Here is a 72089-nt window from a genome sequence, read left to right on the forward strand (position 1 = left end):
AACTTGTAATGATATCCTTTTTCTCTTGAATTTGATTCTCTATGGACAAATTATGGTGGATGTGGCTATCCTCCCTATAAACTGTAAAATTCACCAATTTTCAAAAAATGAAAAACATCATGGATTTTTCTGAAAATTTTAGCATTTGATCTTCATGATCTGCATAGTTTGTAGTCAAAAACAACAAAAAATTTGAAAAAAAAACTCAGTTTTTGTAAATTTGAGAAAGAAAGAAGTTTGACTTTGTTTTGTCATTAGTACATTTTTTCTTGAGATTAGCCTGACCCAATTATGGCGAGCAGGAAGATTTCATTTCTTATTTAGGCCCAACGCTAGGAGGTTGACTTGAACTCTAGATATAAAAAATAATGTTGAAAATGTTATCTTGCGTTGGAGAAAATTTTGGTTACTCGAGAAAAAAGTGATTAGCAAAAAATCAACCTAAAGTGCTAGAATATGTTGATGGGTGGTGGAATATTTGATTCAATGAAATGTTGTGTGAAAGTTTTTGCATTCAAAATGTAGGAGACAATTTATTTTTTTTTGATGGTAGGAACTATTATGCTTGGTTGAAATATGTATTCTTTGAAGCACCCATAAGGATCATTATCAATTGGTTTAAAAAATCAGAGTGTAGAAATATGTGTAGCACTTAAGGGTACCTATTTAGGGCATGATAGTATTCTATTGTTGAAAAAAAAAAACTCCTTTTAGTGGAATATCTTTTTTAAAAAACTATTTTTTAAAGATGTATACTTAGTACACTTACTAAGAGAATAATGAGATTTTGGGTGGTGAGGGCTTCATGAATACACAATAGAATGTATCTCTATACATAGATGTTTGGTGGTTAGTTTTTTATTTATTCAATTATGAATGAGGTGGTGAGATATATGTTTTCTTCTTTTATTGATCAAGAGGTGATATCTTCTTTCTTTAAATTGATATGGTATTATCCTCAACTCTTAATTTCTCAAAAATCAAATAGGAAAACACAAAATTGGTCCTCCAATACTGCCTAAGAGAAGATATTGAGCTCTAATACAACATTTTAGAGTCGATGGCTAACCTCACAACTTGTAGTCCAGTGACTTACAACCACAATTATTATCACATATGAAGAGAAGAATTCATCATTGATGTTACAAAACCTAGATAGGAAGATTGGTATAAGAAAGCATGATACAAATGCATGTATTTAATTGATTATATAATTGTATACTACCACTTGGATTAAGTGCAATTAATACTTGCAAAAAAAGGAGATTAAATCCTATATCAAAATCATATAGAATGATTAAATTAGAGCATGAAAGGTGCTTTAATTATATACAATTTACAAAAAATGGCCTATAATTAGCTCAATGTTTTAATAGAAAGAGATTCTATATTTAATCTAATTATATATAAATATTAAAACACCTAAGTAATCAATGGATGATTGATTAACGAATTTAATATTATAATTACTCCAACAAATAATATTTGATCATGACATCAAGCTTAATTAGTTAGATAATGTTTAAATCATTTTTGACTAATTTTTATTTGTTTAGTTTGAAGTGAAATAAACATTTGGTCTCTAAGATTCAACACATTTAAGAAATAAAATACGATGTTCAAATTTTAACTATAACCTCAAAGTTTTGGATATTTGATACATTTACAAGACTTTTTTAGAAGGTACAAATTACCAATTAAATAATAAATTCTTTCAAATTCTAAAAAATCTAGTATATATTGTCATGCCATTGAATGAAGTAGTTATAATTGTCTCATTATCCTCTAAAGTTTCAATTCCAAGTTAGCAAATTATATAAATAAATTGTTATAAAACAAAAAATATAAGTTATCTATAAATAAAAATAAAATATTACTTTAAAAATCATAACATAAAATAATACAAAATTATTGTCAAAGTAAAACTAGAAATTGATATGACAATTTTGTATATTCAAATATATTATAAATATATTGTAATATTAGTTTGATAGAAGAATAAAGGTGTCAATATGGAGAATCAGAAGTGAAATTATGGAACACATATTTCTTGTTTAAACTTATTATTATACTAGGGCTCTTTAAAATGGTCTATTAATTATATTCTAAATATGTTTTGGTGATAAAAAATGTTTTACAATTCAAGTTAGCAATATGAGACATATATGTATTCGAAAGAACAATGTCCATGCAGATAACATTTGATAACATAAGGACCATATTGCTAGCGAATTATTGCCCAAAATATTGACACATGTTGCACCTTAATCACTCACATGTCTAGTGATGAGAAATGACTTTTCTTGCTTCTGTGAAATTGTGAAATTGTATGTTGCCTCTTCAACCATGTATTGGGAAATGTGCTGACAAAGAAATTAGTGCCAAGTGGTGGGTCGGTTCCTTGAAAAATCATGAAATTGGATTGACAAATTGCATTAAAAAATCCTTCCACACATGGTGGCTTTACCCTCCAAACCCTTTAAGGTACTTACAATCATAGGATGATTTTGTTTCTCTAGATTGACTTTCTTTTAGGGATCCATTTTCCCATTTTCACAATATGTTTCTTTTATGAGACTATTTAGGAGTTTCATGTATTTTCGCTTCTTTGTATCCAATATCCTTTATTTGTGACTTTGAGTGTTTATTTATGGTGAATAGCTTCCTAATTTAGAATGCTCATTTCTTCTTATGAAGGTAACATAGGAATATCAAAATACAATGTATTATCTTCTCTTTCCAAAATCAACAATGATAATTTTTGACATGTTATATATAGAATTATTCTTTTTATTAGTATTTACAGACAATGCCAAGATCCAATCTAGAGAACTTCCTTCATGGATGACTAGATGTTATTCCTGTTGGAGATATTATGAAAGACTAAGTTATTGAGAGCAAAGGGGTGAATCACTAACTTTAAAACTTCTATCTTCAATTATTCAATTAATCCTTTACATATATTCTGATTTAACTATATGCATAATAAATTGAAAACATAAAAGCACACGTAACACTTTGATACATAGATTTGTTGACCCAGAAACCTTCCAAATAGAAATTAAAATTGGGGTGAGTATGATACCCACAAGCTTTAGTACTGCAGTGCAAAATTGGCCTGGTAAGGCTTACATTGATCACTTCTGATGATCAGCCCTATTAGGAGCAATAAGGACTGCTAGGTCCACCTTGTTAAAGGATTTACAAACATTGAAGCCAAACAATAAAACAATATGCTTGACCAGTATGTCCAAGCCTCCAATCAACATATCAGTTTCTAGAAAAGGAAAGTTTATTTCTTCAATAGAAAGATTATTTTGCAAAATTGTGTCACCTCTAATGTGCATTATCAGGAAGCATCCCTCTCGGACACCTATTTGGACATGTCTCCGAAATGTTGAATCATTGATTTGAAAGTTTATTTGATGTAGACTCTTCTTGTGATCTTCACCATAGTTCGACATATTGAATATTGACATAGAAACAATCATTCACAACATCTCTTTTCAAACCACTTCATCTCTTTTACTAGAATATTATGGCAATACAAGCATGCACTGGTTTCTTATGATGCCGATGTATTGTATTGAAACTTTATCATTACCAAAGAGAAGAATGGTAATTATCATTTTCCATCCTGTTCACATCACGCCAATGGTTGATGAGACAATTGAACCCTTTCAATAATAAAAATTCTATATAATGTGTCATGGAAACTTTTAGTCAAAACAACTTATGTGCGATGCCTCTGATTTTCAGCGAGGTTCGCAACTTCCCAAAGCACATAGAAATTTAACCGTGCCCCTTTGTTTAAGCTTCTAAGTCCACCACCATATGTGTTTCATAGCAATTTGGTATTCCATCCCATTTGACTGATTGGTGACCACCAATATTCACCGTGTGTTTCACTCATTAAGTCGTGTGCTTGTGAATGCTCTCGCGATCTGCACTGATGGTTCCCTTAATCATGTTGATAGAATAGTTAAATTCACCAAGATGCTCGATGGAATCCGTTTGGTTCTTAGTCATCATTGACTCTATATTCATATTTTACATCACTTCATGCTAATAATGGCAATTAATCCAACTGCCTAATTTTATTGCATAAATAATTTTGAACTCTTGTTGAGATACCACATCATATGATGATGTGGGGTGTCAAGATCTGGCACTCTGATATTCAATAGAATTCCTTTTTACATAAGCTTAGAAAATGACTGAACATCCCATCTGTGCACAACGTGCAATCATCATATTCCCCCCTTTTGATGAAACTCGCATTATATCAAACAGATGGCATACTTCATGTCTTGATTTTGAGGTGTTCTTTCAAACATTCAACTATAGTGCCATCGATATTTCTTTCGAACAATCCCTTTGCATATCAGGTAATACTTAAAATTCATGAGATGACATGTGGCTGTAGTTGTGGCATTGAAACACCTTCCTTATGTGGATTGGAGGTGACCATTATCTCTTTGGTTATGGTTGAATTGATCAATGGACATTATATCAAACAGTTCCCATGCTTTTTTTATCATTATGCCACTACAATTCTGAATGGTGCAGCTAGAAAATGAAGGAAAGTTGCTCACAAAAACCACTTTCCTCGTGGTCAATTTGAGGATGAAGAATTTAGATCAAATGGCTCTCGTGCCTTATCTATTTTTGCAACTATTGTTGATCTTCATGCACTCGGGCTGAACGATGAAGGGAGATTGGTCAAACAGTTATTGTTCCCTGTCATTCTCTCCATGTGAATATTCAAAACTTCACGCAGGTGAAATATTGAACTCATCACAAGAAAAATTTATCAATTTCTTAGCGCAGTGTAGTGCCTTCACGGGCTAGAATGAGATCGTGGATTACCATCACATTTGATAAAACAACGATAGACATATTCTTTGGAAGGGACAAGCATTGTAGCTCCATTATAAGACATTTTTATCGCATAAAATAAATTGCATTTTTCTTGTCCTCAAATCCAACGGGTATCATCGAGTAGCTAGCATACTATGGCTATAATCTTGACAATGCACGTCCATGGGCTTCACCATCTTATTTGAAAGCCCAGCTTTGACAGGTCTGCTTAAAAACATTATGACTTAGGTTTTGTGGTATGTAGTCAAATAAATCATGTTCCTTGGCTTTTGATACGTAAGAGAATGCATTCCATCCCTCTAAAACCTCTTAATGAATAATAATTCTCGCTTTCAATATAAATTCCCCGAACAATCTTGTAATTTGTGTGTAATCTGCAATTAAGCTATACATGCATTGACTGCCTAATGCTTGAGATGGCTTCTTTCTTCATACAATTCTCGTGTGCTTTGAAGGAATTCTTCAAAACAGCTCACGTGCTTTGTCTATGCTCCCATTAAATGCTGCAGGTTATAAAAATGAGGGATAATTTTGCAAATGGGTCACACACTTGTTCATGGTTTCTACGTTGCATTGGGCAAGATTCTACCAAATAATTATCATACCCTATCGTCCCTTATACCTGAATGTTGTGGGATCGAGATGGCACCTTTAAACTCACATAAAATGTTAGACTTGTTGCAAAAATGTGTTAACTATCTCCTCCAACACTTTAATTGTGCCGTGGGTTGAAAGATGTGTATAAGATACTTTTCAATTTCTTCAAATCATTTGGAGCTCCTCATCATATACAAAGCTTGTCAAAATCAGACGCCTTCTCTTTGACTCTGTAATTTACCCATTGTCTCCACTTTTCAATCTTTTACTTTTATCGGCTGAAAAAAGGAGGCTAATAACTATTTTAGAAATGCATGTTTTGAGCCTCTAACCTTAACCTTTTTGGATGAGAGGATAAGGTTAATGGTTTAGAATACATGTTTTGGAAATTGATCTTAACCCTTTTTAGATGGAGAGGTTAAGATTTCAAACTGAAACACATGTTTTGGAGCCTGAACGTTAACCTCGTTTAAAGGTTAATGGTTAAAGATCAAGTGGAAAACGCATTTTTGGTTCCTTCCATTAACCTACGACAACTTTTGACTCAGGAACCAAATTTCAAAAATTTGAAGTGTTGGACGGAGGTGAGGACAAAAAGGGTGCATTAAGATGAGAAAATAATTAAAATTACAAGCAACAATTGGCCCTTTTAAAGCTTGACATTTCATACATTCGAACTTGTTTTGACTCAAATCATAGATGTAATTCTCATAATTTAGCAAGTACAAGAACAATGGCAACAACTGCCTCTTATTGGGGACAAGGACTGACAAGAACGAAGCTTGAACCCAGAGTAACTAAAACAGTGCCTTATCCATTAGCCTATAGAGTCACATGAGGAACCAATTTGCAAAGGGGGAAATTGACACCAAAAACATGAGAACTGAAAAGAAGACTAGGCACAACAAAACAACACAATAAAGACTCCTAACTAGACTATGTACAAGGCAAGTTTCCCTACCTTTAGTGAGTCAAGGTATAATCATGCAAACCCATTCACTGTTTGGGGAAAATAAATACCATGGCATGACAACATGTGACAACTCTCAAGCTTCCATGGGGTCAAATATAAGTGTGTTCCTTGAATTCTAACTCTGAAATTCCTACCATGCCCCACATCTCTGGATAAAAGAACATATCAAAATAACCAAGCTTCATCAAAAATCTCAGACTTCAAAATCAACTTTTCTTCTTGTGGCATGGCAATGATAACTTCATTTTCAAAGAGATAAAGTATAAGAATCTTAAGCTTTTGAATGCATCTTTGAGATTCTCCTCTACTTGGAAAGCCCTCTACTTGAATTTCTAGTGATCGATCATCATGAAGTCCTAAATTCATTATTGATGCTAGACATTTTTGCTTTTCCATTGGCATGATCATGGTTGAATCTTCTGTAAAATTATTCCAACTGGGATGCACATCCATGTTATATTGAGTCTTCCCATGATCTATTTCTTCTTCGTCATCTTCCAAAAGATCATCTTGAATCTTTAGGCAGTTCTGAATTGTGTAGATATCATTTTCAACATTACAAGCCATAACTTTGAGTTCCTCCCCATTAATATCAAAATTCTCTATCTAAAGGGCTTTATGATGGTTAAGACTAGAAGATATCAAACCTTGTATTATGTTGACTATGGGCATTGAACCTTGTCTTTGAATACCAACTTGAGAATTATCAATAGAAATTCCTCCCTCTAAGAATAAAGGATTGAAGTAAACATTTTCTTGAAAGAGGAAATTACCATCCAAAGCTTTTGAGCACAAGCTTAGAGTAAATACATCATAAGAGTTTGCATCATCAGATTCATCCATGAGATCCACTGCTAACTCATTGCTTTCTTTATCATGGTAATTCTTCTCATAGAAGTTCTTTGGGATAGGATTTCCTATTTGATGAAAAGACTCAAAAAGAGGATTTCCTTGAACTTTGAATGATCCATAGGATTTTAATTGCACTTCCGTTGTATCAGAGGAACTTTTCTTTATATCCATATAGCTTTCATTTCCAATACATTCAATGATACCTATGTTCTTTTGAATCATCGATTCTTCTCCAAGACATCTTTCATGAAATGTGAAAGTTGGCATGCATGATAAAGAATGAAGGCTAGATGGTTCATCTTCTTCTCTTTGAAGCTGATTTTTAGCATTTTCATCAACCAATCTTTTAATCACAAGTTCATCAATGTTGTTAAATGTAAAGGTCTCCATTCCCACAAGGAAAGTAGATATTTGTAGAGGTTCATTGGTGTTTTTATCTCCATCAATGGTAATGTTTTCAGATTGTGCCATAACATCTAAATTATTGATGTTGTTAATAGATCCTTCACCTTGAATGATCATGGAAGGATGAACAAAAAGATCTTCCCCACATAGGAAGCCATCATCTCTAACATTGAGGCACCAAGCAGGAATAAAAGCGGTATGAAATTCACCTTAATCCACATTTCCCTCATCTTTAATCGTATGTTGCGTAATTTCTTGAAATTTTGATATTATGTTGCGTAGTTTCTTGAAATTTTGATATTTCTTTTTCTTTCTCATCGTGATCAAGATGATTTAATACTTTCTCCTAGGTTTGGAAATTTTGATAGTGATGCATTTGATACATCAGTAGGCCCTTCTCCTCTTATATACTACATTTTTTGGCCATATCCTTGATTAGACATAAAATACCTATCTTCTTTCATGCATGAATAATTAGATGAATCCTTTCTAATGTTTGGATCAGGAGATGTTCTGTTACTAAGGAAATAATTCTGGCATGGGTATTCTTTCTCAAGTTTTTGCAGTGTTTGAAGTTAAGAAGGATGGACTTTGTCAGGATCTAGGCATGCATTGCCATAGAAGCTTTTTAAAAACTCAACCTGATTGGGATCAATGGAAGCATGATTTTGATGAGTGATAGGTGCAAGCATTGGGGCACTTTTTGACCACCATTATCCATCCTCGATTCTCATGAATCACTTTTCTGATCAAGCTCTTCCTTATGCTCGGATGTGGAACTTCTTTCTGAAAATGTTTTGGGTTTGTGAGAGAAAAATTGATTATCTTTACCATCTTCTTCATCTATCGTTTGCAAAGTTTGGAACAAAGATGGATGGATCTTCTTTGGATCTAGTTTTCGCCCACCATAGAAACTCTTCAAGAAGCTACTTTGCTTAGGATCGATGAAAATCTGATTTTGTTGAGAGATGGGTGAATGAGAGATATTCCCTTTATTCTTCATTGCTGATTTAGATGAAAGACATTTTATGAAGAGACCTTTATCTTTATCTGTTGAACCTTTTTCAAATAAAGAATCATGATCATGAGAAAGAGACCTGTAATCTTTTCCATCATCTTCTTCAATCTTTCGAAAAATTTGCATCAAGGATGAATAATTCTAGGATCTAGCCTCCTACTGCCATAGAAATTCTTCAAGAAATCTACCTATAGAAGTTCATTAGGAATCTGTTTCTTTGAGTATGAAAAGCATTCCTCGTCACTGTCACTGTCACTATCACTTTCCTTTTGTAGCAAACCATGTTTTGACAAAGAGATTTGGATTGAGGAAGAGAAAAAAACATCAATAGTGGATTGTCTTCATAAAATAGGGGAAGCCATGGAAAAAATGAAAAAAAAAAAAAACCATGAATTAAAAATCACTTGTATTGAGGATAAGCGAAAGAGTATAAAGGAAAATCTTATTTACATTGACAATTCAAGTCATAAGGTGATTGAAAATAAAATAGAAAGCTTAAATACTTGTATGTAGTGCATCAGTGTTCCTCACGGGATTCATGACCTGGTCTAATAGCCTCATTTGAGCTCTATAACTATAGTGATTGCATTAGGCATCAACATGTCGATCTTTTGGTGCAACAACAACTGCTACTTCTAATAAGTGGTATCAAAGCTTTGGTCACGAATTCAAATACACACAGGCTATGGTGTGTGATGTTGGGAGGGGAGATTGTTGGAAGAGTACAAATATCCCTCGTAGGATATGCAACATGGTTTAACCACCTTATGTAGATTCTATAACTATAGTGGTTGTATCAGGTATCAATAGATGGATCTTTTGGAGTCCCAACCACCACTATTCCAACAAACCATGGTCGACAATGTAGAAAATATGTAAGACATGGATAAATGTAAAGGTAATGAAGAGGAGATTCGATCGAGTACAAGGACAAAAGGTAAGAGGACCAAAGACAATCTAAAAAGAAGACAATCTAAATTTTATAATTTATGTAATTTTTTATAAATAAAAATTTAATAATCTGAAAATAATTATAAATGCAAAATTTTAAAAGCCTTAAACTTGTAAAAATAAAAAATTATAAAATTTTCATAAACATTTCATGAGTGACAAATCAATAAGAAAACATAAGTAATCATGTAAAGTTGAAATACAAAATAAAAAAACAAATAATAATAAATATTAAACTATTATTCTAATATAAAATTTAAAACGAATAACGAATAGCCCCGCAAAACCCATTAACATTTCAGACAGACAAGTCGTGAAACTCCCGAACAGATCGGAGTTAATCAATCTACTCATTTAATTAATAATGAATTAAAACATTAAAAGTTGCATGTTGAATCTGTTTCTCCGAAGAATTACAAAAGCAACCTCCGCAGATCTTACAGTCGGTCGACAGCAACCTGTTGTCGTCTTGTTGTACAGGGACATGATAGCCTATTCTTTATAAAAAATACGGCTTTGTTCAATAAAAACGAACTGCGCAGGAGATTCGAAGTAGGAGTTGAATGACCACCAAAATTCAGACTTAAAATTTCGAATGGCCGGCAAGAAAAACCGCACCGCGGGGAGCTTAACGGGATTGTCCGACGCGACTCACTACTACACGATAATACGTTTTACTACAATTGTTAAAGACGAAATTCATGTTTTGTCTTTACTTGCCTTTTGCCTTTTTAAACTTTTTTATTTTTAAAATAATATATTCACTTTGCCGATATACGACAAAATTTAAAAGTCAATAAAATAATTAAGCGGGAAAGAAAATTTGTTCAGTTAAAAATAAATTAATGAACGGAAGATATTTTGAACACGGCCGGTAGGGTTTTAACCGAGGGAAGAGCATGGAATTGGCAGAGTGCGATGAAGAGAACCAGGGAGGGAGAATATAGTAAATATAGTCTCTCTTATGTTCTACGAATTCAACCAGCGTGGGCATGGCAGGGGAAATGATGCCAATAAGAAGCAACATCACCTGATAGAGGATGTGTTAATCGCCACTATGTATATAAGCCAAATTCTCTACGATTTCCTCTACATGCTTCCACTTGACAGGACGGAAAAGCAAAATTTGCACGGAGGATGGAAATAGGAAGAAATATGGAAGAAGCTCCGTGGAGAGGCCGCGGAAGAGGTAGCAGCGAAGCCCATCCTCGTAAGGTAACTCATCTCCACCATTCTCACCCACAACACGTTTGGGAGCGTGCTAGCGTTTCATTTGGTGAACGAGCTTTCAATCATCTCTTTGCTACCTAGCATAGAGCTCTACAACCTATTAATCGATGTATTTAAACAAAACGCTCAAATACGCGGCACGCCATGCTCAGCTTCAAGGTTTTCCTCGCCTGTCAAGCACACCATGTGGCACATTCCTTCTAGTCTCAGGGTCAATTCTCAGTAGTTCTGGTTATCCAGAGTAGGGTTTCTGGAATGTTCGCTATGGACATCTACCCTATCACTCGGATTAGGGAGGGTGTGCTTTTTGACCATGGAAGGGAATTATCATCAGAGAGACTGACGTTATTGGTGACAACGTCGCTATCCTGCTCAATGTTGCACTCCCTTTCGGCTGCAACACTTAATGGAGCCGCTGCCACATTCAGCAGCAGGATAATGCTAATCTTTTCTTTTCTAACATTCAAATTCAACAGGAGTGTTTTTTAACCCTTTTTTCGTTATTCTTCCTTTATTCCCATTTGTATAGTTGAGTTTAAATTATATAACAAATATTTGGGATTTTTCCCTGTTTGTGCCTTTTATCGAAAAAATAAGCATGAGATCTTCTATTTAAACAATTGTAGGAAGCAGAACAAACCCCTACCACATCAGACTGTGACTAAAAAGCAATGACAAAAATGCAAAAAGAAAACCATGATTAGGCTACACTCTCTAAATGACCTAGATTCACCGAGCACAAACCTTGCTACTACAATAGCATCCACTTGATGCTTATTTTGTGATATTTTAGCAAACAATTCGAGTGCATTGTCCCCAGCTTCAGCTCTTTTGGTATTATACCAAACAACTCATGTCTGTCATAAATGGCATTTGGGATAATGTCAATTTCTATAGACAGTAATATACTTATAGAACTATAAGAAGATAAATGCCCTTTTTTGAAGTTAAAGAGTATATGGTGCTGATCTCTTAGCTCTCTTCTATGCTGCTATGTTTGCCTTCAAAATGCTCCTTTAATTTTCTGGTTTTTTTTCTGATAATGAACAGCCAATTATCCAGATTCGTGATCTCTGTGTTTAAGTAGATAATTATAACTTGCTGAGGAACTGCACAACTATACTAGAGAGATCCTTCACTTGAGTTGTTATGATTATGAGGATTCATTCTCTCAGTCACTTGAAAATGAACCTGGCCCTCACTTTTCCTCAATGAAATTGTACCTTGAGAGATGAAACACCATCTCCACTGAATGGGTTATAACCTCTGGGATGAAACTTTCTTCCCTATCTCTTAATTTATCTCATGTTCTGATTACACCCTCAATTCTCACAGTGGTATCTTCTGCTCTTTTAATGTTCAAACATATTTAAATTCCAATTGGATAGGAGTCAATACTTAACATTGTGAACCAATGTGTAGTTTGAGTGGGGTAAATCTTTTCTTGGTTTTGTAATGGATGGATACTATTGGCAACACTGGTTACTTTCTCCGAGATTAGGTATAATCTCGAACTTGCTAGGACTGCCTAGTTTTACTGCTATGTGTATATGGAGATTTTAAACTACCGTGCCCATACTTGGCATCCTAATAAGTCATAGTCGTCTGGTGAAAGTGTATGTATTTTTACCCCTTGAATTATAGGTTGATTCAAAGAAATATGATAGAATAACCAAAACCTCTCTACTTAGAAGTGATATCAAGTTATGCTCTTCACAGGTGAAAAAACTAACCCCCTAATGTCATTTGGTGATTAGGACGTCATGGGTAGAACATACAAATCCTAACATTGATACTGAAGATGATCAGGTAATGGTAAATCATGAGGATGAAAGTGATATTCTAGAAAGCTTTCTTATTTTATCATTTAACCAAAGTTCATGATTCACATTTTATTTGTTTCACATGCAAAGCTTGGGGTCTAAAGTCTGTAGGTTATACTCAAGCGCTTGACATGCAAGAGAACATTGAACTCCTGATATTGATACTGAAGATAATAAGATCTTATGATTAATCATATTTTGTCATTTCAACAAAATTTCACAATTCATGTTTTATGCCTTTTGCTAGGATCTTAAGTCTACTTACCATTCTCTACTCAAGGACTTGGTGTATGGTGCATAGGTTCTAGCTACTGCAATTCATTATGAACTCAATTCTAATTCTAGACTGAACTGCAATAGTGTATTTGAAGTTCCATTGATTGATATTTTTTGTGCACTAGTAGTTGTTGCATGTCCTTTCATTTATTTATAGAAAGGTTGGTCAATTACATTAACGCTCACCAAATATACTAGTAGATATTCACAATTGTATAGGTTATGTAAGTTCTTTGAAAAGTGAAATCTTTCTTTGTATTAGATTATTAATTCATGGAATTTTAGTTCGAGATAATCTCAAACTCTTTAATAGTTTATTTACATCTGAAAAGTCGTAAATTATAAATTTGCTTGCTTTTATACATGCATTATATACATGAAAGCATTTTTATGAATCCATTTTTGACTATATGTCCAAGTTTCTAGCATGAGGCTTGGACTCATTCTTGCAAACTGCACAACAAAGTGTCTTTTAACCATAACAAAATCAACTAACTGGTTTTCTTTCTCATATGGTTTCCTCAAAATGAAAATTGTAATAAAATTGAGCTTATATGCAAAAATGAGAACACAAGTGACACATGTAGATCCAGTCTTCTTTATTTGCTTCTTTCTTTCTTCATTTTCGCTTTTGATGTTTATATGACTATGAGCTGAGAAACTTTGTTGCTGTTTATGATTGGTCCAAAGTGTGTTTACTGGAATTGTGCTATATTAGGAGGGCCCAACCACAACCAGGCGTTAAAAAAAAGTTTTGATAGAAGCCTGTGTGAAGAAACCTAAGTTATTGATTGTGGTATTGGTTTAGTCTCGGGTTGAGGAGTTTGGTAAAATAAATTCGAGTTGGGTTCATGCATACAAAGTCATGTATGTACATATAGTAGAATTTTTTAGTATATAATAAATTGATATAGAAAAATAAAGATATATTTGACATCCATCTATATAAATATAAATAAGAAATACAAAAATATAGCTAATATCCATATAAATTGATATAGAAAAATAAAGATATATCTAACATCCATCTATATAAATATAAATAAGAAATACAAAAATATATTATTCCTAATTTTCTCTATCAATAAATGGATTGATGAAATAACCATTCATATTTTACTACGTAGAAGTGGGAAATATGTGGTTTATACACATGGGTGAGCAAACCAAGAAAGTATGCATTATGTAGCCAGGCCCTCTATATTTGTGTACAACAAAAATGAATTAATGCATCACTGTGGAATCTATTAGTAGGGGGGGATAAGGGGTAGTGAGTCTTAAATCTGTTTGCTCACTCCTAGTCAATCTCTGGATCTCATATAGGTCAATCTCAAGGCTTGAGTGCCAACAAATAAGAATATACAATATTAAATTTGAAGTCAAATGCAGGGAAAATTTGAAAATACAATAGAAATTTGTCCGATTTGCTACATAATTTGAAAAATGTGTGGAGATTCATCACAGGTTTGTATATGTTCATACAGGTTCAACACACAGAAATATGTTGATACGTGTTCATATATAAATGGAAGAAATTTTTTTATAACAATCAGTCTTTGCATGTGGGATAACATCTGGTCAAAAATGAACATTTTGAAAAAAAGAAGCAAAATTTCTCATTTGTTTGTCTGATTGAAAAGAACCCCCATCTTCTTTTAACTTAAGGTTATATTTAATCTACTGAATTGTATCTTACCATGTATTTTAATAGAAAATAAATTTCTCTAATCTTGATTTTTTCAAATGACAAATAGCTTCATTTTGACATTTATTTTGCCTCTAGTTTCACTGCTCTAATTTTAATTTTGTTTATTTCCATAATAGGATTATAGAAATATTCTAAAGGAAGTTGAAGTGAATATCTCAAAAAATACACTTGTAGCCAATTTTAGAATGAGTGCTTTACCTACCAGTTATGGAAAATTTGTGGAGCTTATGGAAGTTTTGGTAAGTGTTGTCCAGAAATACATCAACTTTGTCTTTTTATAATTATAATGATATATCTTGTATTGTTCTCAGTATAAGCATTATAATAACAAATTTTAACTACAGAAAAAGGATAAACTTAAAGTGTCAATTCTTGATAATGTAGCAATATTATTTCAAACTATGCTGGAAGTTGTTAGTTGTGATATGATGCTTAATGAAATCAAGTAAATGTTCTTCCTTGAATTGTTTCATTATAAAGTCTTCTTCCTTTCATTTATGGGTATTTAGTCACATCTTTATTGCTCCTTCTTTGTTTTATATTATTTAACTCCAACTTTGCAAATAGAGGACAATAGTAGGGAGATGCATTTCCATAGTGTTTTGCACTCCATTGTTCTTTGATTCCTGGTATCTCTGTTCTCCTTTGAATAATTATTATCATCTCTTTTGTATGATTTAATTTTTGATTGATGAAGAGACCATTGGAAATAAATATTTATCTATTTTGTGTTGACTCCTTTTCTTTTTCACTATGCCAAAGCAGGAGAGATCCAAAAGGGACAAAAGGCAAGAGAAGTGATGATGTAGGTGGCGATTCGCCGATTGGTTTTAATAGAAGGGAAAAGACTTACATCCCAAAATGGTAAAATGCATATTTTTTCAAATGTCTTTTAGTAGGAGTCACAAAAACTAGATGACTAGAGGTTTTGCACCACTGCCAAACTGTGGGTTTGTTAAAAAGGGCATTTTTTAATGTCTTAGTTGCAGGAAAGGTTGTAGTTGCCTCGGACATTTTCACCACTGGGGCTCTTTCTCATCATGAAATCCAATGACGTACTTGTCATGAGGTAGTTTATGAATGGGAAACACATTTTGGTACTATATGCTTGGGGAATAGTTTTTATTTTATTTTATTGCATAGAGATATGATTTGAATTTTGTTGGATATCATATCATAGAAGTAATTTGTGGTTGAATTCATAATGTAGTTCATTGATGATCTTCATTATATTAGTTGTGTTTTACACAACATATTCATTATCTATGTTTTCTTACAGTATCATTATCCTTGGTCATGATCCAATAATTCTCGATTCATTGGCACCGTGAAAATCATTGCTACTATAAATCCCCCTTTGACTATCTTTTACATCTTCATCACTTATTTTGACGTATATGTCATTGTGTTTTCATTCATTTAATCCCTCCTTGCAACATGTAATAGTACCTTTGATTTAATATATTACTGTCTCTTCATGATAGTTTTTAACTGCTAGTTTTTTTAATAGAAAATCTTTTAAAATAAATTTCACCCCTTCTTGAATACCCTATGGATACATTTGTTTAATTACATTGGTATCAATTATTGATGACATTGGTCTCATTCATTTTTTAACATTGCTTTCTATTTTTGACATATTCTAGATCAATGCTCTTTGCACATGCATTTGATATCACTTCTATTACTATATCCATGAATCAATATTCTTATACACTTGTCTTTTACAAGAGCGGTAGTGATACTTGGGTAAGAATCATAGACGTCACCTTTTTTTATAGCATAGGCCAGTCATCATCACTATGCTTTGCACTTCCACATGGCAGTAACATTTCTCAAATTTGAGAGAATGTTGCTCACTACAAAGAAATCGCAGAGACTGAGTGGCTCTCACTAGTCTTTGGTACTTCATTTTCTTCTTGAAAATTGGTGCCAATTTTAAGTCCTCTTGTGGAATTGAACGTTTCTTTTGAAATACGGTTCCAAGTGAATTAATTTGTTCACAGTGGGGCAAGCCTTAACAATGAATTCTTCTATTTGTCACACCCTGAATGAATACCTTATGCCTATATGAACATGGATTTTGTGAAAATTGGTAGTTTGAGAAACACATGCTATGATCCCGTGAAGCTAACTAAGGAGTATAATTTTTTTATTTTTTTTACAAAATTCAGAAGGCATACTGGTTTATTTGAGGCTTCTCTTGACAATGGCTTTATGTATGTTTACCGAGTACAAGTAACACCCTCAAAAGTCTACTTTTTTGGACCAAAAATCAATGTGTCCAACCGTGTGACACAGGAGCATGCTAAATACATTAATAACTTTCTTCGCGCATCCTTTATTAATGAGAATGGGAATTGATTGTACTCAACTAATTTATCTCAGAAATTACAGAATGATGTAGGAAAATCTACAAAATTGTACAAATGTGTACTCTTAGTTTTGAAGGAAGGTATTGTGATAGGGAGTAAGAAGTTTGACTTTCTTACTTTTTCAACTAGTCAACTAGGAGAAATTTTTGTGTGGTTCTTTGCTTCAATTAGAGAGGTTAATGCTGACAGTATCTGATAAGCAGGACAATCTAATTTCTCACTCAAGATGTATTTGAGCGTTGTTGTTTTGGATCTTTTTAATATGCCATTATCAAAGATGATTTTGGTTTCTATTCTATGATTAATATGCTTTTGCATCCAAACATGACCACAGAATTCAAAAAATAATTACGAAGTGTAAATTATAAAATGAGCACAGAAATGGAACAAATGTAAATAAAGAAGATAAAACATGAGAACACAAGATTTATAGTGGTTCGGAAAAACTTGTCTATGTGAACACTCTAGCAAGTAATTACTAGTATTAACAAATCAATATATTACATGGGCTACACGTAGCCATTATATAGAAAGTTCTTCAAACACAAAGAGTTGAGGGAGAATGAATAGTTATATGACTGTTGGGCTTCATATCCCAACAATCTCCCCCATGAAGTCCAACCAGTACAGCCATGTTTCATGACATTCCCTGCTTCCCATTTTGAATCTTAGAGAGCGACAAGACCTTGAGAAGACTTAAAGATTGCCAGACTTTGTTCTAGCACAACTTTCTCCAAGTCAAACTAGAGTAAAAACATCTTCTCAAAGTTTCGCAGGTGCAAACTTCCCCAAGAATTTAAGGTCAGAATTTACACTCTCGAAGATTCAAAATTATTTCTTCTATCTGCAAAAAAGCTCTTAAAATTCTTCACTTCCAATTCACTCTCCCAAAAAACCTTCCCTGCACCCATTTCCTTGAATACACTGTTAATGTCATCCAACTCCATGACAAATTGCTGCTCATACATGCTCTCATGTATGTTCTTAAGTGTGTAGTCCATCACCTTGTTATTATTTCCAATGCTCAAAATTTCTACTACTTCAATAGGTTCCTTATATAGACAGTGATAAAAACTAAAGAATTTACTCTCACCATTGTGGCTGTTAGCGTTATTAGGACAACTGGAGCTACTACAAGAAGTCTCCATGTATCCTGTTTTCTTGTGGGAAATGAGATGTTGCAAGGAGTTACCAAATCTTTTATTCTAAAAATTTTGTTGAGAGGCCTGAATTTGTGTGCAGTGAAGCCCACACTGGGCATCATAATGTGAGCAGTGAGCAATAACAATGGCCATTGAATTGTCAAAGGTTTCCCCTTCACCATTTTTAAAGGGTTGTAACAGAGCTTTACCATGGCTTCTGTCAAAGAGGTATGTAGGCTATTTGGAAATAACACTAGGCCAAGGATTCTTACGTGGACAGTGACCACCCAAAGTGTCCCCTTGAACCGTTTTGTCCATAATACACATATTTTTTAAGCTGTCTGATCGTCTGCCAGCAAGAATCTTAATCTTCTTGCATTGTTGATGATGGATAAGTACGAAGTGAAACTGTGGATTACATATTGGGAAGAATTGTGGATTGATACCAGAAATAGTGGTATTAAAATTGCTACCTGAGTATTGGCACTCGTTCAACAACCTCATAAATATATGATCCACTAAATTCCACTTTATGGAAACGTCAATGGCCTCCTCTAGATTGTCATCAAATAAATTCTTGTCGTCCTTCATTTGGTTGACTATCTGCCCATGCACTAAAGCGATTACCTGGTCATGCCTATTCTCCAAACCCCTGGGCACATTAAATCCCCCGCTAATAGGAAACACTGGGAAACTGTATGTTATCTTAGACTGACTTAGATTGTGGTCAATGTGTTGTTCCATGTCTCTATCGTTAGATGACTCTCCATCGTCCCTTGTTTCACCTTTAAAACCAATAACATTATTCTGCAAATAACAAAGTGCAAAGAATGGTTTTGTTGTGCATTGAGAGGACAATCTTTGTTACCCACCAATATGGGAGTGTTGGGCTGACCATCCACAATCCTGGGTACCAAGTCGTGGCAAGGTTGAATGACTTTGTCTACCACAATTTGTAATTGTGTGGCATGGATTTTGTTGGGTAAACTGTTGTCATTAACCGTCTTTGGTGTGAACCATACTACATTGTGAGTGATTATATCTCTAACACATTGCATATCTCTAGTCTCCCCCTACAGTGAATTATCTCCTTCCTTTGCCCCTTCAACAATTCTCCCGTCATCTTCTTCTGCAACAAATTTCACATCTGCCCTTTCACCATTTTTCATGGTGGACTTCTTATTTGCTCCATACCATTTAAAAATAAACAAATCACCTTTTATTTTATTAATAAAATAAAATATATGAACTTATATTACAAAGTTATGTTTTTCTCCTAATTCCTCCTTACAAGTGAATGCATAAAATTCTACTTCTTGTGGATATGAATGTTCAAATATGTCCTATTACTTACAACTTTCAACTTGTATTTATATCTTTTTCTTCTAACAATGCGACCTTTCAAATAGAAAAGTTACTTTCTTTCAATACATAATGGAATCCTTGTATTTGATTTTAATTGCACCCTTTCAAAGATAATCACTACTAACTTCGTGTAGTTATCAGGCTTTTGTTCTTTGCTGGTAAATATTAATTTTATTAAAGTTTCATATTTATTGCCTGTAGAGAAAATTTTCATCACACAAAACTTTAATCAACTTTATATTACGCCTATACGTTGCGTAAATCAAATCTTTCTTTAGAATTATCCTTCAAAATCATCTCTACCTTGACTGCAAGCATATCAGGTAGGTGTACACAATCAAATCCACATATTACATTTGTGAAGATATATAGTTTTGTTCTGTTGTCTTTGGATTATTTTTGCTGGCACACAGATAGCAATTCGAACATATCCTCCTTTGTTCTCCATTCCGTTAAAGTCCGAGTTTCACTTTTAATGATATCAGGGTTTATGGTTCATTTGATATCATTATTTTTTCATTTTAAATGTTCAAAAATATTACTCCAGATGTCAACCTTATGTTGACGTGTCATGAGAGTTGATTTATTCTTGACAGAACATGTGAAATGCCTTCTTTCATATTACCTCTCTTTTCAAATGTCTTATCCTTTAGACTGCTAACCTGACCCTTTCTATGATTTTATTCATAGTTCCTTGCATTTGGTGGGCATCATACATTTATCTAACATTCAAATACTTCATCATCCAATTCCAAAAGCTATTCGCATATCTGTTCAATTGAATTTACATCTTCTACACATCTCTGCACATAGTTTGTCAACAACCTTCAAACCATGAATAGAAGTTTGGCAATCTTCGAGAAAAGTTTTCTAAGCGGAAGTCTCACATGATGATCAGTTGATCTATTGTGAACTTGGATACAATATAACTTTTTTGGTTCTCTTCTTACACGGGCTCCTGGAGATTATGTTTTCACTTGCTTATTATCGTTGAAGAAAACCACTTAGTGTGACTGTGAGACTAAACATGAAGATTGCATGTCACTATTATAGTCTTTGATTTCTATTTAGTATTCAATTGCACTTGTACAGGATATTTACAATTCAGCATATGTCACTTCTATTTGCAAGCTTGAATTTATTAAGTCACTCACAAGCTCTCAATCAGGGCCAACACCATAAACCAACATAAGAGGTGTGTGATCTTGAAATGTCGACCATGCAATACCTTGTCCTGTCTGATTGATAGCAGTCATTGGTGTTTTATACTTCATACCTTTGTCTTGATTAGTTGAGAATTTGACGGGCTTACTAGAAGTAGATATATTGTTCATTTGAGATGCACCCGGAGATGGTGTTGGTATGATTGCAGGTGCCTGTAAAGACATATTTAAAACTTGCTTTGAAAGTTTCAGTTTCTTTAAAGTTGTTTGACTACCCTCAGGAATTGTTTTGACAAATATAGTTTTACCACACCACCAAGCTGAGTGTGACTGTACCTTTTGTTCTCGCTGACTGTAATATTGCTGCCTTATTTTTGTGTTATCCCCTTTCTCTTTGATTTCCTGTATGGTTTCTGAATTACAATAAAACTGGTTTACACATGGATAATATTTATATACTTTTGATGTCAATCAGTCTCTTAGGCATCATTCATGATATTTACTTGAAAACATTTGGACTGTCTCAAACGTTTAATTCACTGCAATCTGTCAACTCCATAACAATGCTTTTGCTTCTTTACCTTATCCTTGACCTGCATGATTTGAATAATTTCTCATCTGTTACATATGTTATGATAATATTTTCAGTCTTCTATTTATAGTGAGCTATATGCTCTAAAGAAATCCTGATTCATGTAAACTTGTGAAATTTTGATATTGTTTTACAAGACCCTAGTATACCTCCATGAATGCACCAACTTTAAAATCAGACTCTTAAATGTTGCTTTAACTCATCTTTGGCTTTAGTTCTTTTGGATTTTCAGTCTCCTCTACTCTTAGCCCCTTTCTGATATTCTCTTGAGGCCAAGGGGGTTTGAGAACCTGATAGGATAACTGAAAAATATAAATTCTCATAAAGGGAGATCTGCAGGTGTGTTTTGTTCTGGAACAATTTCTGTTTGAAGGACTGATATAGATTCCATGTCATTAGAATGTGCCTGTTGGTATTGCGAATTAAGACTTTCCTCCTCAGACCTCTAATGTATTCCTTCCCATAAAGGAGAAGAAACATGCTGTGTATTATGTGAGGGCCACTTGCTGTTAAGATAATCAAGGGTTTTGGTAGTAATAATATAGCCATTTGTCTCTTCTTCTTCTCTTATACTCACAGTGGTAGGGTTTTGGTAGTAATAATATAGCCATTTGTCTCTGCTTCTTCTCTGATACTCACAGTAGTTGAATGAGAAATACATTAATAATCTATTGAAAGTTACATGTCAGAAGCCCCAAGAAAGGGTACTAAAAATCTTATAGGTTTTGATCTTTTATGAATCAAACATGGGTAGATAGTCTTTGCTTAATTTTTCCATCTATGTTTCTTGTCAGTTGTTTATTTCATCTTTTTTGTTATTCCTAATATTTACAAGATTTGAACCCTTGTGAACAAAGGAAAGAGCAATCTTATCAATTTTATTGGGTATTCCCTGCTGTAGGATGTCCTCAACATCTTTTGCTATAAGTGTTGGAAGATCCACAACAACTCTAGGCAAATAACCATTCTTACATTCATCAAAGACAACAGTATTCTCACAATGGCATTTCATAGTGCTAGATGCCTTATCAGTTCTTAACACAGTGAGTGTGATTGTTCCATCGGCACAAATAATTGTATTACTGGGCCTCAAATCTACAACAAGTTTTTGGTAACTCATGGAAATCATGCTAGTATCACTCTTAATGGTATAATCTGTTGTTTTTGTTATTTGCTAGCCCTCCTTCAGTTTGAATTTATTTTCTTTCCTTAAAGAAAGAACTTTCGTGTGTTGGAGTCATGAATGACAGATGTTAAACTAGCAGCTTATGATCCTTTTTCACAAGTGTAGACTGTTATTGGGGTTGTCTTCTCAACAAATTTAAGCAAATGTGACTTAGCAGTTGACGATCACCCAACAACAAAAAACAATGTCTCCCCTTAATCTTGCTTCATCAGGTAATCTCTTTTTTGATCCTCCAAAGAGAAGATAGGAAACAACTTTCTTAACATGAGGGTGGCCAAATATAGATGGTAAAATTATGGAACATACCTTTTTGTATGTATTAGGTCTCTAAGAAAACTCTATGAGCTCAATTTCTTCATTTGTATTAAAGGAAATGGGACATCCACTATCAGCCTCCTTAAATTCTGAAGAGGAACACGATGACTGCACTAGCATTCTATCAAATGGTTCGCCCACTTCCTCTACACAGGCTACTCATATGGAGAATATAATATCATGGGTTTATTTTGAAGATATCCACAAGCATGTGCCCTATTAGGCTAAACCATATATAGGAGGACTGTTAAATATTTATTCTGACCATATTTTCTTCCCCCATAACATGAGTGACACTCAACTAAAATTGGACCGTTTGAAACTCGGGTGTTTCCAATATCAACAAGGGTAAACATATTAGTATCCTTCTCTAGTGTCATTTTTATTAACTCATCATAGGCCTATGGGTAAGTAGCTAAAGCATGTCTTGAAAGAGGTAAAAGAGGGGAAAATTTGAGTCATGGACATGAGTGCTCTGTTTGTTGAAACCTTCGTAGCTGACCTTGTTCAGGTCTAGGGTTTGAAACCCTTTTTGCTATCCAAATTGATTTGGTATTGCTTCATGGCTGCTAAATCCATCTCCCCTAAATCATGGATATTGGCATCAATCTTAAATCTAAGAGCATGATCATTGTGTCTTTCTTATTTGATTACAAGATTTAACAATTGATAAGATTGCCAACCATATTACTTTCTATGCAGTTATCAATAGGCCACTGATATACCCACATTGGAATCATCTAAAGAGCATCCCTTGGAAAATTCACTAATAGAAGCCAATTATTCAATGATGTGAGTCAGCATGACCCTTGACATAGCGACATGATGAAACATTGAAATTATGACATATGATGACACTTTCTAGAATTGAGCAATGCTCCTTTGCCACCCCATTTGTTGGGCCCATTTGCCATTGCACCAAAAGCCATGACTATTAGTGAACATGGAACACCACATAATTAACCACCTGTGGGCAGGGGAGCGCATCGCATCACCCAACAATCTCCCCCTCGACGCGCATACCAGGTGCTTACGCAGGTTGGGAAGGCACCGGGGAGATTTGAACCCATGACCAAGCCAAAACTAGGCTCTGATACCAATTGTGGGCCCATTTGCCATTGCACCAAAAGCCATGACTATTAGTGAACATGGAACACCACATAATTAACCACCTGTGGGCAGGGGAGCGCGTCGCATCACCCAACACCATTCCCCCCCACCAATTTCAATGATAGGTTGAAATTGAAGCGTATTAGACCCATGAAAATACTGGCAATAGTTTAATGCTAAAAGGAGAAATAATAGTGAGAGTCCTCTTCCCAAGTTGAATCCCCCGTACTAGCATAATTTTTGTTCTCTTCCTGACTGCACAATGGTGTGGAATGGGCTAAGATGGGTTTCCTTAGAGTATAAAATAACCTATATTTTCCATTATGAATTTTATGTAAAGGATTACCAATTCATTGAGCTGAACATATTTGCAGTTATTCATCTTTCTATAATTTACATTTTTTATTATGTTTTTACATTGTAATATATCCTTATGTGATCTGTATTATGGTTACTGCTGTTATTTTACAACATACAAATAGAAATTTGCTTTCATAGATTGGGCCTATTTTGAAAACACACTTTGCTCTAAATTTTTGAAAACACTATTTCATAGATAAGAGGATTTTAGAGACCTAGTGGAAGGAAGTTTCTTGTGTTCATTATGTGGAAGGCACACTTTTACAACTAGATAAACAAGACGATGTTTTGTGAAAGGATAAAATTACTACTTGATGTTCTAAGATACAAGATTGTTATGTGAATTCAGATATGGTTCTACCTTCCTCAAAAATTGTCTTACTAAATTGTATAAATTTCCATTTCTAAGGAATTGTTACAGTCTCCCACTGCCTTAGGGATCACATGATTCCAAGGAGAACGTAGAGAAAAAGATTTCATAGAGGAAACCAAGATCCCATTATAATAGAGAAAGGATTTAGAAATTCTTAAATAGTATTGATTTCTTGGACGATGTTGGGATCTTATTTATATAGGTGGTTTACTTCCAATTGATGACCAATGGCTTGTTAATGTTGATTTAGCTCATATTGGAGCTTCGTATGGGTTATCATCAAAAGATAATTGATTTGAAATAATGGCAGATACTTGAATGCATAGTGATTCTTAGCTCCAAGCTTAAATAAAACTTTATCTCATACTCTATGATTTTTAGATGTATTTTTTATCCCCTCTTTTGGGCATGGTCATGTGTACATAGAGGCTTTACACCTTAGCACTTCTCGGCAACTTGGTCCCCAATTTGAGATCCCCCAAATTTACAACTGAGGCAAGTCCTACATTTCTTAATTCATTCGCATTAAATTCTCATGGAATATTTTGATTAATAGGGATGCAATAGAATTAGTTGTAGATCCAACCCTATATTTATATGGAGATGGAGCATATCCAAAAGATCCATTGTGTACAACACCAAGAGCAGATGCAATAATAGTAGACCTAACAACAGCAAGAGAAAAGCTAGCAGATCATCCAGTTGCGTAGTTCCATTTCCAGATCTAGATCCAGAAGCAGGAGAACCATATCTAGTAGTAGTTGATCCAGCAGAAGCAAGGTACAGGAAAAGGCCAAGGAGGGTCCTAGCTATCATATATTAGTGTAGGCAGGTGCAGTTGAAGCATCTAGATCCGTTCATCAGAAATCCCACTCTATAGATATATATATATGCCCTTTTGAGTAGGGGCAGTGCCAACAGATCCAGGAGAGAACCCGTCAAGATCCCTTTCATACTGAGAGCTTGTTAGCCCCCTACCCTAAAGATGACCCCCAACTTGTCAATCCCCTTCTCTTCTACTGAATTCCTATCTTTCAAAAGGTATTGAATGCTCAGTTGGATGAATAAATCCCCAATTCATATGAAGGGTTTGAGGTTTTATTTACACTTTCTATAAGCCCAATTCAAGCTACTTCTGCGATATTACTTCATTCAACCCAGATGTAGATGTAGATTCGGTTTTGCCTTAACGAATTCCCCCAAGAAATAGTATTTAACAACTCTAATATCTAATATTAGACATGCTCCCATTGTGAGTAACAATTGTTAAAGAAAGTCTTGAATGATTCAAAAAAAATAATGAATGAAATTAATTGAAAATTTTGCAGGGTTGGATAACTAAAATTTTCAGAAGGTGTACCCAACTTATTTTTTTAATGGGTGAAAGAATGATCAACTTCCCTAGATAGAGTATCAAAATATGATCTCTATCTTGCAGGAACACATTATGTTATGTTTTATTTTATACTTTGCTTCTTTGTTAAGATGACAATTTTTTTGTAGATCTCGTAGTATCTTCATTATTTGCTAGATTTCTAGAACAATAGATTCTTCCACTTAGCCTAATAAATAGGACCTATTTTCTACAACATCCAACAAAATTTTGGCAATGCCAAGATTGAAACAAGCATCATAGACGCTCGTGTTATTAGCTATCCCAGTATCTGTATGCCTCATATGAGAATGAACACTATAATCATGTGGACTGACATAGTTGAGCATTACTATAGATACTTTCCTTTAGTGCTTCATTGGCACCAAGTATACTACTACTCACCTAGGCACCATATTTGTTCAAGCATCAACTGTTTGAATGCTCTCAGTCATGAATTACTTTCATTGTCTCAAGTGGGTTTATACATTAATTGAGGCTTGTCTAAAATTATGCAGGTCAGTGACTCGTACAATGACCACAAATGCTGCTAGAGGCCAGAGGATATAGACACTGTCAGATTTGCTTATAAAATTGATGACCAAAATGCTAGCTCAGCTGTTGCTGCTGAAACTATTGCAGCTACATCCCTAGTGTTCTATAGAACAAACCCTTCCTATTCTAGGAGGCTCATTCACACTTCCATCATGGTAAGTTTTTAGTAGCTTCATGAATTCAATCTTACTAAATTGTATTTTATGTTGAGTAGCTCATCAACCTCCCTATTCTGAATTTTTGATTTCGCTAATAAGCACAGAGGATCTTATAGTAAGTTGCTTGAGTCTGCATTCTGTCCATTGTATTGCTCTTCTTTGGAGTTAGAGGTAAAAGTAAATAAATGTGGTATGCTTTTAGATTATACTACAAGAAAATATTAGTTGAATTGATTTTCTTAGGTAGTCTCTTAGTATGAACTGTTGTAGGGAGCTAGGTGGATATATAAAGCAACAAAAAGTGACAAACATTTGATCTACATTCAAGAAAACGGTTAGAGTTTCAGAGCTCATGGAATAGACAATATATTTGGGTAGTTCAATAAACATTTTGGAGCTAGAGTGATTTTATCAAAAGTACAAAACTTGAAGTTATGGGTAGTAATATATTTCAAGTTTGCATTGTTGGTATTATTCTAGCTTATATTCATTAAAATAAAGCTAAGTGGATGCTTTGCTACAAATTATTTTCATGGATCGACTACAATTGGGTATGCATTGTTTTGTGTAGGAATTCTTGATTGGGAAAGTCCTCTTCAAGACTACAAATATCACATTGATAACTTTATCTTCTCTACCATGCTTGGAACATATGCTTTTGGAACTAAATCACACTAGGTTGGTTAAAAATTACTTTATCTGACTGAATTGATTCTATTGTTGTGATAGACACAAAAACCAAAAATTAGTGTTTATAGCCTATCAAAACCATTCACATACATCGGCCTCCAAATAGGAATGGCAATGCTTGACTTAAACCAACAAGTTTTTGGTATAAACTGCTCATAGGTTTAAGTCCTTGTGCCTCCAGACAGATTTGATCAAGCTCGCAAAAAATTATCTTATATTATAACGGCATCACTTTGCAAAATATTGAACTCTAAAATTTTTCTATGACAAAGATTCACTTTTTTGTAATCAATGATGAATCCAAACACAACACCATCCCTGTCTTTCTTCAGCCTTACATTATTCTTCTTTTAGTCTTGCATTTTTTTCTGGTATGCATTCTTTTGTCTCTTTTTTCCTATGTTCATCTTCCCAGACACTTAGTAGTATGTAGGCATTGGGTTATTTTCCCTCTTACTGCATCCTCTTTAGCTATTTTCTTCCTCACATCTCTGTCTTTACCCACAACCCCACTTCTCTTTCTTGTTCGCAACAACCTCCCTAATTTCTAATGCACTTCCCTCTTTTATTAAAATTGAATGCAGCTCCCTCTTTTTAAAAAAAAATTCTTCCATTCAACTTCCCTAAGGAGATTCAATTTCTACTTGATGTGTATTGTCATGTTTAGAATTGGAGTTGAATGGTCTTCTTGGAATGCAACGATTACAATTGATTTAATAAAGTAGTTACTTTTAACAGTTTTCATTCTTGGCATAAGTGGTGATGGCAAATGGTTGACATGCCTGTCTCTGCTTCCACATTAGGTGTACATGTGTACCAGATCAGCTATAGTTAAAATCTCTCTGTTGTATGTGCATACCCATTTTCAAAGCCTCAGGTCAACACACATAGAGCACATACCTGTAAAGGTTTTTAAATTGGAGTTCAATATTTTTTTTTAACTATCAAAAGCTTGTAATCAACATTTGAAATCATGCTTTATAGTCTACAATTAAAAAAGTTAAGTCTCATCCAATTTGTTCAAACATTTGTGTGATGAGCAAGCAACCTTGAGTGCAAGATTTGAATGTGCCAAACCTAGCACTATCTATCCACATGCAAGTCCAACTCCCCACCAATGTTCCACTTAGTGAATTAATTTGTTTTGCTCCCTTCTTGTAGGTCATATTTGCAAAACCTTAGACTTCTGATTTTCCTTATTTTAAAAGGTGCTAGCTCAATGGATGATCCCCTGCATTAAAAGCAGGGGATGGTGGTTCCCTTCTTATATGTGATATTTGCAATACTTTAGACTTTTAATTTTCCTTATTTTAAAAGGTGCTAGCTCAATGGATGAGCACTTGCATTAAAAGTAGGGGATGATGGTTCGTATCCATCGTGCCTTAACATGAAGTAATAATATTTTTTAGTTTATATTAAATAATATGATTTTTTAAATTTATTAGTTTATACCATATTCTATCTAATCATCTCTTAAGAAAGACAATAGTTTCTATAAAGACAAAAATAAAATTGTCTCTAAAAGACAATAATAGTGTTGTTCTTTATTGTCTTTATAAGATAATAATTTATGACAATAGTTTAAGACACTCACTTAAAGACATTACGTAAGACAATACACAACTTTTTATTTGTCTCAAATTACGACACTTCACTTAAATTGTCTCCAATATTGTCTTAAAACACCCCTTCATGTTGTAGTGACTCCCGCACGTGGTCCAAGATCTGTGGAATGGATCTGTACCCGAAAAAGCTGCGGCGACATATCAGATGCACTACGGACTTAGGGTTAGGCTTCCATGGCCATAGAGTGCTAGAGTTTATCTCTATACAGCAGAGGATGATTTGCACCGAACGTGACAGTTTTTCAAATTAATTAATTAATTCGAAAAACTGTCACGTCTGGTGCAAATCATCTGCTGTTTAGCCACGGGCAGAGTCTATTACTCCGCCGAAAGAAACTACGAATACTATGACAGCAGACGATTGACACGAAATATTTTCTTAAGTCTCTTAAATTAATATTTTCTTGACCTCTCATTCTATAAGAATCTCAGATCCAGAAAACCCCCCTTCAGCTCTCACCTTAAAATGCAAGCATCTCTAACGCTAGAACTAGAATAAGAAATTGGAAAAAGATTGAAGAGAGAACCTGCTGATGTGGTTCGGAATGGGAGCCGGGAAAACAGCGGCTCGTCGCGACACAAAATTGCTCCGCAGTCAGACTCCCGTTCCTGTCGCACAAATTCTCTATCTCAGCTTGAGCACGCACGAACAAAAATAGAAAACGAAGAGAAATAATACAGCAGATCAACGGCACTGGAGTGGATTCGAATCCTGATCTCATGATAAGAGGACAGATGGTTATGGTAAAACTAGGGCTTTCCTTGCGCATATTTGTAGGCAGCGTCCCGATCCGTTCCTTGCGCATCTTTCTGTATTACCCTTTCTTTGCGCAGACCAGCGTCCCAACCCGTTCCTTGCGCATCTTTCTGTATTACCCTTTCTTTGCGCAGACATAATACAGCCGATCAACGCCATTTTCGCCTGAGTGGATTCGAATACTGATCTCATGATAAGAGGACAGATGGTTATGGTAAAACTAGGGCTTTCCTTGCGCATATTTGTAGGCAGCGTCCCGACCCGTTCCTTGCGCATCTTTCTGTATTACCCGACCCGTTCCTTGCGCATCTTTCTGTAAAGGGTAATACAGAAAGATGCGCAAGGAACGGGTCGGCATGCGCATCTTGCTGTATTTTTTCATACTAAAACGATTATATTTTGTTTAATCTTGTATATAAATCATAATAAATTGGTAATTTTGCTATTAAATCTATTATTTTTTAGTTAAGAGAAGGCCGTCTAAAATTTTTGTACCGTCATTGACTGTACCACGTACGGAAGGAGTTGGCCGAATCAAATCAGGAGCCTTCTCCCATTGAAGTCAACTAGCACAAAAGTGCAACGAACTATAAATGTCTACATTAAAAAAATTGCACTCTACTTTCTTGAAGAGGAAATAAATTTGTGTTTGGGATAAAGTTTAGATTAGATTCTATGATTGAAGTTATTGTACGACTTAATGAGAGATTAATTTATTTTTATTGAAAATATTAATTATTTATTTATTAACCATTTTAACTTGACAATACTTTTAATCATTTAAAAAAATATATTATTATTTCTTTATAATATATTGTTTTTTCAATATATAGAAAATTTTAATAATTTATATATTAAAATTAATAATCATTGTTGTTCTACTTCAATAGCTATTATAAATTAGGCATGCTTTCATATCTAATAAAGTGTTTTGGTATATATTGGATTTATAGTTAGTTCATATTATATTTTTTATTATTTTTGTGGGAATATTAGTGTATAAAAAGACTAGATTTTCAAAAAATTAAATAATCAAACTATAATGTTTTTGGTAAACAAATTTGTCACAGTGAAGTTCTTTTGAAATTAACCTTGCTCCTATGATGTATTTTTGATTTTTGTGTAGTACTTGTCATATCTGAAATACTAAAAGGAAGTATGAATATGAACTCCGATTATAGACATAAGACTACTCACTAAGATTCATAAAAAAAGACAATTCACTGGGGTTTTGAATGATGTTGTAAGATGTATGAAATTGAATTTTAACTCGACTCAAAAACTCAAAAACCATTGGAAAACTAAAACTTATTGAAAGCTCCTTTGAAAAATTCACCAGAGTCTCCCCTTATGCAAAAAGTCTCTCAATTTTTTACATTACAATTAGCCTCGTATTTATAGGTTTCATGAGATAACTACTCTATCTTTTGGTTAATAACTAACTTCCTTTTACTTGTTTTGGAAGAGGTTTATTAACCTCAAGATTTCATGCAAAAAAGTGTAGGTTAATTAACCTTGAAAAAATTAACCAAAAGATAAATTTAAGTACAAATATTTAGATAGAAGATGAAATAATCAATATAACAGCCACACAAAAATCATCTTGTAATTTTGATGGATACTTTAATCTAAATTTATTCCCCACGAATGCCTTAGACCAATCTAAAAACCCATCACGTGTAACCCTCTTCATATTTCAAATGTCTTTATCTTGGCACCGCCTATAGCCATACGACCATACTTCATTTTTTTAATCTGTATTAAAGTTACTAAAATAAATAAATGTTAAAAAGATTATAAATTTAAAAGTAATTGAAAAATATGGTATTATAAGAGATTTGAAATATTTTAAAAATAAATAAATGATTAAAAATATTATAAAGTTAAAAATGAATAATAGAATTATTTTAATATATTTTTTTAATGTAAATTGATAAGGTAAGAGCTTTTTTTAGCAAGAGTCCCTACTTGTTTTTATTGTGGTAAAGAGAAATAAATAAATTATTAAAGAGAAATAAATAAATCATTAGTTAATCGATGAATTCTATTTTTCAATTAATTCAACCAATCACAGTAGAGTATTAAAACTTTTAAAACTTTTTATTAAAGTTTTTGCATTTTTTTTATTTTAATAATTATCAAAATCGCTATTTATTCCTCTTTTAATTGGTTAATATTGAAAAAGACAATGAAAATAATAATTTTTTCCTTTAGAAAACATAAAATTCACTCTGTAGTGCAGAGAAATGATATTTATTAATAACAATAATGAATTTAGATGTCATTTTTACATTAATGATCATGTTCTGAGACTTATAAATGATTGTACCTAGAAATGCATATTTCAAAGATCATTTATTTATTTATTATATAATAAAATTCAATAGTTCATCAGTTTTGATAAATATTTTTATGTAGAATTCTAATTAATTTGAAAAATCTTATTGTGAAAATATGATATTATAGTTGATAAAATTAAATAATACAATTAATGTTCTATACGAAAAATAATAAGCTATTGTTTTCTAATAATATTATTAAAGATATTATTTCTTTCTTTGAAAAATATATAGCAAAAGGTAATAAAATTAAATTATAATCTCATATGTTAATTTATGATACTATTAAATTTATAATAATTACATTCACTACATAATTATATTATATGATCATAAATATTAATTTTCAAAAATATATGAACACTTTCTTAATTATGATATATATAAAATCTACTTACAATTTTATGGTAAAAATATTGAATGGAAAAAATAATATTCCAACGTTAATGAGATTTAAAAACAAATTACTTTAACCATTTTTCAGAGATGAACCTATTATAAGAAAATTGTATAATTAAAAAATATGATTTTCACATAAATCTATAATGTTCTTGAAATATATTATACTTTTACTATTTTCTAATCTAATAGTAAAAATCTAAGAGATCAAAAAGAGGAAAAGTAAAAATCAATTATTTTAAATATTAAAAATTAAAAAATTATTTGTAAAATTTAAAAATTATTCTAAACTAATCAATCAAACATTAATCAAAGAAATAATAATAAATACATATTTTTATAACATTATATATGGTTTTTCAAAATTTTAGGTCTCTCTTCAATTCTTTGAAGATACTTTTTTTAATTCCTTGAATAATTCTCACATTTAATTATTGAAGGGATTACCCGATTAGTCTTTTTTCTCGATAAATATGTGTGTTTTTCAAATTATGAAATGTGCACTATCTAGATGAAATGTGCACTAAGTAGACCATTCATTCACATGATAAATGGTTTCATGTGAACCATACTCATCACAAACCTTGGATCAATGAGTTTGACTTAATTTTTTGTATGAACAACCCCAATGCATATTGCCTACCTTATAATAAAGATCTCATTAAGTGGTTACAATATATCTTAATAATTATCAATGCACCTAAAGCTCTCCATGTTGCACTTCCTCCTCTAAACTTGCTAAATAACACAACAATAAAATTTATGACATATATTGCATTGAGCATTCAAACACTACAAATATTAAAATACAAAAATAAAATAAACAAATACATGTATACCAATTATAAAACTACTACAAATATACAACTACTACAAATAAACTAAATAACTATTCCTAATCTCAATCATAACTTATTGACCCAATGATGATTGATCTTTTGATGATGCAAGTCCTCGGCAGATGTGGACTAATTCCAAGTCCTGATCTGTAGTAACTCTTCTTAACCTGTGACTTCATCTTTGTTGGAAGGATGTAAAGCTAGCCAACTGGGGAAGCGCCCAACCTGGTAAAGCTCAGGAGTTTTCATTTTTGAGTTTGGATCTGCTGAAACTCCGTCATACAGAATTCACTCCACAAACTATCTTCAATTCCTTACTCTTCATATGAACAATATGTTGTCAAAGCTAGTATATCAATGAATTCCCAATCTGTAGACAAGTTGGAGAAATGTTCAACTTCTTTTCTTCAAAAGGTTTTGTTCTTGAAGAACAATATGGCTTCTATTCTGAAAATCAGAGGTCTAAATTTGTGATGAAATTAATGACTTGGATGCCTAGCCCAAAATTTTCTTTTATTCACTTTAATTTCCATCCCTAGCACTAATTCCTAATTAGGGTTTCATTTGTCCCTTTATTATAATTTATTCTATTACATGGTAATCATAACATTACTTTATAATATTACATGGACCCTTTATTATAATTTATTCAACTATAAAGTAATCATAATATTACTTTATAATACTACATGGGCTCTTTTATTATAATTCACTATTTTATACCATTTGTAATGCCCCGCCAAGGGATCCAAAGAATTTCACTAAGTTTACCAAACAAATTTTTTTTTTTAAACATGAAAGATAAACCATTCACAACACTTGCAGAAGCAATAGAAACAATTCGAATAAAAGTAAACATAACATACATAACAAGTTACATTCTTTAAAGATCCCTTAACATTGAATTACATCTAAATTAACTATTCATCTAACATCACATCCTTATGAAATAACAATGATACATCCAACACTCTTAAACCATATACAAGTGTCTTTTTTTTTGTAATTACATTTTAGATTGCTCAATCATCCACTGTACATGTTATAAGGTATGAAAGCTTGAAAGAATAAACATCCACGTAAATAAAGTACATCATCATCCAATATTAATCCCTGATGAAATAACATAATGAAACCACATATCATACATGATACAATATCATAAAAGATATAAAAATCCATCATAAAAGATAACCATATATCACAAACATAAATAACTAAGTGCACGGTTCCTCCCAACCGTAAATAGCATCATTAGACCATCGTGGATCTTAGCCATCCCTCTGTGCGTAACATCCCAAAGCACCGAAGATATCATTGATATTAACATAGTAGGAATGTCACTCCTAACATACTACTAACATGCAAAGTAAAGCATAAGATAACATCATCTAACATATGCAAATCATCAATATAAGAAACATACCAGTAAATACATCCATCATAGGGTATATCATCAATCATAATGCTCTAAGAACATAATGAAGATAAATACCAACCAAGAATGCTCTAGCCACGGTGTCTCGGACGGATTTCAAATGATAAGAGTGGAAATTACACTATCACCCGACCGCGTGGAACCTAAGTGGTCCACTCCCACTGTGTTGAGGAGATAATCTCAAGTCCCAAACAGGCTATCAATTCACAAGCACAAATCTCTATAAGTCCAAGAATCCTAAAAGTATACTAACTCAAAGGTTCCATCACATAAAACCGACATCTATTTTTCATAGGCACACAATGACATGTAGGAAACCTACTCTGCAAGCGAAAAAGTGTCATCGCATTTATCAAGTACAAGTTACCTTGGCAGTTAGCTAAACTCCACAGGTCCATACTGATCTCATGCGGCCACTAGTATCCTCTCATACTGACGAGGCATACTACGGAATGCAAGGTCGCAACCTTGTGTTCTCACTACTCCCATCCTAGCCTGTACAAGCACTCAAGGCATGGGCGAGAACCAAAACAATTATCTTTTTAGGTTCATTTAATCCCCATTTAGTGTGTAAATGTTATCGCTTATTAACCAAACTTACAATGAGTTACCCTGGCAGCCACTTAGGGCCCTAGCCCCCATTGCAAGCCACTTCCCGACACTACAAGCACATAACTTACCCTAAGCTCATGGAATCATAAAATCACCCCAGTCCTATACAAGCGATTGGAAAGAAAATCCAAAAGATAATCCATAAAAAGAATCATCAAATATCCATGATAAAAGCATCAAATATCCACAATAAGAATCATCAAATCTCCATGAGCATCTGAAAAGCATCCATAGAAAATCATGACCACAATAGTTCTCTATTGGCAACTGAAGGCATCACTAATAATCATAAGTATCCATTGGTTCTCAATAACCAAAATACATCTCAAAATAAATCACCATATCCATTGGTTCTCATCAAGCAACCAAGAATATCTCAAAATCATACTGATCGAAGACTCCAAAATGGTTGAGTCAAACATGTCACAATATGACATCATCAAGAAATAAATCAACATTTCAGTCCCATCATGGCGACTAGAAAATAATCCAAGGATAACTGATCGATGACTCAAAAATGATTAGCTCAAGTGTCTCATACACATATATCTCAGCTTCACACATGAAGACTAATGAACAATAAAAATCAGTAAATACAAACATTTCATAGAGCATATGATCACACTACCATGGTTGGGCTTATAAAGATCGAGACCAAATAAGATCAACATGCCATCATATCTCATAACTCTCGAGCCTTTGGTAACAACCTAGGACTGGTCAACACTAGTTAACCCAAAACCCAAAACAAGAAGCATATAAAATACACGTTGCAAACACATGTTTTGGTTTACTAAATTCACATAGTTGAGTAATGTGTAGGGGTTTCTAGTTTTCTGTTTGCAAGTATACTTCAAGTGTATATGATTTATCATTTGACCTACAAGTCAACCCAATTGTTCCTCGATAGCATTATCTTTCCATTATTAAGAATTACATTCTAAGAGTAACTTAAGGATAAATATTCACTAAACTGATCATCATTGACCTTTAATTAAATTGTCCTCTATATTTAACCATGATCCATATTCTAATTGATTAACCTTTCAAATCTTTTAGGATCATTATTAGTTATATTATAAGAGGACCAATTATCATTCTTCGAATATGAGATTATAACTTCATTAGAATGATCAATTAATATCAGTTCACAATCCTTGACCTTTTATCATTCTAATAATTCTCAATTATATATTACTAAGTCTTCACCATTAAAATATCTAAAGTCGTTATTCAAGTCATAAGAATAAGACCTATCAACTTGATATCAACATTTCTACAATCTCATTAAAAGAATTATATCAATTAAATTTCTATTATATAACTTAATTATTAATTAAATTCAATTAGCTCTAGTTAATTGATTTCATTAATAATTTCACAACCAAACCATCAACCCAATGAGTATTAGTTGACTAACAATAGTTTGTACGTCAAAGTCAATTTCAATCCAATACACAAATATTAATATTTTAATAATAATAATATTAACAAGTTATTTTGAAAATCTTATCCATAATGACTACATTCATCTTTCTTAACGATTTCGTATTAATGATAATCATTTCAAATTAAAACTCTATCACATAATATAATTATATTGACAACTCAATGAATATCAATTGATTAAAATCAATTATAATCCAACTCCAAAAATTATTATCTTTTACCAAACTTCAATCAATAAATAATCTCCACTAGATTAACTCTAATCAAATTTGTTGATATCTATTTAAACCATTATTTATTAATAGTTTGCTAGTCCTTACAAATATTAATAAATAATAAACTCCTCAAACTATAAATACTCGATCTATAGAATCCTTCCATAAATTCATTAGTTAATATTTGGCTAACTCTTAATTCCATTAAGGTATTCAAAGGTATTAACCAATAACATAATAATTCAGTCTTAATCCAATATCATTCAGAGTTTCTAAATTTAAGTCAACATAATATAAATTATCATCTTACAATTATTTAATCAATATTAAAATCAACCATTAGACTCCATTTTCTAATTGTTCTAATAATATTTTGTTTATATAAACGTTGTTTGAAAAAGATCCCTATCACAAACCAATAAGACTCATTGTAGATTTTAACATGAATAATCTCCAAATTCTTAACATTATCATCTTCATTAAACAACTCTAAAATTGTTTAATATATATTAAATAGTATTCAATATACATTATAAAAAGTCCACTATATAAACTATATTAAAATCTCTTTTCTTTTAATTTTCTCTCATTTAAAAATCTATTTACTTAGATTGACTAATAATTAATTACACTTCTTCTACTATTTACTAATCTTAATTAAATTTGATTTAATTAGATTAGATAATAAACCATATAAAACTAATGCATATTAATAAGATTCTAATAAGAGAAGATTGCAATAATATCTTTAATTCATTCCATGCTTTGATATATTATTTTTACGAAGTTAAAACATAAAAAACTCTTGGTTATGAGAAATGGAGAAATATATGTCTTTGAATAAAACAGTTTCAGTACGACGGCCATATCTCCCTAATGAACCGTTGGATCGGGCTGAAATTGAAATATGTTGGAGAGGGCCAAGTTGTGGTAATTCTGACTGGAGCGATTGAATAAATTCGATTACAATAAAAAGTTATGAATGACTGAGTTTGAGTCTCTCCAAGGAGCAATGACAGGGTAGTTTATGATGAATTAAGAATTTTTTCTAAAAGGTAATTGTTCTCTAAATTTACTCATTCATCCATTTAATAAGTTTGTCCATACGAATCTAAAAATATAATTTGATAGAAAGATTACATCTAACCATTCAAATTTTCAACTTAGAATTTCTATTTTAATTTCAAATCTTGTCTATCTAATTTCACAATATAAATTCGAACCCAAATCCGATTAAGATCTAATTTCCTCCTCAATAGGATCTAGGGTTTTCTATTGTTTTCTTCTCAACCAAATAGCATATCTAGATTCTAATTTCAAATTCTAGATTCAATCATAGAGAGTATTCAGACACATATAACAGACACGATGAAGACAGGAAGAGAAATAGTGCAAAGAGAATATGTGAATATCACGAGTGCACCTGGACACTGATGCTAATCCGCCATGCCTCAGAAGTCCATAAAAAATCCTTTCCTTCTCCATCATTTGCAATTTTTTCAAGATCCAAGCCCACCGAAAACCTCCAAGTGACTAGAAGTGCTAGAAGGAGCATAGAAGCAAGTAGAAAACCAATGAGCATGTAGAAGCATATGAGCTTCTAAAATTCATGTAAACTTGAAGCTTCCATTTAAGCTTGTAGCTTGTTCAAACACACTAGGAGAGCCTCTATTTAAAGGCCTCTAAGATGCATCTAGAGTGCCTCTAGAAACAACTAGAAGATAAGCATGACAACCAAGCATGAGTCTTCTCCAACCTTCTAGATGAGTCTTAAGGTTGTAGACACCATGTGCTCAAATAAAATGTTAACTTCTTAGTGTAGACAACTTGTGCATTCTTAGAGTGCAAACTCTTGTGTTGTCTACATGACAACTCTCGAAAATTCACAAACTTCTATGTGAGCAAATATTAAAATAATGCACAATCATTAATATAATATTTACTTTACTCTTTCCAATTTAATTAATTAATTTATTTATTAAATATCATGCACTTACTTGAATAATTCCACTTTTAAATCTTAATATATTTATATTTTAATCACATGAAATCTAGAATCTTTTAATAATTTTCTTATATTTTCCACTTTTAAATTTTCATTTTCTAAAACTTAATTGCTAAAATATTTATTAGCTTTAATAATAATATTATTTAGTCATTTATTTAAAAATGAGCTCCAAATATATTATTATTAAAATAAATATTGTCACATTTCTAAATTTAAACTTTTAATTTTTAATCTTCCAATTTAATTATTTTATTTAATTAATTTCTCAATTAATTAAATAAAATAAATATTAAAATATCATATTAATTTTTCATTTAATTAAACCATTAATTAAATCTTTTAATTAGGCTTAATTAATAGAAAATACATCAAAGACTCATAAGATAAAAATATGAAAAACCCATCATAGCCAAAATACATACAAAATCAAACCAAGGCTTAATATCATGAATTACGTCATCCAACGTATTCAAAGGGTACTCAACTCAGATACTTGTCCTAATTTTTCAATTAAGACAAATGGCTTAAAGGGTTGGGATTTGGACTTGAGAATTTATCTCCCCTCTCTTATCATTGAGATAATGTGATAGGGTACGCTCATCCTGGCAATTCAGGAAAGTCGATACCCGGTACCTGCAACCTACATAAAAACCATGCATGTACAAACACAATATATATACTAAACTAAACAGACAATGGCAAGAAGTGGTGCATCGTGTAGATCCCGACTAGCAGATGACTACGACTCCCTTCCTTAACCACATCAGACATGTCATACAAAAGCAACCACACAAAGCAAACACACACATTATACACATGCAAGTATGGGGTAAGTATCCATAAGAAAACACATATGATAATAAATCATCTTACTAATCATCATTAATAACTGAAACCAATGTAATAATCATCATCAATAATTGTGAACACTAAAAATAATCATCATACATACATGAAATGTAGAATTTAAGTAATTTCATCACATAATAAACTGAATCCATAGCACAATATCTGATAATCTCAAAACAATGCTGCTAACCATCAACATAAAACTAGCTCTAAAAGAGTTCAGCAACGATAACAAAATGCGAACCAGGGGCAGGCACTACACCATTAATAAGAATAAGTGATTATTAAATCATTTTATTATTAATTTATTTAACCATTAGTTGGAAAATAATAAAATATTTCCTAGTTTATTCATAAAATACTCAAATGAGCTAAAAAATGAAAACCAAGTTAAACCACTTGATTGTGGATGATGCGTGAACTGCTTGAGCCAACTAGTAGTCTCCTCCTAAAATCTAGGGATACTCCTACAAAGTGTGAAATTGAGTCTGTCACTCTGAAGTTGAGTACTAATGAATCTCTTTTGTTGTGTGCATCTTAAGAGTGTGTGTCAGTGAAGTGGGAAAAATAAGAGTGCCTTCTAAAGAATAGGAGATGCGTTCCAATGTATCTAAAATATCCCCAGTGGTCTCTGGAAACCTCCTAGACAACTCTTAGTCAGTCCCAAAAAATTAGGGATCCCTCTTACATTTTAGGAACATATTGTTGATTTCCCAAACCAACTTGGAAAGCTTTTCTATGGTTCTATATGTCCTATATGAGTCCCCTACACACTCTATTTGCCTATGGGAACTCCAGTAGTAGGCCAATCCATGAACAAATGCTTGCCATCCTAGAAAGGGGACATTACAATCTCATCATCTAATGTGAAACCAACTGAAATGAGTTGACTAACTAATATATTAAACTCATTCAAATGATATGATAATATTAGTCATCCTTCTTTCATTTTCAAATTATATAACTTCTTCATTATTAATTTTTTTCGAAGCTAAAGTATCTCGTATAAGAAAGATAGTTTCTCACTAAGAAAATCATTGCCCTTGGTTTCAAATCCATTTTCCCCCATTGCCCTTGGTTTCAAATCCATTTTCCCCCATTCAATATTTGTCAACTTTCCTTGGCAACTTGTTTTACCAAGCAATGTAGGTTACAAATCCTACTTGATGCACAAAGACTCTATCTGCACTTTCCACAACTCAAAGTTTTGGCCTTTCTTTTTTTGATTTACCAGTTATCTGCCTCATCCATGGTGCCTGCAAATGTTCATTGATTACCAATTGTTGAGCTTAAGAAAATATAGAAATGAAATTTTAAAAATTGAACAAACTAGATAGCCAAATGCAAAAGTTTCAACACAAATTTATAGTGGTCCATCGAGATAACTTGGACTATGTCCACTATTAAAGCAAGGGATTCTCTATTACTCACAAACTCATTTTGTAAAGTTTGAAGGGAAATGAGAGCACCTCATAAATTCATCTGAGATTAGTATGCACATCCTATATCCAATAGTTCATTGAACAACTTCTAATAAGAAAATAAAAATGCATACCACTATGCCATAAAAGCAAAAATATACATAGTTGATTTCCCACAATTAAAACCTTAAAGGAAAGTGATTGCGATTTACCAATCTAAATAAATTTTAGCAGCATTGTGACATACATATTATTATGCTACAATCATGAAACTAGAAGAATGAAATAGAATAGAGAACATAGATATACGTGGGGAAAGCCTATCCAGGTAAAAACCCAACCCTCCAAACCATCAAGCTAATGTATTATTCAACAACAAGTTACAAGACATTTTCAGCCTTAACATGGAGATTTATATCTTGCTCTATTCTAGAGAAAATTTGGCAGCATAGCCCTATGCAAATAACTTCTCACCTCTCTCTTAATTCTCTACAACAATGCTTTGTACTTATAGAGTTTTCATACAAAAGGAAATAGTTTCTAAAGCGTCTATGTTCAATGCATCTACAAATTATTTTAGAAACTTCCTTATAAACAAATCTTGCATAAAACAAAACATAAGAGAATAAATCACCAAAAAATAGAAGCTTTTTGTATTTCTACTCCAAGTCTTTTCTTGTGGAAGAATCCAACTTCATTTAGTAGCTTTCCAAGAAAACACAAATAAAACAATAAATCGTGGTAACGCCGATTCACCTTATCCCAAAAATCTCCCACTTGATGAAGACCTTACAAGATTCAAAATGATGAAATTATATCAACACAACCATCCATGAAACAACATAACTCATAACATATGCTCTTGTGCTCCAACTAGACACATGTCCAAATAACACAAGCATAAGATCCATGTGATAACAAAGGCTACACACACTACCACCACTCCATTGTGCTCATGAGCTACATAGAAGTATCAAAAATATCAACTTCTTAGCCCAACAAAACAATGAAGTCATCCTGTAGAAAACAAGATAAAACATCAGCCAAAATAACAACCTAACTGATTGGTCCAATCCAACTAATAAACCCACGAGATTGAAAATAGCATCCATAGTAAATGCTAACTCATCCAATCAACCATACCTCAAAAGTATCCTACACCAGAAAACTCATGCCAAAAACATAACCAACCCATAAACTGCAACCTCAAGCTCTATGTGCAAACCAATCGATGAAGATCAAATACATACAAGAACTCCCAATGCATGGGTAATGTTGAATCTAAAAATTCAAAAGCATACTGAGTGTACTGATAACAACACAAAGAAAGTGTAACCATGTAGTACCAAAGACCATCCACAAAGATATGCGAATCCTATATCAAAAACACTGCAAGAAACATCTCTTTCGTCTAGTCTCCACCACTCTCCCATGTTCTCCACATCCAACAAAAAAGAGAGATAAATGAACCACCTTGTCATCACAAAAAATAGTGAAGTACAAGTGATAAAAAATGACCACAAAAGAGTGACCACCATAGCGCCAACAGATCTCAAAAGCAATGTTATGTGAACCAAAACATCCAAGAAGATGACCAAGACCAAAGAAAGAAAGTGCAAATCATAAGCATGTAGCATGTCCTTCTACAAACACTTCTAAATGTCACTTGTGCCAAGTATGATCTACTTCACAACCCCAAGAGAAAAGCCACAACAACATCCAAAATTGCTCAACCTCAAGAGATTAAACATGACATGATATCATGAATCTGCATTGATGTAAGCCTCTCAAAGAAGATCAAACAACCCCCTTTCCCATTTTAGGAAATCAGCCCACTACCATCTCCTATATTCATCATAAATGAAAGTACACCTCAAGGAGATAATCATGTTATCCAACTCTCACAATGAATCCTCCAAAACCATCTAACTATAGCTCAAGTTCCACGAATATGAAAGAAAAGACAAAGCACCTGAAAGTAACATTGGGCAATACCTTTCAAGTGATAAATTGCTAAGTAGACCAAGAGTGGAGAATGAGAATGCTCCTCCAAGATATGCAAGTCACCCTGTGACTTATCTAAGAACAATCTCCTCATAGGTCTATATTGAACTCACGTCCAACAAAGTTGTAGTCTCCTCAAAATTTCTATTGAAATCTCATCAAGATTACACATATCAACAACATGTCTCTAATCTCAAGAGAACTCTAGCCTCACCTAAGTCTCCAAGTATCCAAAAGCACCTGTAATCAATCACTCCATGTAAAACTCTACTGCAACATAGCATTGTCATGAAGTATCAAGCAAATGATGAAAGTATTCAATACAAAGAAACTAAACCAAGATCAATGTCAAAGCTCCAACCATGGAATCAGGAACATAAACATGACATCATGATCTAAACCATCTCCTCCAAAGAGATAACATGCTTCATGTCATCATATCAGATAATTATATCATGTCACAACTCTAAATTGGTAATAAAGAGAGAACCATGACATAAAAGTCAACATGATAACATATCAAATAAAAGCATAAACAACATCTCTACCAAGGACCCCTTAAATCCTAAAGATGTCAGCATCTCCAATCACATGAAGATACCATCTCCAATTAGTGAACCAACAAATGTGAAAGACCCTTCTGTAGCAATAGGATCTAAGGCATCCTCCAATATTTGCAACACTAAAGAAGATCATCCATCACCACATGATGGAAAAATATAGCCACTGCTAAAGTTCCCACTGAAGCATGATACCAAGCTCTCTAAGCATGACACACCATCCTCCAAATTTAAAAATCATCTAGGTCGACACATCACACTGGGTGAAACCAAGATCTCCACACTAAGGAAATTCACCATGCTTTAGGACTCCATAACTAACTATCCAAGTACACAAATATCATCCATCCTCTCATCTCAAAGCAACCACACAAATGCATAAGTGACCACAAACAAGGCCAACTAACAAGTCTACACTGACACTGAATCAAATCTAGTGGATATAGACAGTCCACATCCAAGTTATCGCACTACAATTAAGTGGGTGGCCTACCCACATGACTACATAACTTGTAGATCTAATCGTTGCAACATGCAAACCCACTATCACATTAGTGACACATGCAATTGAGATCAAATAGAATAATCATGTAGACAACATGACTCAAACACCATATCAAGCACAAATCTGATTTTCCAATTAAGTCCACATCAAGCACCATAGTCCAGGAATCCAACAAAGCTTCACCACAAAAATGTTGAGTGATAGATCACGTACCAACATCACCATGCAGAGAAAGAAAAACAACTCCTCTCACCATGCACAAAGAATACATGCATGTAGGACTACAACTATCTGATCTAGTACCACTCTAAAGGAACAAGAGTCCAGAAAATAGCTCTTCAATAGATTCTCAAAAAACTACAAGTTTTTATTTCAGCATGCAAAACCTGCAAAAACATTGTGTTCAAGAACACCCATGCACATCCACACCCACTTCTCATCTGGAAGACTCAAAGTCTAAATAAAATACCAAACAATCGAACCCAGATTAATGGATTATCATAGATGAACATCACCATAGATTTTTTTAGGAAAATCTATAAACCCCTCAGATCCAACAAACAAGAATCCAAGCCATGCATGTATGAGCATCTAAGAGGAAATATACACCATAGATATTTTAGGAAAATCTATAAACCCCTCAGATCCAATGAACAAGAATCCAAGCCATGCATGTATGAGCATCTAAGAGGAAAATATAGTACTAGAACTCCAGGCCCATTTGTAGACCAATTCCACAACTACTACTAGTACGTGCATCTGAGAGAGATAGGCTATCTAGAAGCTTCCAGATCATCCAATGATCAACTCCATAGCTTCTATGCATTCTAGATAACAAAAGAGACACCTTGAAATACCCATGCATCAAGAGTTATTTTGCTGTCAACCAAGAGCTCCAGATCAATGCCATTTCAACATAACTAATTGTATTTTCTCTATCTTTAGCATCTTTTAAGAAATGTTTGTTGTCTCCTAAAATAATAAATCAATTGTAAGACTTTCACTCATCAAAGGATTAATTATCAATCAATTTCTGCAAAACAAACTTCTTCAAGCTCTGCAAGTTAATAAATCTTAATAGAAGAAATACTCAGAACTAGAAACTTTGTGAGTCCTCACATGCAAGCAACATGCAATTCACAAAATTGAGCTTTGATACCAATTGAAGAGAAATAAGAGCACCTCAAAAATTCATTTGAGATCAGTATGAACATCCTGTATCCAATAGTTCATTGAACAATTTCTTATAAACAAATACAAGTGCATATTACTATTCCATAAAAGCAGAAGTAGACATAGTTGATTTCTCACAATTAAAGTCTTAAAGGAAAGTGATTGCAATTTACCAATTTAAATAAATTTCAGTAGTATTATGACATACAGATTATTATGCTACAATCATGAAACTAGAAGAATGAGAGCATAGAGAACACATATATATGTGGGTAAAGCCTTTCTAGGTAAAACCCCACCCTCCAAACCATCAAGCTAATGTATTATTCAACAACAAGTTATAGTACATTGTCAGCCTTCACATGGAGATTTACATTTTGCTCTATTCTAGAGAAAATCTAGCAGCATAACTCTATGCAAATAACTTCTCATCTCTCTCTCTCTTAATTCTCTACAACAATGCTTTGTACTTATAGAGTTTTCATACAAAAAGAAACAATTTCTAAACCATCTACATTCAACGCATCTACAAATTATTTTAGAAACTTCCTTATGCACAACCCTTGCATAAAACAAAACATAAGAGAATAAAACACCAACAAATAGAAGCTTTATGTTTGTCTACTCCAAGTCTTTTCTTGTGGAAAAATTCAGCTTCATTTAGAAACTTTCAAAGAAAGCACAAATAAAGCAGTAAATTGTAGTAAAGCTAAGTCACCTTATCCCAACAAAGATTTGTTATCAAAATTTTAAACTAGATAAGGTTTCTTATTTCATATAACAAAAATAATTTCTCAACCCTCTTATTGTCTTCTCGCCACTTGAGAGAGCTAAGAAAATCGTTGCCTTTGCTTTCAAATCCATTTTCTCCCATTCATCATCTGTCAACTTTCTTCGGCCCTTTGCTTTACTAAGCAATGTAGGTTGCACAAAGACTCTATCTACACTTTCCACAGCTCAAAGTTTTGACTATAATTTTTTTTCTTTTTTTTGCGCTTATCTGCCTCATCCACGGTGCCTTCAAATGTTCACTGATTGCCAGTCGTTAAGCTTAAGAAAAAATGAAATTAAAAAATCTGGAAAACAAGATAGCCAAATGCAAAAGTGAAAAAAATAGACAGTCAAATGCAAAAGTGTCAACACACAAATTTATAATGGGTCATCCAAATAATCTAAACTATGTCCACTTTTCAAACAAGAGATTCTCTATTACTCATAAACTCTGTTTCTTACAACTTCCAGCAAGCATATCACACACTGGTATATGTTACAATCTTATGCATATTTTCTTTTGTTTTTAACATTGTAAGAAAGAAGAGAAGAATTTGTAAATGCAGAATCTGCCAGAGTCAATGATTGGACTTTAGACTATGACAGAACCATTACAGTTTCTAATAACTCTAGTTTATTATTGGTGGATTGTGATGGAAGTCCTTACTTCGAAGTCTGAATACACCATCTAAGATATGGAGAATGAAGGGCCAACTTCTCCAAGTTGACTTCCATGTCAAAACCCCTCTCCTGCAAATGAATTATTTGTGACCTCATTTTCTCATCGTTAACTTGTTAGATGGTTAAATCTGCCACAACCCGCATTTTGTTTGACATAGCTTTGTTACGAAAAATGATGTGATGTATTCCAAAAATCTATTGAATAGATTTGTTTAATTGTTTTTCACAGAATAGTAGTAATGTGTTTATGAACTGAGCATCTTTCCATTAATTATGCTAGCTATCAAACATAAACATCCATAGCAGCAAGGATGAGAGTAAGGGTCATAAAATCATAAACTTAAGAAAGATTCATTTGAAAAACTATATGCGGTCGCTCAAGAGCATATCGAAATGAATAGGGGTAACTTTGGATGGATGGAGGTGCCATTAGGTCATTTTGTGTGGTCGTGATAGATTTGGTTTTTAGATCCCAATAGTTTTGATGTTTTGATTATTTAATTTAAATATTATAGCCTACCATCTCCACTAATAGTTAATAGTTATGGAAGGGCCAAGCCAAACCAAAAAAACGACGAAGATGGCTGCTCTTTCTCTGCAGATTTAGTTTCCAATTTAGGGCTCTAATGGAGTTTTCTTTTTTAACATTTGTATCTTTCATTTTAATATCTTTTTAAATATTTTTCTCAATTCAAACCTTTTCGGTTTGTTTCTGTTAGTGCAGATTTTGAGATTGAAGTGGGAAAAAAAATATTAAAATAATATAATGAAAAACAAAGAAAAAATCTTTCATTTCCAAAAGCTGTAAGATTCTAATCAGGTAAAGCCGTCCTTTATTAGTCCACGTCTATTAATTTTTCCTACTTCACTTTTAATTTCATCCTTTTGTCTGGTAGCCTCAGCCCATATTACTATTTAAGGCTGGCAATATAATTTATCTCAACCCATAGCCTACCAAAAACAATAAAGAAAAAGAGATAATTTTTTTAACATTGCTTATAGTGAGTGCATGTTTTAGATAAGACTGATTGGATTGAAATAGGGAGAGCCTAGATCTATCAATTTATATGCAGACAACTATTATCTAGACATTGCATGTGTAATCGTGTCTCAATTCACTTCCTTAATATTCTTCTTCAGTATTCTGTTAGGAAAAATAAGATTGTCTAGAGTCTTCTACATCATGGGAGAAAATTAGTTCCTAAAATAGTTCTCACCTGTCCACATTTGCAGTTAGATTGTAGTAGTAGTTGTTGACTCCACTAAAATATCTATTAGTTACAAACTAATTCCACACATTTCCTAATAAATTGGTAGACAATATCTCTATCTTCTCATGCAACTTGCCCAAGTGTAGAGTCAGAAGTCTCATAAATTCACATTCTAGAAGTTGTAAATGCTCTTTATAAATAGAATGTAATTGCTCACACTAATTCATCAAAAATGTTTTATGTTTCAAAATCGTGTGTAGCAATTATTCTTCTCTTATGTTGTTTTGATATATTATTTATATTTCATTTTTCTACATGATATTAGAGAAAAGGTTCAACTAGAAATAGATTTCTCAAGTAGCTTCTACATTGTTGGAGCTTAATATTTGTTTATTTTTGTGTGTGGCTAACATGGGCTCTACAAATGAGTTGTTGCCTATATTTGATGGAAATGGCTTTGCAAATTGGAAGATTGCAGTCAAGAATACTTTAAGGGAAAATACTTTATGAAGGATGGTGAGTAGGGAGATTAAATTACCCCAAATTGATGGAAAAAAAGAGTTTTGGAAGAGCAAGTTGGAGCAAGCTAGAGGTATTATTGGTAAAACTTTAAACCCCAATCTCTATAGAAGGTTTGTTGATGTTGATGATGCAATACAATTGTGAGAGAATTTAGAGAAAATTATAATGATGCAGATATTGCTAATACATTTAGTATAGAAGAAAGATTGGTGAACTTAGATCCATCTTGTTTGGAAAAAATGACTGATTATTTCAATAAAGTCATTTTCTTAAATGCTCAATTGAAGAAAATAGGTGTTGAGTATGCAAAAAAAAAAGATTTTCAGTCGATTGCAATGGTTGAAAGTAAGCTCCCTCATTCTTACAATTTACTTAAGGAATCAAGGAAAAGAGTTATTCAACTAAATCCTAATGCACCACAACAAATGTTTGATGAATTTTGTAAGTTTGTTTTAGATTGATGCATTGCAAGGTAGGAGAATCGCCAAAGGAGATGTCTAGTCTCCAAAAAATAAACATACAACCAAAGATAAAAAATAATGCAAGATCTGATATCAAATCACAACTCTTTATTCATAAAATAACTGATTGCATGCAATGTATTGGGCTGTAAGGCCTTTTCGGTTACGGCCAAATACAAAGCAAGTAATAGTTTTGCAAGATCTCTCAAGATCCCATCCAAACCTTAGCTAGTCTAGATCCACACTCTAGTAGAAACCTCCAAGGAAGATCCAACTAGTACTCGAAATCGCACCAAGCAATCTCCCAGATTCCAAGCCTTAGCTACTAGCCCATCTCAAAATTCTCTCCTCTACCACCTCCTCTTCTCCAATATGGGTGAATAATCACAATTCTGATGTAAACTATCTCACATTTGGTGCTCTATCCACAGACTCAAAAAAAATCACTCTTCAGCTACTCTCCCAGAATCACTCATCCTTTGAATGAATGAATAATGACTAAAGACTCTAAAAGACCCCTAATTTATACGCAACCAAGCCACAAGTCAGCTCAGTAAGCTACAAATTAAATATCCTTCACATTAAATACTTGAAGAGCCACAAGTCAGCCTCTAATAGAAATTAAATATGAATTGCCTTTAAAGGCTTACAATACTTATTAAATACATCAAAATTAATTACTCAAGACCCAAATAAGTCCACTCAACAATACCAAAATCCCTTGGATGGTCCTACGTCATAGATGAAGATGACTAGCTTATTATATAAGGATATATTAAGAAAAATCATGCATATGCAGCTAGAAGTAAAGTCTTTACAAATGATGGAAAGAAGAATTGAGAAGGATATAATGATTTTTAAAGCAATTAAGGTTCTAACCATTTTTCTAGAAATGATGGTGGAGAAGAACAAGATGGAAGAAAACCCACTATTTGCAGGTATTGTGGTGGTGAAAATCATATGGAGAAATTTTGTTTGAAAAGAAAGGACAATGAAAGGCAACACTTCAAGCCCAGGAAATTTTATTTTAAGGATGAAAAGAAGAATAGACACAACAAAGACAAGAGAAAAAAACAAGAGAAAATAAGTAAGTAGGCAATTGCTACACCTGAAATCAGATGTATAATGTTAAGGGGGGTACTTTGCTTTAGATTCTTTTAAAGAATGAATTATAGACTTAAAAGATATCATTTCACATGACTAGAGGTAGATCTTTTCTTATTGACTTTTATGAAGGAAAGAATTGAAATCAATAAATTACTATTGAAAATAAAATTAAACTTTTGGTTCTAGGGATAGGAACTCTTAATGTTATAAACGAGTCTTTGAAAAATGTTTTACTCGTTAAAGGATTAGGGGTGAATCTAATTTATACAAAATAGTTCAAGCTGGATATGAATTTGTTGTTACCACTAATCAAGTTATTATTAGAGATAAAAACGACTGAAATGATATAATTTCTATTGGTAAAGTTAATCATAAAGAGAGTCTATTTAAATTTGTGGGATTTATTGACAATGAATTTAGATTCTCATGCTTATATGTCAAAACTTTGGTATGCTAGACTAAACATATAAATTATAGAAAATTATAAGATATGGCTAGAATGGACATGGTTGGAGGATTAGCTAAAAATTCACCATCTGAAGAAGTTTGTGAAGGATGTGTGCTAGGTGTTAGTGACGATAGAGAAGATATATTTACAGCTAGACAAAAGACAAGGAGTAATAAAGAAATCTATGGGCAAGGCTGAAAGATCCAAGGAAGGAGTGGTTGTGCTCTAATTACCAAAACATTACAAGTAAGTGACCCAAAATTATATGAAAAAGCTAGAGGAAAGGAAATGTTGAAATGCAAGCCAACCCTACTCCTTTCCAATCTGGAGTTAAGCTTAATAAGGAATGTACCACCTATAAAGTAGATCATACATCTCATAGACAAATTTTTGGTAGCTTGATTTATCTAATTCATTCTAGACTAGATAATTGTTTTGCAGTAAAAATGGTATCCATATTTATGCAGGAACCCAAAGAAAGGCATTGGATGGCTACAAAGACGACTTTGTGATATATTCATGAAACCATTTACTATGTTATACATTATAGATATAAGTCATTAACTTCTTTGATTGGCTTCATAGGTTCAAACCAAGGTGGTGATATTGATGACATAAATTCTACTAGAGGCTTTTTTTTTCAGCTTGGATTAGACCCAATTATAGGGAGCAACAAAAAACAAACAAACTACATCACTATCTTCCTGTGAAGCAGAATATAGAGCAGCAAGGAAGCAGGAAAAGAGACAATTTGGATTCAACATCTTTTATTTGAGCTTGGCTTTGCACAAAGTTCAACTGCTACTTTGTATTGTAACAATCAAAGTGCTATACACATTGAAAATAATCCTATTTTCCATGGTAAAACAAAGCACATTGAGATTGATTTTCACTATATCGGGGATCTTGTTCAAGAAAATATTGTTAACCTCTAATTTTGTCCAAGTGAAGATCAAATAGCTGATATATTTACTAAGAGTATGCTTGAGGCATAATTTTTGAAGTTACGGGATATGTTGGGCTTGATTGAGGTAAATGTTATGGGGTGTAGTGATATAATGTTCTCCTCCTCTTTTGTATTCTTCTAGTCAATCTTAAAGGGGGATATTAGGAAAAATAAGATTGTCTAGAGTCTTCTAGATGAGCGAAAATTAGTTCTTAAATTAATTCTTAATTGTCCACATCCACAATTGGTAGTAATTGTTGACTCCACTAAAATAATGATTAGTTACAAACTAGTAGCTATTGGCTCCACTAAATTGGTGGACTATTGCTCCATCTTCTCATGCAACCTTTAATGTGTAGAGTTGGTTAGAGTTGACTCTAATGTAGTCTTATCACTTCAAAATTTAGAAGTTGTAAATTCCCAATTGGTCAAAACATTTTCTCTTCCAATCGTATGTAAAAATTATTCTTCTCTTATATTGTTTTATATTTCATTTTACTACATATTCTACTTTCTCTTGCCTCCTGACCATACATACCATGATTGGTACAATGACACATGGTCATTCCTTGCGCAAACGTTCCACACAAAAAGGGTATCTACTTCAGTGCTTCACAAGCCCTAGCCATTAATGTTATGTAGTAAATGAATCAAACATTAGGAAATGCATTCTAGGTTATAGATGTAGTCAGCTACATATAATAGTTAGAAAATAGTTGCCGCTCTTGTATGCCTAAACTTCTATCTTCACATTATGTAGGTATTGAGAGTGGCTTCAGACTTTTACATCAATGCATAGCGTATCATGGTCATCTCTAAGGTTAAGAATATTTTGTATTTCATTTTCTTCATTTTCCATGCTCTAAATCCCATAGTGATCTCTGATAGATGTGCTGAAGAAAAATAATAAAGACACAGAACAACACAATGCGTTTCCGCAGAATAAACTATATTATATTTCATTGCCATAGATCTCAAATGAGTACATAGTGTTTTTTATAAGAAAGCATACAATATTCTAGATAAATCTACCATTAGCCAAGAAGACAAAACATCTACAAACTTCTGGAAAAATATTACAGCCGACGTTTGAACAAACCCTAAACCTAAACCTAATAATCTAGAAGTATAGATTACAAAATGAGAGATCTAGAACTCTCGATGAGAAGACACTCCCGCTTAATCTTCACTGCCATGTATGTCTGTAATACCAATAGTTTCTCGAAGATGTTCAAAGACATTCTTTGCAAGAGGCTTTGTGAAAATGTCTTCCAGTTGTTCTTTGGACCAGCAAAACTTAAGAAATATGTCACCATTGTTCACTAATTCATGAATATAATGATATCTTATATCTATATGTTTACTACGTTGATGAAAGACATGGTTTTTTGATAAAGTAATTGCAGAATTATTATCACAATATAATCTTGTAGGTTCTTCTTGTGGATGCTTCAAATTTGAAAGTACTCTTCTCATCCACATTTCTTGACAGACTACTGATGTTGCTACAATATATTCTACTTCAGCTGATGATAATGTCACAATTGGTTGCTTCTTTGATGCCCAAGAAATAGCTCCTAATCCTAGGTGAAAGATATGTCTTGAAGTGCTTCTTTTCTCATCAAAGCTACCTGCCCAGTCACTATCTATATAGCCAATCAACTTATAATGATTTGAATGCGCATATAAGATCTCAAAGTTATTTGTTCCAGCTATATACCTCAAAATCCTCTTTCCAGCTTTCCAATGAGTTTCTTTTGGTTTGTCCATGAATCTAGAAATGAGACTAATTCCATGCATTATATTTGGTCTTGTAGCTGTCAAATATAAAAGGCTGCCAACTAATCTTTTGAATAAAGTTGTGTCTACATTAGGACTTTCATCATTCTTGCTAAGTTTTATACCCAATGCAACTGGTGTAGGGGCTGAATTCACATTTGTCATTTTAATTTTTTTTTAACAAATCAGTAGCATACTTACTTTGACAAATGAAAATGCCTTGATCATTTTGATTTACTTGTATCCCAAGAAAATATCTCATGAGTCCCAAATCAGTCATATCAAATTCATTTTTCATGGTTGCCTTGAAATTGTTCATTGACATATTACCAGTGAATATCAAATCATCTACATATAAGAAAACTATCAATATTTCTCCTTCATTGTTCACTGTGACATACAAAGTTGGTTCATAGCCACACTTACTAAAACCATTATTCACAAAATAAGAGTCTATTTTGCTGTATCAAGCTCTAGGAGCTTGCTTCAAGCCATATAGTGCCTTCTTCAGCTTGTATACCTTATTTTCTTCTCCCAAAATTTCATATTCTGGTGGTTGTTTTATATAAACTTCTTCTTCTAAATGCCATTATACCTTATTTTCTTCTCCCAAAATTTCATATTCCGGTGGTTGTTTTATATAAACTTCTTCTAAAGTGCCATTCAAGAATGCTGATTTCACATCCATTTGATAAACTTTCCAATTATTTTGAGCTGCTATGGATAAAATTATTCTAATAGTGTCTAATCTTGCCACAGGTGCAAATGTCTCATTGTAGTCTATACCTAGTTGTTGTGTGAAGCCTTTGGCTACTAGTCTTGCCTTGTGTTTCTCTACTTTTCCATTAGCATTATATTTTGTTTTGTATACCCACTTAACTCCAATCACATCCTTACCTTTAGGAAGATCCACTAAGTCCCAAGTATCATTCTTTACTATTGACTGAATTTCTTCATCCATGGGTGAAATCCATTTGTCATCTTTAGTAGTTTCTTCAAAATAAATTGGATCAGCATGTGCTAAGAGTGCAAAATTAGTGCATAAATCATCATTTTCAACCTCTTGTAATTCATCATAAATGTCTCTAAGACTTCATGTCTTCCTTGAAGTATTTATAGATCTTGATCTTAATGAAGCAAGTGTTGGATTAGATGATTCACTACTGTTAGTGCTTGCTGGAGTAGTAGTGTTTTGAGTGGTAGGTGCCCTTGTAGTTGTTTTAGAAACATTTGTTTCTATTGTAGAATGCACATCTCGAGTTTCATTTTCTTCATTTTCTTGTGGAACACTAGCTATAATTGTAGTTGACTTATCCAAGCTACTATCCCATGCTTCTTCTTCTACAAACTCAACATCATGACTTATTATTAACTTCTTTGTGATAGGATTGTATAACCTATATGCCTTAGATTGTTCACTATATCCCACAAATATGCACTTCTCTCCTCTATCATCCAATTTTTGTCTCACTTCTTGAGGTACCAATGAGTATGCCACACAACCAAATATTCTCAAATGTGCTATATTGTGCTTCCTTTTACTCCAAGCTTCTTTTGGTGTTTTATTTATTATTTCTTTTGTTGGACATCTATTTAGTATGTATGTTGAACATGCAACTGCTTCAGCCCAATACTCATTTGGCAAGTGTTTCTCCTTTAATATACTTCTTTTCATCTCCATAATTGTTCTATTTTTTCTTTCTGCTACTCCATTTTTTTGTGGAGTGTACCTTGCTGTAAATTGTTTCCATATGCCATTTTCTTTGCAAAAATTCAAAAAATCATTTGATATGTATTCTTCACCTTGATTGGTTCTTAATGTTTTAATAGAGTATCCACTTTCTTTCTCAACTTTTACCTTGAATTCTTTAAAGATAGAAAATACATCTGATTTATGCTTCACAAAATAAACCCAAACTTTTTTGCTCAAATCATCAACAAATGTCAAGAAATAAAGTTCTCCGCTGAAGGATGGTGTTTACATTGGCCCACAAAGATCTAAATGGACTATCTCAAGTGGATGTTTTTCTCTATAAGACTTTCCAATTGAAATTTTTTCTGTATGATGCTTTGCCAAAATACAACTCTCACATGTTGTCTTAAGTGGCTCTATTGATAGCAACCCATAGACCATTTGTTTCTTATATAAGAATTGTAACCCTTTAAAGTTTAAATGACTAAACCTTAAATTCCATAACCAAGATTCATTTTTGTGTAAAGCTTTGAATGTAGATTTAGCTACTTTTTGCAATTCATTTGACTTTAAGAATAATTCACTTTGGATTTTAAGTGGGAACATTGTATTTTGAGTCATTTCAACTTTTACAATCAACCTATTGCTTGGTCTTTTCTCTAGAATCACACATTCACCATTTTTAAAATGTGTTTTATATCCCTTTTGTACTAGTTGCCCAATGCTTATGAGATTGTGTTGCAATCTAGGAACATAATATACATCAGGAATTTCCTTTTTTTCACTTTTCTTAGTTCTTATGCTAATTGACCCGTTTTCCATGACTGAAATTTGATGATCATTCCCCAACTTAACCTCTGATTTTACTGATTCATCTATTTTTGAGAATATCTCCTTAGACGCACTCATATGGTTACTACAACCACTATCTAAGAACCATACTTCTTTAGAACTCTCTTGTGCAACATTGCATGTTATCAAGATGGTGTTTTGCTCACTAGTGTTGGGCTGACTTTCATTTGTAAAATGTACCTTTTGTCTATTCATGTCATATTGTCTTTTTCTACACTCAGATGCAAAATCCCCAAATTTATTACAATAATGACATTGGAATGTTAGATTTGTCATACCTTTCTCCTTGATGATGGTTGCTCCCCCTTCCTCTTGTTGATGTGAAATTGGTTTGTGAGTTTGATGCTGGCCTTTTACTCTCAAACCGTAGATTTTCTCTTTCTCCTCTTAGTGTAAAACGTCCTCTGCCTCTGCTGGAATTTAATCTTCCTCTTGTTCTTCCAAATGAAAGTTGTGTCTTGAAAGCATTCTCCAATGATGAAGTTCTCGAATGATTCAACCTTTGTTCATGTGATAAGAGAGAACCCATTAACTCATCTATTGATAGCAAGGAGAGATCCTTAGATTCTTCAATGGCTGCAACTCTTGAATCAAACTTATTTGGTAGACTTCTAAGTATTTTCTCTACAACTTGTTGATCTCCAAGGGTTTCTCCATATGATCTAATCTAATTTACTATCCCCATTGTTTGAGTGAAGAATGAGTCTATTGAATCTGAATCTTTCATTTGTAAATTTTTAAAATCTCTTTTAAGATTTTGTAACTTTGAAGTTTTTACCTTTTCTGTGCCCTGGTATGTTGATTGCAAGTTGTCCCATGCTTGCTTTGAGCTTGCGGCAGCAACTACTTTTGGAAATATTGCTTCCTCCACTGCCTGCTGAATAAAGAATAGTGCCTTAGCATCCTTTTTCCTATTTTCCTTTAATAAATCTTTTTCAACTTGTGAAAGAGCTTGATATGCCTGCTGGTCTGCTAGTTCAAGGAACCCACTTTCAACTAAATCCCAAACATCTTGAGAACGAAAAAGTGTTTTCATTTTGATGCTCCAATAATCATAATTTTTGCCATTAGAAGTTGGAATTTGTGGTTGTGAAATACTTCCACTGGTTCCTGCCATGATTTACCAGTAAAACTTTCTGACTTGTAACAACTACAAACCCTTTCTCTTCTTTCCTCACACAACAACTATGATCTTTTCCTTAAATTTTCAGCTTTGCTCTCATTTGCCCTTTACCCACAATGACATCTGCCCATAAAAACAATGCCTAGATTTTTACAGCTCTGATACCAATCTGATAGATGTGCTGAAGAAAAATAACAAAGACATAGAACAACACAATGTGCTGCTGCAGAATAAACTATATTATATTTCATTCCCATAGATCTCAAATGAGTACATAGTGTTTTTTATAAGAAAGCATACAATATTCTAGATAAATCTACCATTAGCCAAGAAGACAAAACATTTACAAACTTCTTGAAAAATATTACAGCCGACGTTTGAACAAAACCTAGACCTAAACCTAATAATCTAGAAATATAGATTACAAAATGAGAGATCTAGAACTCTCGATGAGAAGACAACAATAAATAAATCCCAGTCAATAAAAGCAAATAGAATTTAAACATTTTTATAGGTAGAATGTAAAATTTCTCTCAGATCAGATTACACAATGAATTTTAATTATATAGAGCTCTTCCGTCTGCGGATTGCATTACCTACAGGTATTGATAGATAGTTTATGGCATATGGGATCGAGAATGTCTGTTTTTCATATAAGGTTTTAGTGCTGATGCTCATCTTCTTTAAATACTAGTCAGCCATGATTTTCTATATCTTATTTATTTCGCAAATGTTGAACCCAAACTAGAAATAGTTTGGTTGAATTATATATGAATGCAAACCATGATTATTTTTCCAAATCCCATACCAAGTGGGTTTACATAATGTTTTCATGTTTGAGCTGGATTTTTACCTCCTGCTGTTATATTTTGAAGCTTACGATGTATAAACCTGCCCCTATTAACAATTATATACCACTGTGAAATGCAGGTCGCCCAACATCCTGAGGAGCCCTCTTATTGTCGTAACAGGCATTGTTCGATGTGCTGGCTTGAAGATAAAGTTTTGACTCTTTTGTATCAAACAAATAATATTCCTCCTTTCTTTAAATGCTTTGATTCGGACCAAGTCAATATAAGCATTAACCATAAAATTTAAATGCATAAATCTGTAGCATTTAGAAGAGTAGAGCTTATTTAATGAAGTAATATGGTAGATTCCTCTTTGTAAGTCATGGAGCAGTGGCATTTTTCTCTTACTGGCTTTCATTTACAAGACATAGTCTTGTTCACAAGCTCTCCTGTGGCATCATATATTAACAGTGTTTTTATTTTCCTTTTTAAAGGTGTCATTAAAAAATAAATGTCATCAGCTGTTCTTGATGCTGCTAATCTTTCCATCTATGTCAAAATTTTATTATGATCGTTTAGCCTGTATGTGTGCAGTGCCTTCACGGCTTTCCAGTAGGTGCCCTGCGATGTATCACTCTTAACAGTTTCTGGAGGAGCATCTGGGTATGTGAAAGCTTACTATGTTCAACAAGTTTGTCTGCCATAATCTTCTAGAATATTCACTTTATCGATTAAAACATGATTATGCGAAGTTCTTTTTGAAAATGTCTAGCGCTATCTAGTTACCGGTCATGACATTATTTTCCCATTTGTGTGAATTCAACTGATGCGACAAAGTAGGACGTAAACTACTTTATCTCTATTATTTGCTAGAGGGAAGTTTTTGCACTGTGCTGACTACTGCAGACTGAGAAGCCATGTGAGGTACTTGAAGTTTCAACGTTGCAAATATTTCAATATTTGTCAATTTTACATGTAACTTATTCTCCACTGACACATTTGTATAGTTGATCATCCACGTGGATGGATATACGCTTGCGATGTTGAACAATGCTGTAAATATTGAACCTACTGTGTTCGTTGATGCTTGTCAAATCCTTTTAATACATATGCAAGTTAGAATTCTCAATTTCATTTATGTCTCGTTTTTAAAAGACAGGAGACTATAGTTTCCAAGTTTATTATTTCATTTCTTGAAAATTGCAAAAGCATCAAACAATTTCACTTATTCTGTTCTATGGTTCCTGTGAGTACTTTTTATTAAAATCAATTTTTTATTTTTTATTTTATTTAATTAATAATTTGTTGTTTATTTTTCAGGGGCGAAAATTAAGAATAATTGACACCATCACGTGAGAGTATGTTTTCTTTCCATATGTCCAAATTACTGTTCATTGGTGTATAGGTTGCATGTAAGTAGTTTCTTTTTATAGGAGGCACTTTGTAGTAGTGTATGAGGCATGTCATGAGTTTAAATTCCTTCCTGTCTTGTTGCTAATTTTTTCTTTAAATTTTTTTGGGAGGAAGATGAATTCATTCCGACTCTCAGAACAGTCATGCAAGATAATGCACTGTTAAGATTGTTAAGAGGTTTTTATTTTTGTACCAGCAGGAAGTGATGAGGAGACAAGAGGTTCATCTTACAGCTTGTTGGATGTTTTGTCTTGGATCCATACCGAATGGTCTTATTTCCCCAGCGTGGACGTTGCCAAGAAATTTCTGGGAGATTTCTGCTATCATACTCATCACGATTCTCTGAATCTTCATCATTTGAGCGTTGTCAAGGCAGAGGCATCCATAGAGCCCGTCGATTCCTTCAGGGTTTCAAAATAATCAATGATACTTTGTTCACAAGGTTCTTCAAAAAAAAAATTTTAAGTATGATTTTTGTAAGTAATTTCTATTTTAAAGGTCATCGAAAACATATTTAGTGGGATTCTTAGGATTTTTTGATCTTGTTTATTATGGCTTGCGCATTCATCCTTCAGATGTTCAGGTTTATCTGCTAGTGTTGATGTTCTTTCATTGCAGACGTTTCTCTAAATTAAGATACATAAATTAATTCTGAATGAAAGGGAGTGGAATTCTTGGTTCTGAATGAAAGAAACGATTGTGTTTGAATGCGTATAATCCTTCCAGGAATGATGTTTAGGAATTTGATAAAATAATTGAAGACTGTTGATTCATCATGATCACTGTCCATGTCATCTGTATACTCCATTAATTGGATGAGTAATACCTATCATTCTGCTTTCACATATATGCAGCCGTAAAAATAATTCCATAATGGCCATTTTCTCATAGTCAACAATCATTGCCAGTCACTCCGACCATCCAGCGCAAAGTAATTCCTTATGGGCCAGTTTTAATGGGAGAAATGACATAGTGGAGGAATCTGTTGTCTATGACACTTCAGGGCATTGAGTACTCCACAATCTATGATATTTTAGAGAATGGCTGACCACATAAACATCTTTATTGGATAAATATGAATGGAAAACCATTTCCAGGTTTCCAAAAAAACGCAATCTCATTACCCTCATACATCTCATATACTCTACTCTTCTCTTATATTTATTTTTGCTACATAGTTCTAAAAGGAAAGGTTTCTACAATGCTTGCAAGGTCAATATCCCTGGACGCTTAGAATCTTTAAAACGCCCATGTCATTGCAAATTACAAATCTGTCACTCTGGGCTGGCAGTTTCCTAGATGGCCTACCTGGCCATCTAGGTGGAAAATGAATCATTAAGCCAATACCTCTCTCCCTTTCTATTTTGCAATTTCAGTAGAGTGCAAAGACAACCTCAAAGTCGAGCGATGCCATATATCATAATAAAAAGCCCCTCTTTTTCTCTCATCAATACTGTACATTCTGAAGATTAATGCCAAGATTGACGCTGTTCGGAAATGGCAAACTCCAGTTCCACCGCTGATCTTTCAGCTCATAACAGTTAACATAAAAGTCTTATTATATTGCATGGTTATCGGCAGTTTTTTAAGAAGTTTATCAGTAGTGATATAAATTTCTAAATTTGATGCTTAATAATGCATGGAATCATGCTGAAGCTGCTGTATAGAACTTGAGTTTAGGAAGTAGTTTTAATTAGTTCTTTTCTAAATAAATATACCAGCAGTGGTATTAAATATGATGAGTTCTGGAAAATCTGGGTAATTTGTAATAAAAAGTTATTCATTTGATTCTGTTCAAAACCAGAGCCTACTCTGTTTCTGAATACAGATTGTATTTGAAGGCCTATTTATTTGTTTGTTTGTCTTCTTTGCTGTTATAAATAAGATTGTCTGGATGTTCATATTCTACGCATTCCTGTATACCAACACTTGCACCATATGGTGCAATGTTTTAGCCAATTCGATGATGAGTTTGTATGTTTTGATTAAAAAATGAACTTCAGTCCATATTTATATTTGATAGGTAATTAAAATTTACAGGTTATCTTTGCATGCACTAAATGCCATGCCATGCGCTTGTAAATGTCATTGTTGACGCTTAATGTAGTAGATGTCTTCATGGAAGGGAAGCCTACAGATTTCACTTTCATGCTTTCTCTTCTTCATTGTTCAGATGTTACCTATTTCCTGTTTTGTAACATTGAGATTCGATGGAATTAATAGGATATACAACTCATTTTATTCTGTACACTTCATATATTTTCTAATTCGATTAATGTTTGAAGTGGAAGAAGATAAACCATGTGCAAAGATCACATTGATATTTAACTTCTGGAGTTCCTTTGAGTTAAAAATTTGATAAATTTTGACGTCCACAAAAAAGGTAAATTTGACAACCACAAATATGGGAAATAAAGTAATAACCATTTTACGATAGTTTTACCAATAATAAAAATAATAGTAGATATTGAATAGGCCCCATGCAAGCACTAAAGTGAAGAGAAAATTGATCATTCTATCTTATTTTATAGTAAAATTAGCATTTTCGTGAATTTTAGAAGACACAAATTCTTATAAAAATTTAGTCGAAACAAACAATTGATCAAACCGTTATGGTTGGCAAATGTTCTGACTTCATATAGTTACATTTTGCTCCATACATTAATGAAATAATTGGATCTCATACATTCCCATTCATAGATTATACCAAAAATTTAAGTTAAAAAGTGAAATTTAACAAGTACCTATCAAGTTAATAATACTAATTTTAATTTTATTATATACGTGGAATAAATTTTATTTTTTTCACAATATCACTAATTAATAAAAATTGAATGGAATAGGATGACACTCAACTAAGAATTGTAATAAATAATTAGACTAAACATTTTTATTACAAAGTATTTATTTATAATTTGAAAAAGTAATTTATAATACTTAAAATTATGAAAGATCAAATTATTCATTATATTATTATAATATATAATTTATATACAATAATTAAAGTTTTAAAATAAAAATTTAACCTACAACAATTGTGATAAAACATAAAAATTAGGGATATGAGAAACAAATTCAAATATTTTCTTAATAATCATATCTCATTAACTCACAAATCGTGATATAAGACTCTAATTCATTCATCCCATCAGACGATAGGAAACTAATATGTATAAATTACATCGTTAAAAAATTGGCATGTATATTTCACAAACATAATATTTATAAAAGAAAAATGAAATGAAATGGATTTTAATTGGTAGAATAGTAATTCGTAGTTAAAGTGAGTAATCCAAAAAGTGGCACAATAGTACTTAGCTTATCAGTAAGTACTAATAAGAATAATAACTATGGAGGAAGCTTCTTCAACTATTAAATCTCCTTTAATTCAAAATTAACAATATGAAGCCTATCAAGAGTCTTTATAATTCAATACGAACAATATAAAGTCTATTAATAAATCAATGAATGTCAACTAGATTAAAAATATTTAATTAAAACTAAGAACAATCAATCTACAATAATCATCCATCATTTTAATGATACATTAAGAAGACATATCTAAAATGTATTGAAAATTATGCAATAATCAGTAAATGTGACCTAAAATAATGATTGAAAAATATTAATCAAGACTACAATCAATTAACAAATAATGATCCACCAACTCAATGATCACTTAAACAATCCAAAATCTCATCTCAATGATCACTTAATTTTAAACTAAGAAGAATCATATAATCATCCATCATCTTAATGATACATCAACATGTCATCATCATCATCTTACTCAATTTCTATTTTTTAATCTCTCTTTAATGCTAGCCAGTGTTAGTTTTTTTTTTAATTTAAAAAGAGGGGTAAACACTTTGACCTGGAGCTATGAACCAGTGAGGCCACAAACAGGGGACCTCATCCCCATGAGATTTGAACCTTGATGGCAAGGATAACAACACAACAACTTAACCATCACAACATGCCACTATTGGCTAAAAGGGTTTGTGGTAAACCTAGTGTGACTCGAACCAGAGTTGATGCGTAGCACCGGGATCATTAGCCTAACACTACGCCTCACAAATCGCCTTCACACCAACTCGGCTACTCACTCACCCTTAAAAGGGTTTGTGGTAAACCTAGTGTGACTCGAACCGGAGTTGATGCGTAGCACCGAGATCATTAGCCTAACACTACGCCTCACGACTCGCCTTCACACCAACTCGGCTACTCACTCACCCTTAAAAGAGTTTGTGGTAAACCTAGTGTGACTCGAACCGGAATTGATGCGTAGCACCGGGATCATTAGCCTAACACTACGCCTCACGACTCGCCTTCACACCAACTCAGCTACTCACTCACCCTTAAAAGGGTTTGTGGTAAACCTAGTGTGACTCAAACCGGAGTTGATGCGTAGCACCGGGATCATTAGTCTAACACTACGCCTCACGACTCGCCTTCACACCAACTCGACTACTCACTCACCCTTAAAAGGGTTTGTGGTAAACCTAGTGTGACTCGAACCGGAGTTGATGCGTAGCACTGGGATCATTAGCCTAACACTACGCCTCACGACTCGCCTTCACACCAACTCGGCTACTCACTCACCCTTAAAAGGGTTTGTGGTAAACCTAGTGTGACTTGAACCGGAGTTGATGCATAGCACCAGGATCATTAGCCTAACACTACGCCTCACGACTCGCCTTCACACCAACGCATCAACAAGTTTATTTAAAATTCAAATTAACATATTTTTTATAACTCAAGCTATAAATTTTTCTATTTTTTTGGTCTTTAATTATTTTACATAAATTTGTATTTCTGACTTAGCTCTACTTTTTAAACTAATAGTGTATACTAACCAACCATGTATACACCTACCACTCTAAAATATTCTATACTTCTTGGAACCTACAATTTATAATTTTCAATTGTCTTCATTTGATAATCTAACATTGTTAATAAGATTGCTGGATACAATTGATTAATTGTGTATTGTCTTTGATGTTACACAAATGCCATATCATTATTAGTCAATGTATTTTGAGCTCACTTAGGCAGTAAAGATAGTTTTCTGTGTCTACCATTATCAGTTAGTGTATTCTGAGCTCACTCGAGTAGTGATGATAGTTTTCTGTATCTGTAATCAAGTACATCCCTAGGATTGCACCTTTCTTCAATTCATTTCAAATTTCACATGTTATCATCTCATACCATATATCTTGGGCATAGTGATTGCACACTTAGATGCAATTGGTAGTATTAACATTTCCCATTTACCATAATAAATATGAAATTGTAAATAATATGATTTAAAATTGAAGTCATACAAGAAATTGGGAACTTTGATTGATTGAATGTAAAAATCATTAATCACAATTTAAGCTTATTGCGCCCTATGCTATAGTTTCTGCTAGGAACTAATAATAACAAGAGCTTTGGTCAAGCTTGAGTTTGTGCCTTCAATGAATTTTGAAAGTAGAGTTTACAAAGAAAAAAATTTATTAAAACATAGATTGATGTGATTAAAATAAGATTTTATTAGTTTAAATTCAAGTAAATAGACATATGATAGAGAAACTATATCCTTGTTGGAAATATAAGAGGAGTAACTGAGAGGGGAGGGTTGAATCAATTACTACAAAAATAAATCTTAAATCTCTTAGATGTTAGTACAGAATAAACTCTGAAAGCTAAGTACTGTGAATGCTCAGCAAACACACATAAAATGTTGTAATTTGATAAATACTAAATATACTCGGTAATGAATTAGTTTTGTAGATCTTAAGATGTTATTAGTGATTATCATTACTTTAACTTAATTTCAAGCATAAAAGAAATAGCATGAACACATTTGACACCAAGATTTAACATGGAAACCCAATTTGGGAAAAACCACCAATTGCAAATAGTTATTGATTTTCACTCTTTTGAAGTGAGTCATGTTAGGAGCCAATCCTATTAAAGTTACAAAACACATTGTTAGGTGTGACCCTGTTAGAGGATTTAATCACCCTATTAGGAGTGGCCTTCTTAGAGGTCTTTAGATAATTCAACAAAACTACCATCTTGTTAGAGGATTTACAAATAGTTGTTAAACCAACTCTATTAAGAGATTTAGATCATCAATTAGACTTAATATATAAAAATAAGAATATCCTTCGTTAGTCGACCTAGCTTGGTAGACACTAACTTAGAAATGATTTCCATGTGTTAAGCAACAAAATTTCGGTTAACAGTGCAAACTGAAAAATTCCTTTGGTAACCAAGTGAGCTTGGTTAGCACTGGTACCATCCAATATTTCCTTCATTAACTGAGTGAGCTCAATTAACACTCATCTTCTGCAAACTTTCCTTCAGTGCTCGAGTGAACTTGATAGATATTGTCTTTTGAACCAAGCAAGCACAGGAACACTCGATAGACATAGAAAACTGTCTTCACTGCTCGAGTGAGTTTAGAATACACTGACTAATAATGATATGACATTTGTGTAATATCAAAGACAATACATAATTAATCAATTGTATCCAACAATCTCCCTCTTTGGCATTGATGACAACACACCATGTCACAACATAATAAAATTTTGGAATAAGAATAAAGTGTGAGGTACACATCCTTAGTTTCATTCAGAGAACTCCCTCTTTCAAAATACTTTTGTCAAGCTCATTCTCCCTCTTTGATGTCTCTTCATAACGTTTCTATGATAGCAAACTTCTCCCTGTTTGTAATAACAAAAATTTCTATGAGAGATGATGATAAACTTCTCCCTCTTTAACAACACATACCAAAGACAAAAATTCTAATAGTATCAATGTATCTTAAGTACTAATTCATTTGCAATATGCCATTGTAAATACTGCATCAACTAATTGATTTTCAACTTGCTTTGGTTGATGCATCACTAAATTTTATTTAGTGATCTTCAGATAGGGAAATGACCCCTAACTTACATCTTAGATACAAAAATGCATCCTTAAGTAATGGATTGGTGAATATGTCTACAATATATGTTCTTTTATATTTACATTTTCTAATTTGACTTTTTCTTCCTGCATCAATTCTCTTAAGAAGTGATATTTTATAGCAATGTTCTTTGTTTTGGTATGCATCACTAGGGTCTTTGATTTATTGATTGCATTGGTGTTGTTACAATATATGACTACTGGATCCTTAATCTCTATTTTCATTCCTTCCAACAGTTGTTTGAATGAAACAATGTTAGAAAAATTAACTACTGTTACACATATTCTACCTCGGCTATGGATTGAGACATACAATTTTGTTTTTTACTTGTCCAAGACACCAATCTTTTACCAAGAAAGAATGCTCTGCCACTAGTGCTTTTTCTATCATCAAGATTTTTAGTCTAATCATCATTAGTAAATACCTTCAAGTCCAGATTGCCTTCGAGTTTGTATCAGAAGCCATAGTCTTCAACACCTTTCAGACATCTCATGATTCTCTTGATTGCCATCATGTGATTTTCTCTAGGATTTTCTAAGAATCTTTCCACCATACCAATTTTTAATGCAATGCTAGGCCTCGTATGTACTACATAATGCAATTTTTGAATCATTGATCTGTATGTGGTCTGATCTACTTCTTGGAATCATCAATCTTTGAAAGATTATGTCTAATAGACATAGGGGATCCAATTGGTCTTGAATCTTCTATTCAAAAATTTTTTAGTATCTCTTTGATGTATTTAGATTGAGTGATGTAGATACCATCTTTCTTCTGTTGAATTTGTAACCCAACAAAGAAATTTATTTCTCCAAACCTAGACATCTCAAATTCCTTTCTCATTTCTTCTGAAACTACCTTGCACAAGTCATCATTTTGTGTGAATAAAGTGTCATAAACAAATATTTTTTGCTAACACAATCCTTTTGTCTGGTCCTTATTTGATATACAAACTATTGTTATCATTTGTTCTTTGAAAGCTAATCTATACCAAATAGTTATGAGTCTTTCATACCAAGATCTAGGAGCTTGTTTGAAACCATATAATGCCTCATGTAACTTGCAGATCGTGTCTCTTTTGTTGCGATCTACAAAACCTTCTAGTTTTTCAATGTAAACTTCTTCATCAAGAATTCCATTCAAGAATGTAGATTTGTCATCCATTTGATACACTTTAAATCCTTTGTGAGTTGCATATGCAAGTAAAGTTCTAACACCTTCTAATCTTGCAACAAGGGAAAAGGTCTCACCATAGTCAATACCTTCTCCTTGAGAATAACCTTTACATACCAATCTTGCTTTGTTTCTAGACACTTTTCCATCTTCATTTAGCTTGTTTTTAAATACCCACTTTATGCCAATTATATTTTCATCCTTAGGTCTAGGAACAAGAGTCCAAGTTTTGCTCTTCTCTATTTGTTCTATCTCTTCATTCATTGCTTCAATCCAAATTTGATTAGATAATGCATCTTTAATATTTCTAAGTTCAAATTCAGCAAGTAAACATGTACCTTTCAATTTTCTTCTTGTCATTATTCCATTAGATTTGTCTCTAATCATCTGATCAAGTGCATGATGCCTTTTGACATATTTTGCTAACACGGATTCTTTGGATTTGGTATGAGTTTCATTGTTTTCCTCATGAACATCAGTATCAAGCTCGGGTCCTTCTATTGTGACTCGGGTCCTTCAGACTCGATTTGAACTAGCTCGATAGCCTTTGACTGTGACTTGGGTCCTTCAGACTATAACTTGGGTTGCACTATCTATAGCTCGATAATTGTTGGATATTTTGGGAACTTAGGAGGTGAAGCCTCTTTTCTTTTAGATAGATTTGGTAGGGTATTAGGTTCATAGTAATGAATTCTCTATAATCCTTAGGCTCTTTGTTGCTTTCTTCTTCACTCGTTTTTGCAAATTCATCAATTCTCACATGTGCACTTTCTATGATTTTATGAGTAGACAAATTCAAATATTTGTATGCTTTACTTCTGCAAGAATATCCTAAAAATATGCCTTCATCACCTTTTACATAAAATTTTTCTTATGTAGATTCTTTCAGGATATAACATTTCCTACCAAATACTTTCAAATAACTCACATTATAGGGAGTTTGGTTTTAGTCTTTTTTCAACTAAAATTTGTTCAAGGTATGAACTGCATTGCTGATAGCTTCCTTCCAGTATTTTATTGCAATATTCTTTTCTATCATTAGTGTTCTTGCATAATCCATGATGGATCTATTTCTTCTTTTAGTTATACCATTCTCTTGAGGTGTACCAAGGGTTGATACTTGTCTTTTAATTCCTCTTTCAATGTGAAAATTATTGAATTCATTGGAAATGAATTCACCACCTCTATTCAATCTTAGACATCTCAATCTTTTTTTAGTTTCTTTTTCTACTCTTGCCAGATATCATTTGAATTTTTCAAAAGCCTCTGATTTTTCTTTTAGATATATTACAGTCATCATTCTACAATAATCATCAACAAAGAGAATGAAATTTTTCTCTCCATTGTAACTCTCTATTCCAATAGGTCCACATAAGTTAGTATGTACAATTTCTAAGACTTCTTCTAACTGATAGTTTTTTCTTTTGAAACTAGTCTTTCCCATCTTACCAATTTGGCAATTCTTGCATAAACCCATATCAGGTTTTTTCAAACTAGGAATACCTCTTACTCTTGTATTTTTTCTTATCTTAACTAGATTATCAAAGTTTACATGACATAGTCTTTTATGCCATAACTAGATTTCTTCTATTTGAGCAAAAATTCATGAACATTCACTGAGATCAAGATAAAATAGATTACCTTTTGTTTGCTTGCCAGATCCAACCAGATTTTCTTTTTCATCCAATAGTTTTTCCTTTCCATTCATGAATTCTACATTGAATCCAATGTTGTTCAATAGTGCGACACTTAGTAGATTATGCTTTAGTCCTTCAACCCAATAGGAATTATCACATATAAGTTCATTGGTTAATGAGAAACAACCTTTTTTTTTTATGCAACAAGGTTCATTGTTTCCAAATCTTACACTACCTCCATCATAATATTTAAAAATGTTCAATTTTTTTTTTTATCTCCAGTCATATAGTGTGAACATTCACTATCAATAACCCATACATCATTTTTGCTAACATGAGAGATAAGTGCCATCTTATCTCCTTCAATATCAAACTCATCTTTTACTGCAATATACACCATTTCATCTTCACTATTATCAGAATCTTTAGCCATAAAACAAGATTTCTTACCTTTGTCCTTGTAGTTTTTGTGAATTTTAAATTCCTTCTTGCCTTTTTTCTTGTGGCTTTTATTTTCATCATTACTTTCTCTATTTGGACACCTAACAACAATATGACCAACTTCTTCACAAGAAAAGCAAATTAGAAGACTTTTACCTTTGTACTTTTCTCTGCCTTTGGAATATTTCTTTGCAAGTAGGGCTTCAAAAATTTCAAGATCACTATTAGAACTTTCTTTAGTTTCTTCTTCACTTCCTGATTGGTTGGCCTTTGATTTCTTTCTCTTTTCCTTAGGTGAGAGTTTGGTTTCAAATGCAGACTCAATATTTTTGGAATTAGGAACATAGTTATCATAGTTGTCTAATTTAAAAGTTGCCAGTATTCCAACCAAAGTATCCAAGGTTAATTTTTTATTTGGATCACATCTCATTTCTTGAATAGTAGACACTCTAATTGCATAGATAGGAAGAAGAGTTCTAAGTATCTTGTTTACAATAGTTGTCTCCTAAATGTCTCCTCTAGATGCTTTGATTGCACTTACACTAACATTTATTCTTTTTACATATTTTGCAATATTCTCATCTTCTCTCATCTTCATTTGATCAAATTTTCCTTTGATACTTTCTACTTTGGCTCTTCTTACATTGTCATCTCCTCCATAGATATCTTTTAGTTTGGCCCACATTTCATGAGTAGTTTTATAGTCTTTTACCTTATCAAATTGAACATAACTGAGAGCTAATGCAATATCAATCATCATGATATTATGATTCTTGTTTTTAGCAATATCTTCAATTGATAATGTTCCAGTGGCAATTTTGTATTCTATGTCAAGATATTTGCAACTTGCATCACTAATAGTTGCTAGATGTAACCTCATAAGTCCTTGCCATGCTACAAAATTGTCTCTGTTCAACTTGAGAATCTTTCTTTTTTAAGACATCTTTATCTTTAGCTTAGGTCCCTAAAACATTCTCTACAAGGACCAAAAACTTTGATACCAATTGTTGGAAATATAAGAGGAGTAACTAAGAGGGGAGGGGTGAATTAGTTACTACAAAAATAAATCCTAGATCCCTTAGATGTTAGTACATAATAAAATCTAAAAGTTGAATACTTCTGATGCTTGACAAACACACATAAAATGTTGTAACTCAATAAATACTGAATATACTTGATAACAAATTAGTTTTGTAGATCTTAAGATGTTATTAGTGATTATCATTGCTTTAACTTAATTGCAAGCATAAAATAAATAACATGAACAAAATTGACACCAAAATTTAACGTGAAAACCCAATATGAGAAAAACCACCAATCACAATTAGTTATTGATTTTCACTCTTCTAAAGTGAGCCCTGTTAGGAGCCAACATTGTTAAAGGTTACAAAACATACTGTTATGTGTGAGCCTATTAGAGGATTCAATCACCCTATTAGGAGTGGCTTTGTTAGAAGTCTTTAGACAATTCAATTGAACTACCACCTTGTTACAGGATTTACAAATAGTTGTTAAACCAACTTTGTTAAGAGATTTAGATCATTACTACAATGGTTAGAGAGCAATAATGAGATGACCTGATTTAGAGGCAACTGTTGGAAATTTAAGAGGAGTAATTAAGAGGGGAGGGGTGAATCAGTTATTACTAAAATAAATCCTAGATCCTTTGGATGTCAAATAAAATTTAGACTAATAAAATTAATTATTGTTGATACTCAATAAGCATGTAGAAATTGCTATAACTCGATAAATGAAGAGTGTGTATTACTTAGCAGATCTTAAGATATTATCAGTAATTACTTGCAAGCAAGAAAGAAATAACATGAACACATAAGACACTAGGATTTAATGTGGAAACCCAATTTGGAAAAATTATCAAATACAACTATTTACTATTTTTCACTCTTCTGAATTGAGCCCTATTAGGAGCCAACCCTATTAAAGGTTACACACCACACTATTAGGTTTGACCCTATTAAAGGTTTTATTCACCCTATTAGGAGTAGCCTTATAAAAAGTTTTGAAACATTTCAATGTAATTACCACCTTGTTAGAGGATTTACAAATGACTGTTAAACCAAATTTGTAAAGAGATTTTAGTTCACTACTACAATGGTTAGAGAATAAAAATGAAATGACCTGATTGTGATCCAACTTAATTGCTGATTACAGTTCTCTATTCTCATTCATACTTGATCCTTCCTGATCAAATAACACGTTTCTGCTCCATAAGGATACCTACTCATCCTTCAAGTTTATTTCCTCTTTTTTTTATCTCTTTCAACTCATTCAACCTTCATGTCACACTCTTTGAAATCACAACTTGACCTTTTACTTATACCTTCTAGATTGTCAAGTTTGCTCAAATACAAATTAGAATAACCAATATTCATCACTATAGTCAGCTAGAATTAAT

The 72089-nt window shown here is 32.9% G+C and overlaps 1 long non-coding RNA gene across 6 annotated transcripts; it reads left to right on the forward strand.

Annotated features, from left to right (window-relative positions):
- The first annotated feature begins 10587 nt into the window (after positions 1-10587).
- LOC149580400 (uncharacterized) lies at positions 10588-60115 on the forward strand. Of its 6 annotated transcripts, XR_016359934.1 has the most exons (7): positions 10588-10892; positions 15480-15578; positions 15698-15783; positions 26586-26777; positions 58188-58711; positions 59369-59406; positions 59661-60115. It is a non-coding gene; the product is annotated as an uncharacterized LOC149580400 (long non-coding RNA). The 6 variants fall into 6 exon arrangements; XR_016359930.1 differs by lacking the exons at positions 26586-26777; positions 58188-58711; positions 59369-59406; positions 59661-60115 and having other exon boundaries at positions 10756-10892; positions 15698-15886; XR_016359932.1 differs by lacking the exons at positions 26586-26777; positions 58188-58711; positions 59369-59406; positions 59661-60115 and having other exon boundaries at positions 10759-10892; positions 15477-15578; positions 15698-15886.
- Positions 60116-72089: the final 11974 nt, after the last annotated feature.

Source organism: Cupressus sempervirens, chromosome 1 (genome assembly GCF_028749045.1).
Source record: "Cupressus sempervirens isolate cs-2001-9-10 chromosome 1, ASM2874904v1, whole genome shotgun sequence".
Lineage (NCBI taxonomy): Eukaryota > Viridiplantae > Streptophyta > Pinopsida > Cupressales > Cupressaceae > Cupressus > Cupressus sempervirens.